Source organism: Mytilus trossulus, chromosome 3 (genome assembly GCF_036588685.1).
Source record: "Mytilus trossulus isolate FHL-02 chromosome 3, PNRI_Mtr1.1.1.hap1, whole genome shotgun sequence".
Classification (NCBI taxonomy): domain Eukaryota; kingdom Metazoa; phylum Mollusca; class Bivalvia; order Mytilida; family Mytilidae; genus Mytilus; species Mytilus trossulus.
This window is the reverse complement of record NC_086375.1, coordinates 29298148-29370236: the sequence shown is the minus strand read 5'-3', so window position 1 is coordinate 29370236 and position 72089 is coordinate 29298148. Positions and strand designations below refer to the sequence as shown.

General features: G+C 33.2%; 4 protein-coding genes and 2 long non-coding RNA genes across 9 annotated transcripts; 4 read left to right on the top strand and 2 right to left on the bottom strand.

The window, feature by feature from the left end:
- Nucleotides 1-12498: 12498 nt before the first annotated feature.
- On the bottom strand, nucleotides 12499-15777 carry LOC134711184 (uncharacterized). Its single transcript, XR_010106147.1, has 2 exons — nucleotides 15229-15777; nucleotides 12499-12710 (listed from the first exon to the last, which is right to left on the bottom strand). It is a non-coding gene; the product is annotated as an uncharacterized LOC134711184 (long non-coding RNA).
- Nucleotides 15778-34045: 18268 nt separating this feature from the next.
- Nucleotides 34046-42830, bottom strand: LOC134711183 (uncharacterized). Of its 3 annotated transcripts, none has more exons than XM_063571638.1 (4): nucleotides 42765-42830; nucleotides 38485-38627; nucleotides 37185-37263; nucleotides 34046-35197 (listed from the first exon to the last, which is right to left on the bottom strand). In XM_063571638.1, exons 2-4 carry the CDS (start codon nucleotides 38503-38505, stop codon nucleotides 34410-34412), a joined length of 888 nt encoding a protein of 295 aa, XP_063427708.1. In that variant the 5' UTR covers nucleotides 38506-38627; nucleotides 42765-42830; the 3' UTR covers nucleotides 34046-34409. The 3 variants fall into 3 exon arrangements, with proteins under 3 accessions (XP_063427708.1, XP_063427710.1, XP_063427709.1); XM_063571640.1 differs by having other exon boundaries at nucleotides 38499-38627; XM_063571639.1 differs by lacking the exon at nucleotides 42765-42830 and adding an exon at nucleotides 39807-39913.
- Nucleotides 42831-45458: 2628 nt separating this feature from the next.
- On the top strand, nucleotides 45459-45872 carry LOC134710630 (craniofacial development protein 2-like). Its single transcript, XM_063571013.1, has one exon. The coding sequence runs from the start codon at nucleotides 45459-45461 to the stop codon at nucleotides 45870-45872; it is 414 nt and encodes a 137-aa protein (XP_063427083.1).
- A 65-nt stretch (nucleotides 45873-45937) lies between these two features.
- LOC134710628 (uncharacterized) lies at nucleotides 45938-46798 on the top strand. Its single transcript, XM_063571011.1, has 2 exons — nucleotides 45938-46529; nucleotides 46614-46798. Exons 1-2 carry the CDS (start codon nucleotides 45938-45940, stop codon nucleotides 46796-46798), a joined length of 777 nt encoding a protein of 258 aa, XP_063427081.1.
- Nucleotides 46799-53931: 7133 nt separating this feature from the next.
- LOC134711191 (uncharacterized) lies at nucleotides 53932-57787 on the top strand. The gene is made up of 3 exons (XR_010106151.1): nucleotides 53932-54073; nucleotides 55467-55529; nucleotides 57680-57787. It is a non-coding gene; the product is annotated as an uncharacterized LOC134711191 (long non-coding RNA).
- Nucleotides 57788-57956: 169 nt separating this feature from the next.
- Nucleotides 57957-61098, top strand: LOC134711188 (major centromere autoantigen B-like). Of its 2 annotated transcripts, none has more exons than XM_063571643.1 (3): nucleotides 57957-58099; nucleotides 58989-59054; nucleotides 60598-61098. In XM_063571643.1, the coding sequence occupies exons 1-3, from the start codon at nucleotides 57958-57960 to the stop codon at nucleotides 60726-60728; spliced, it is 339 nt and encodes a 112-aa protein (XP_063427713.1). In that variant the 5' UTR covers nucleotide 57957; the 3' UTR covers nucleotides 60729-61098. The 2 variants fall into 2 exon arrangements, with proteins under 2 accessions (XP_063427713.1, XP_063427712.1); XM_063571642.1 differs by having other exon boundaries at nucleotides 60577-61098.
- The last annotated feature ends 10991 nt before the right edge of the window (nucleotides 61099-72089 follow it).

The following is a 72089-nucleotide window of genomic DNA, read 5'->3' as shown; positions in this document are numbered from 1 at the left end:
TGTTTTGGTGAATTGTATTAATATGACCGTCTCTTAAGAAAGCTGAAAAGTAGATGAAGGTATCATGCTTATCCCAGACATACAATGTCTGGACAAATTTCATGTGTAAGGAATATATGACCGTTTTAGAAGCCATGTTATTTATTGTTTCCAATTAAAAAAAAATGTTAACTTGTTATTATACACTACCAAATGCTCTATGTGTATCAATCTCGTCACAGAAACTCCTCTCTTCCTCAACAGCAATTTCTTTATTCCGTATCTAATAAAAAGAAAATCGTATTGAATTAACCACCCACTCTACATAATTTTTTTATATGATGTATTGAAAACAAATGAATTAAATGCTTGTTGAAAACTGTATGTATTTTTGTTCCACAGTTCAAATTCACGTTAGGCAAATAAAGATCCAAATTTTCATTCTTTTGATCAAAATGTTTTTGTAATTTTCTTAAACTGCAAATATAGGCAAGTACATTGGGTGCAACAAACTACCTGTGGGATAGTTTTAATCCGTAAATGGAAGGTCATGGACTTAGAACCAACCTAAATTTGAACCCCTGTATTCTAGTGTATATCAATTTTCCTTAAGTTCAAATTTAAATAACACCATACAGCAGAATTAAATCCATATTAATCAAAGATGTTCACTAGTCAAGTTTTTAAATTTTGTCAGATTTCGTAATTCCTCTATAGTTCTATCCAATTGAAGACAAAAATGCAACATTCATTTTTCTTTTCAGAATCTTTAACATTCTGGAAAGAAGTCATTTGTACAAATTTTGAATTCTTGTAATTTTAGCTTCCTAGCATTTTGTAATTATTATAGTGTTTGGAAAGTAAGACTTGTCAATGATTAAGATATCGAAATTCAAGAGATAATTTTCCCCACAAATTTTCAATAGCCTATATCTCATGATATATCTCAAACAAACAAAAAAAGCACAAACAAGACAGTTATTAATTGTTTTTTGCTCTTTTGTTCTTTATTAATCACATATCAATATTTACCAGTTTGATGAAAAGCTTGATATTTTGAAAAGGAGATGAAAACATCCTTTAAGTAATTTACCATATTTTCAAATGGTGTGATGAATTCTGAATGTGTATATATATAACTAACCCGAAATGTAGAATATCTGACTGTCTGAATGTTGCCTACAAAAAAAAATGAAGGCATAAGCATATAAATTCTTATTTATTTTTTGCTTATAAGAATAAAAAATGCACATTGAAGACCTATTGGTGGCCTTGGGCTGTTTTCTTCTCTTTGGTTGGGTTGTTGTCTCGTTGACACATTACCCCTTTCCATTCTTTATTGTAAGTTGATCATTCAATAAATGTGATAAGCCTTAGAAAATTAAATCTATTTTTTCATGTTTGTAGCTAGCTGTTGTCTGTTTCTCACATTAAGAAATATGTCTTGCATTACACTGCATATATAGTTAAATAAATGCATTCAAGATACATTGTAATGGAGTCTAAATATATTCTTTATGTGATTTTGGAAGCAACACTATTAATGGATGGAAATGCAGAGATCTGATATTTATGCAGTTCAATATATATATTCATATATATCAGCCATATACAACAATACCTGATAAATACTATGTAAACCTTTGTTTGTTAGGATGACAGCCACATCCTCAGTGAACTCAAACACTAGATCACTCATCTATACCCTGTTTCTAAAAAATAAATAATGCAATGTATCAAATATGAGATGAAGGTACTAAAACATTCAACAGTTTTAAACTAAAAGATAAGGAATTACAGTAGTTGTACAATTATTAAGTAATTTTGTTGGTAGTTTTTTTTTACGGCTCATGTGTAAGTGAGTCTTCTTCAAAATTATATCAATGTATTATCATGTGATGTAAAATATATATGTTGTGTCCAAAAGTAATTTATGAACAGGAGTTTCTTCTCCACGGCGATCACTGCTTTATTATATAGAGAGTCTCCATCGGCGAGAAAATTACTGTCCTATCCCCAAGTACTCTTATTAAATTAAAGTCTTAGATGACTAACAAGTTTGTCTGACGACTGAAACCATATCTGTACGCCTTTATTTTTCGTTTTTCTCCTAAATTACCTAAACTGAATGAAAAAGAATAGATGACAAATGCCACTATGCATAATACCTATAGAACACAGAGGCATGAGGATTAATTTATTGTGGAAGGAAGAGAAGCTACACACAGAATGAGGTCTTCTCGTTTAATAGTATAGACTATAGATGCCAACTCAAACCTTTTTGTATTTTTTTCTGGAGAAGCCCTTTGTAAATTTTATTACAAATAAAATAATTCATAATGGAGCAAAAGAAAAGATAAACACATAAAGAGTAATGCATCAATGACCAACCCTGATATTTATAAGTTAAGAATTAAGAATAAAGTTTGAATTTTCGCGGATTACTTATTTAACATTCAATATTTAGGAATCAAAATACAGCATTTCTTTTTTCATCAAAGATTATATAAGCACTTTATTTTCGAAAATGTATAGACGTTCAAACATTTGCCATGCATGAAGCTGGTGTAAAACGAATTTATGGTATAATATCGTTAATTCCTATATTATTATAAATGGTCATTTGTAGTCATACTATTCAAAATAATATGAAAACTGTTTTTTCTTTCTTTTTTCTACCAATCTCATCTGAAGGCACTCTGTCAATGTGAATTTGTTCCACCTAACAGAAGTTCCAGTTGAAACTTTATTATAAACAATGTCATAATACCTGTACCTGTTGGAACAAATATTTGATACTATTTATTCCGTTAGGAACACCTACTGTAATATAGGGTTATTGCATGAATATTGGGGAATATTGTCCTGAGTAGAATTTTATATTGCACGAGCTTGTGAGTGCAATATATGATCTACGAGGGACAATATTCCCCAATATTCATGCATAAACCTTTTTATTGTATAGCAATATAATATTTGAAAGTAAATATTGGTTTGAACTGAGTTTTTGTCTTTGATGACGTCATGAATTTTGAAGATTTATTGCACTAGTGCAATAATGGAATTTATTGCACGCTAACTTTTGGTTACTTTCTGTGGGAAATATTATATTGCTATACAATAATAGTTCTTCTTGTGGAAATAATATTCCAGAATAGTTTTACCATTGGGAACTTATATTCTGTAACAACACTCCTCCTTTTGGCAGGGGCTCCCAATGATTTCTTCATTTCTATACACTGTAAACAAAATCCCAATAAAATGAATTTTATTAACCAATAACAAAAATATGATATATTTTATTTTTAAGATATAATTATTCATTCATGTGATATGTGGGGAAAACTATTTTTATATTTTTTGGGTGTATCTTAACATTTTTGAAGGATGATTGCTTATAGAATTGTATACAGTATTGTTGATTCGATCATCTTTATGTTGTTCATCTGAGTCTGAGTGTCATGTAATAAAAATGTAATCTCTACACAAAGTATGTTTATTTTCCATAGAAACAGATAGCCTTTTGAAATACTGAGGATGGCTTGTAATTTAATTATCATCATGATCATTAAATTCATAGACAACACTGTGAGTGTCATTTTAAACTTAAAGAGAGATAGTAACTAAAACTATAGCACTTATATGTAAAAGACCTCTTCTGCTGCAAATTTCATTAAGAGTGGTCTTTTTGGGGCAGCTGTAGAGGCAATATTTGTTCTGGCAATATGCAAGTTTATTTTATTTGTCTACATGATTAATTTTCTTATGCTTGATTTGTTCAGAACAGTATACTCTACAGTGTATCCCGTTTTATTTTAGAAAAATGAGCAATGTCACTCTCATGAAAGAATTTTATGTGTGCATGACTTTCCAACATACATGTATATGGCCTCTTATAAATAATTATCACATAACTTTTTCAAATTCTGCAATCAAAATACCGGGACCCTTCCTGATGCAATGTATAACTAAGTTTGGGTACATCTATGCTTTGTTTATTAAATGTAAAGTAAATGTAAAAATTTTGATTACAAAATCAGACGCCACAACCATTTCAAGATTCACTCACTGTATATATAATTCTTAAGAAATTAGAGAAAAATGTTATTTTTGTTACTTGCAATTGGTCTTTCATATCTTGCCCTTCATAACTCGACTATCCTAACTCGCCTATACACCTCGCTGATAAGGAGCCCTATGTTTTACTGTGTAATGTCATCAATTTCAGCAGATCTAAGGGGTTGCACTTGCAAAAATTACAGATGGATGATATAGGGATTTCTATGTATCTCCCAAAACTTTGTTTGTAGGGACTAGGGGATATAAAAAAAAAAGTCACATTCAACTGGAATATATTCCATTCATTCTTATAATAATAGACATCATTTTCATACCTTTATATCAAAGGTGGTCTCAGTTTGGTCTCCTGTTACATGCATAGCAAGTCTCACCACTTCAGCATAGGTCATCTTTGATTAAGTTTTAGCCCCAGGTATGCACAGTATTCTAACAGGGTCTTCCATCATTAACATTGGTACAACTTGCTTCAGGTTGGAATATCCTCAAATTAAAATGCTTTTCAACCTTTTCTGAAGTTTGTAAATCATATATATAAATAAATATAATCCGTAAAAAAAAGTTTTTTAGATCCACCATAGATTTGGATATTTTTCCATTTTATAATAATGGAGCATAAATAATTGTAACTCAATACCAGAAACAGTGAAAAAAGTCAAATTTGAACTTAATCTGTGTTGTAATAAGCAGTGTATAAGTTTTATAACATTTGTTGAGACAAATTAAAGTTAGAGACTAGAAAAGAGGTTTAGCAATTGGTGCGAGGACACAGTTATTGTCCTTTGATGTTCGTTGTCCACATATATATATTCCCTAGTGTGAACAGTGTATTACTTGCCAATTTTTTTCACACCCTTTTCTAATTTATTTCTTGACATTTTATGCATGAAATATTAAGTAAGGGGATGAAATTACATGATAAAAAATTTGGGTGCTGAATTTTTATGTTAAGTAGTGATTTGGTCCAGTGGAAAAGGGAAAAAATTAGTATGTCTGAAGCTGTCAAACTGAATTTTAGACACCCTTAACACAGAATTGTCAATATTTTGAGTTAGAGAGCTGGTAGAAGTTTCTATAATTTTGCTTTATTTGTCCCAATAGTAGTACACTACACTGTAAAATCTTTTTGAGATTGAACAAGTGCGATTTTTTTTAATTTGAATGTACAATGTATTGTCTAAAAGAAAATGCACTACGAAATAACTCTTCTCTGGCCTAAGAGATGAAATCAGTAAATGTAGATTCTGTACTTTGGCAACTTCCCTGAATGGTTTACTGGTCTCAATAAAAGTAAAGGATTTAAATCTGTGTTTGATAGAAATTCTGTCATTTTACGGCTAAATAAGCAGTTTAAAGCAGTTTCCATGTTTATGGGTTACAGGCATGCTGACTTTTTATTTGAAGGCTTTTTATGTTTTGATATTTGTGTTTCTGTGCTCAATTCAAATTCTATTACCCATTAGGTGAACTCCGAATCTAGAGAAAAGTAGATTATCACAGAAAAATGTGCAAAATATGTTTTATTCATGGCCCTGGTTAAACGGCCTGTTTCATGTACATTGTATGTGAAATGTGAAGAGCTTTGTACATAAAATCTGTAGTCCATCATAAATATTTCACTAAATCTATAAAAAAGCAGTCTTCTTTAGAATAGTTAGTGGTTCAAATATATATGCCAATTTAGACTAAAACTGCATGCAAGTTTTCCTTGAAAAGTGAAAAAAAACTGTGCATTAGACCATGCTGTCTGCAAAAAAAGTTGAATGCAAGAGTATTTGTGCAATTAGACTTCTTGTATCATAACATCCTAGCATAGAAATGAACAAAAAATAACAAATTTCAATTTCTCATAGCTTCTGTATGAATTTTTATATGTATTAAAATATGTGCTACCGCCTAAATCGACTCTAAATAATCTTTAATCTTACATTTTATACTCATAATCATGTGGAATGCTTTTTGTAACTTTTCTTTACATTTAAAGTACATTTAATACATATGGAAGAATAATTTATGGTAAAAAAACTTCAAAAACTTGAAATTGGGTGAAAAAATTGCATGTTAGTGTGACAACAGTAAAAGTTAGAGACCACTTTTACCAGCAGGCAGCTGCAGTGGTCTGGGAACAATGTATTTTAATAGGAAATGAATCTGATAGACTCTTCAGTATAATGTTGACAAAATCTTGGACTCCACGGTCCACGAGACTTCCAAGACTTGGAGATTAATGGATTTTGGTGGCGTATTCTTATAGAAAAAAATGTTGGAACTGCTGAGGCTATACATTGACCACATAGTTCTAAAGTTTTATCATAAAATTAATTAGATATATTTTGTCATATAAAATGTCCAAAATAAGTGAGATTTATAAAAAGTTCTATAATGTTTTTGAATTTGGACTGCAATCAGCGCCGTTTTTTAATTACCCTGTTTGCATTCTGTGATGAAATGAATGTGATAATAACAAATTTAAAGTGACATACTATAAGTTTGATACGCTGGCATCACTAGTTTGAAAGACATTTTATTGATATTATCGGAAATAATTAAGATAATAGTGAATATATTTTTTAACACATGTTTGGTACCGTATTGTATCTTTATTACATATGTATGGAACGACAATAAAATCACTGATTATCAACTACAATTAGTTAGTGTCTAGTCCCGCCAATATATATGTATTTTTATGGGATGCATAAAAAAGTTATATTTATATTTATTTATTCATTCTGTCTTTGGATTCAGGTTCCAGATATTTTTTAAAATTCTATCCATTTATATGAGAGGGGGTAGAAGGGGTCCTGATCCTGAAATCCCGGGCTAAAATATACCTCATCCCGAAATCCCAGGCTTAAAAACACGAAATCCTGAGGTCCCGAAATTCGAAAAAAGGAATTCCCGGATCCTGAAAGGGTCAATCCCAAAATCCCGAGGTTAAAAACACCCGATCCCGGAGTCCTGATAAAGGTCCTATCCCCCCTCTTATACATATGGTTTGATTGGTGATTAATTCAGTGGTAAAAAAAATCACACCAGACACATTATCTAATTCATGAATAGACTAAAAAAATACAAAATTGTGGCAAAATATTTTTATAGACCAGATCACAGCACTTGTTTCTATCCATGCGAAGACCCACTATCAAACAGTATATTTACGTAAATATATTTGACAGTGGGTCTTCCCATGGATAGAAACAAGTGCCTGTGGACCAGATACATAACCCAACACGGAAATAGATTGCCACTAAATACTGACCTCTATAGAGAAACGATTCAGTTCTTAAACTTCTTCTGTAATGAAAAATCTAGTGCTCTAGCAGGTCCATGGTGATTTTAGTTGACAAGCCGAAGTCCCTGTAGTTTAATTTAATCTATTAATTCTAGAACTGAATTTGCTTACTTTTTTATGTAACAATTTTTAAAAATATTACAATCTTGCAATAGGTACTACATATCTGCATGTTTATATATTTTAACAGCGTATATTACCATTTCAAAAGAGAGAAAAAAAGAAACTTTTTTTCGTTTTTGTATTCATGTGTATACCTTTGCTGCCTCAAACGTAGAGAGCTCAAATAAAAATATAAAATGGAGTCAAAAGCGGAATAATTCCGGAGTACATCTTTTCAATGAAAATCTCTATGTACACGTTGGCGTTTATGTACATTGTTTTTTTACTTTTGCAAGCACATCATACACCGTTCAAGTTTATGTTCGCTTGATGTCTTCAATGAAATTGAAGGATACGGCGTTGCAAACAACACTGATGTAAAACCCGGAGTACATCGGGAAAACTTGTGTCGTTTACTGAACATTTCTAAAAATGATTGCATTACCCTCAATATAATTTCCAGCTGATTACTATGACCAATCTGAATGTCATCTGAATGTCATCTGGATATTTCTGTTTTGTTTCATGGACTTATAAAAATAAATAAGATCTTTGAAAATAATTTTCTGTAACAAAGATGGCGAAGATAGCAATGATGTCAGGAGGATCAATAATGACAGAGACATATAATACAATTGAATGATCAGCGATTGGTTTATTTTTTTTAAATTAGTTATCAGTACTAAAAGATTTTGTTAGACCGTACTTGCTAGACTTCAAAGCACTATGGTATTATATGTTAACGTTAGCGATTGGTTGATCGCACTGTTAAGTTTTTGTTAACGATATTATCAGAAATTTGTTAGACCGCACGGTCTCACGGTCTTACTTTGTTAGTTATATAAGAAGACTAAAAAACCTAATATATTTCTTATATTAAAAGATAAAAAGTATAGGATGGGGTGGAAAACTACTGATATTTGTTTACGATACAATACTTTGAATAAAAAGAGGATATGCTGGCACTATAAATTCATGCGAACAAAATTTTAAAGACATTGTTTTCCAATATTGCTGTAACTTGTATATTATAGTCCCTGACATGACCTAAAATTATAACTGAATTACTGTGCAACTATATACTAAGCAGATTTGTAGAAAGAAAGAGCAAATAAGGACAGTTTAGATTGGTGCGGTCAAAATATTTTATTACACGACTCAGTCTGAAGTATGAAAACTACTGATATTTGTTTACGATTCAATACTTTGAATAAAAAGAGGTCATGCTAGCACTTTAAATTCATGTGAACAACATTTTGAGGTCATTGTTTTCCAATATGGCTGTAACTTGTATATTACAGTCCCTCTTGACCTAAATTTATAACTGAATTACTGTGCAGCTATATAGATTTGCAGGAAGAAAGAGCAAATAAGGTCAGTTTAGATTGATGCGGTCAAAAGATTTTTGTATAACAGGTCCGTCCGCGAGTTATGAAAACTATTTGTAAAAAGATATCACATTTGTTTACAATTCAATATTTTAAATAAAAAGAGGACATGCTAGTACTATAAATTGAGTGCAAATAAAATTTTAAAATCATTAATGTTTTCCAATATAATTGGTATCCTTGCCTAAAGATAAACTGGATTCCTGCAGTTTGCAGCTAAATGTATATAGATTTATATGATGAAATAAAATATGATCAGTTTAAGTTAATAGTGGCTCAAGCGGTGGGGGACCCCCTTTTTTTGACGATCAATGCATTTGAATGAGGACATTTAGTTGGTCCCCCCCCCTTTTAAAACTGCTGGATCCGTCCCTGGTGGTTTGGGCCAGAATAACATATTACACAAAGATTAAGGTCAGATAATTCTTTTATGTAAAATGAGCCACCCTGACTCCTCAAATGACAAATGTAAAACAATTGAAATAAAAATGCCCCCCCCCCTTTTTCCCAATATTAACGGCTTAATCTATGTTCAAAAATGAAAGATTAACAAATAATTTATGTAACACATCAACAAAAGAAAATCACTGAATAACAGGCTCCAGACTTGGAACAGTCACATACATGCAGAATATGACGGAGTTAAACATATGTTCTCTTGCCGACGATAAATTTGAAATAAAACCGGCAAAACTCTCGCTATTTTGCCGAAGCTTTTATATTTACACAAAGAGTTCTTAAAACTTATAAATCAATTCTAGACGTAGAATTTATAAATCAATTTTAGCCGTCGGATTTAAAAATCAATTCTAGCCGTAGAATTTATAAATCAATTCTAGCCGTAGAATTTATAAATCAATTCTAGCCGTAGAATTTATAAATCAATTCTAGCCGTAGAATTTGTAATCAGAACTGTTCTAGAAGTAGAACTGACTAAAACTGTTCTAGAGTAGAACTGTCAGGATCAGTTCTAGGTAGAACTGTCCAAATCAGTTCTAGGGTAGAACTGTCAGGATCAGTTCTAGGTAGAACTGTCCAAATCAGTTCTAGGTAGAACTGACCAAATCAGTTCTAGCTATAGAACAGTTCTAACATAGAACTGACTAAAAGGTGTCAGGCTGACAGTTCTACGTACTGTCCTAGAACAGTTCTCCTGACAGATTCTGACAGATTTAATGAGAGGTTAGAAGTGATCTCCACTGTATTTCAAAATTAAAAAAAAGCATCAAGTATAACGTTCTATCATCCCTTGGGAAACCCCGTTTGAACTAAATTCCAAAATAAAGACATTTTTTGACATTGTGGTTTTTCTGTCTTACACATTGATGTCACCTTGCATCTTAACAGTCAATGCACACATATTTAGTAGGTTTGTTTGAAAAAGTAATGGCGAGACAGTGGGAAAGCCAGTGACATTGAAGAGCTACTTCCGGTAGTCCCGCGGGAAAGGGGACATAATCTAAAAATTTTGAGGTGGCGCTGTAACCAGCGTGTAAACAAAAACGTAGCCTGTGCTTCAGACAATAAATCTATTAAAACAACTTATCATCCATCAGTATTTGAGTTTAATTTTTCATTACAATAGATTTTGTCAGACGACTGCCAAATTCGGTATTCAAATAAGTGCTCCGTTACTGAAATATGATAAATCATAAGGCTACCTCCGTTGATTTCCAAAAAACCGCGGGTAATCCCCACGACTACAAACAACTGACACAAATGCATCCTAAAGCTTTTCATTGGTCGAGATATAAATAAATGTGACCTAGAAACATATGGGCACATGACTATGTACAGGATTCCCCATCACTCTGAGTCTTGTTTACATAATAAATACTTCAACCGGAGGTCAAAATTCAACATTTTTCAGACGTTTTGGGAGTTATTTCGGTGCAAAATCAAGCAAATTATGTCAAATTTTACAGATTTTAAGCACAAAATTGATTGAGACAACGAAGGGTGATGATGTTTTCAGGATTTTAAATATATTTTACTTAAAATGTTGAGTGGTTGAAGGCTTTACAACGTCATTTGTTGATGTTTACAAGTTGCTCAAACTCCTCGTATCACATTTTCTGTAGTTATTTAATTATGCTGCTGGTGTATAACAGATTCATGGGCGAGATTTATGTAGTACATTGAAACTGGTTTAATCTATGAACGAATTTGTCCATATAAATAACTTCCACTGTCTGGAAGTAGACCTACCCCCCCTTTTTTCAACAAAAAAAATTCAGTTAGTCAAAAGTTGTTGTCTGAATAAGCATGCAAAAATGCAAAGTGTAAACACTCAGCTAGTCTTTGTTTTTAGCCAATTTTTAGGGTAATGGTTACAGTCATTCTTTGATTCTGTAAATTATTATAAATCTGAAATGTTTCAACTTGTCAATTTTAAAAAGTACATGTACCAATCAACAAATATTGCCTGCCTAAACACTCACACATGTTAATAAATGTCTGTCCTTATCATGCTTATCAAGCAACCTGATGTACACTGTGACCAACTATTCATGTTTGAGTGTTTCTGTGCCCTGGGGCATATTTAACTCTTGAGAACTTGGAGATTAAAATTCAATATGAATGCCCAATGCCTAGTACATCGAATTCTTAATACATGTTAGAGCTATATGACCATTTAAAGCATTAACAAAATGCTATGTCACTTCCAAGGTCTACTTTAAAAATGGTATATGAATGTCTCACTCTGATTTTGGTGATCCTGTTTTGTTGCATTGATATACCCACATTTTTATTTTACACCAGTTTACAAGAAAACAAATCTTGGACACAGGATCTATAGTTTATTAAGAATCATACTATTCCTATATCTGTGTGCTGATTTTTCTGCAATAGAATACCTTTTCACACATTTTACTCCATTCTAAAAGCACACAATTGCAATAATTTGCAAAATCATGTGTTAACATATCCAGGAAAAAGGTACATAGACATCTCATTCATACTACTACACAAGGAGCAGGATCTGCTTACTCTTCCAGAGCACCTGAGCTCAATTATATGTTGTGGGTTCAAGTTGATCAGTTATCTTTTTTCTAATTTGTAGTTTAAACTTTTCATCAAAAAGTCTGAAAAAAAATATGTATCTACTGAAAATGATTTATTTAGGTGCAGGGGTTACCAATTTTGAAATCTACATGCCATTGGAAGCAAAACAGTGAAAAGTCATGTCATGATAGGCTACTTGAGGGACCTCACTATGTCTAGGAGAAGTGAACAATTCTAGAAACTTTCCATTTAAGTCATTCAAACCTTATAAAGAATAAAAGACCATCATTTTGACTTATATATCTTTTATTTTTCTTATGTCTCAAATACTACAGTACATACATGTATATGTCTGACACCAGTGACCGATCGAGAACTTTTCTATTGGGGGGGGGGGGGGGGGGTTGCTGCTGCTGACTAACTTGGGAGGGGCCCGCTCCAGTGATTCCCTATTTAATCAACCAATTTTTTTCCTATGAAAGGGGGCCCTATGAATATGCTAGCTTTGCATCAATGAATTTCAGGTTTTTCAATGACCTTAAGTAATATTGTATTGCAACAGTTTAGTGTCTCATGTACATTTACCCCACGTTATCAATATAAAATGGTGGAGTGTTTCACATTGTATGTATATTTGAAAATATAAAAATGTTTAGAAATAAAAGTTTATTAAGTGATGAATAAATACAAAGTCATAAAAATAATGTTAAAATGAAAAATATGTAAAAAGTATTTTAAACAATTAAGGAGAACTATTGTTAAATTAAAAAGTTTTTTAAAGTAAAATCAAGCCAAATAGTCCTCTGTCCCATACATGTAAATCCTCAATATAGAAATCCTGCTCTTCTTATTCCTATTGTTATCTGAAAATATATAATTTATGCAGATGATATTATCAAATAAATATAATTTCAAACTTCTCTAGAGTTGCTATATGATCGGTAAATTATAATATATTTTAATTGTCTACTGACAAAAACATGCTCTTCTGAGGTAAAAATGTTGAAAGGAAATACTGGAATCCGAAGGATCAATTCCGAAATCCTCAGCTAAAAATACCCAATCCAGGCGTTCCGAAAAAGGTCCTCTAGAAAAGGTAATACTTATACACACCAACAGATGTTTGGAAAAATTTTCTACTTATAAATTCATTTACTTTAGTATTAAAATTCATCACCATAATAACATATCAACCTCTTTAATAGATATAAATAATGTTTAAATAAAGTATAACATAATATGCAACATTAAATTATCTTACAGGTATCTGTTATTTAAAAGATAACTTTTCATTCAATCATTCATATCTTTAATTCTTTATACCAGTAATTGATAATAAATGTATCCAATGCCAATAAAACCTGGCCACAACACCTAGCCAATACTGAAGGTGGCAATAAAATTCAACAATAAATATTTTTTTTTAGCATGGAAGGAGGGACAGAATTTATACTTTCCTACTGGTGAATATTTCATATACCTGAGATCTTTAAAAGATACTAGAAAACACCCGTGATATCGCGGGTCTGTGAATGAATTAAAATATATAACTATGCGCAAGCCTTATTTTAGTATTAGTATTCAAGTTGTCATCTGAATGAAGTTGAATTCTTTGATTCGCTGTTTTATGTCATGCATGCCCACAAACAAATTGAAAACTGTACCTATACGCCTTATTTTTAATCCAGATTTGTTATCTTTGAAAGTCTTACTGATTAAAATACTACAATAGGTAACAATTTGACAATTTAGTAGTGTCAACCCTGTGATTATGACCGTGTATATAGCATATTAATCCTGAATACACCGTTTGGTGGTGAGCCTGTCAGATGCGGAACATACAGATAAGGTAATAGGTAACAGGTGAATATACTATTGGTATCTGTATCGGACTCGAACCGGAACTTCTTAATTATTGGCAATATTAATTACGTCAAAAACAAAAGGGCCTGGGGTGGTGTAATTTTTAATCTACACTTTTGTACTATATTAGTTAAATATAAAGTTGAATAGACCACTTTCGAGTTCATCCGTCACCGGCAAAAACTCGTCAATAATGCACGCCTTTATGACGTCATTTACCAGATATAGGGGCTCGCCTGTATCCCTGCACTATTTACGTTCATCAAGCGTCTTAGTGATTGTCTTTGTGCAGGATAAACTAGAAATAATGGTTGCTCTGTAGGTACTTACTGACAATTCCCTAATGACAGCAGTGTTGATTGTCAATTTTGAGAATTCAATTTGCCGAATAATTCGTACAATAAAGAATTATAGTTTTCCAACCACTCGCTCAACATTGGAAGGAAGTGACGACGCCCCTAAACGCACAAATGACGGTGATAAAGACGCGTATAATTGACGAGTTTTTTCCGGTGACGGATGAACTCGAAAGTGGTCTATTATTTGATTCATCGTTTTTACGTGATGACGGCTGACAAATTGGACCTCGTAATTTTAGTATTATAGATTTTACATGCCCATATGCAATATTGAGCAAAAATAATAGTACTGTTGTTCACATAGACAAGGCTCTGGATGGGGTCTTCTGCATTTCTTTATCATTTAATCTTTTAGTTCATTGGTCTCTATTTTTTTTTATACTTTTTGTCCATAATTTTTCTTTCCTCAATATATAAATAAGCACATCAAAAGTTCTAAATGATTATGACCAGACCCCTGGCTTGCTGCTAGGAATATTTTGATTTTTTTCTGGGATGCATAGGAAGGTGGCCCAGAAAAAAAATTGTATATGGTCTGCAAATAGTCAAAAAATAACATAAGGACCTAAGAGCGACGGTTCCGCAGCTAGCATGTCATTTGCTCTTTTTTTTAACTTATTTTATGGTAAATTTTCTCTATTCTTGTTCCTTTAGTAACAATTCTCTAATTCTTTATACGTTTTAATAGTCATAGTTCCCAGTGGCAGATCCAGGGATAGGGTTCCAGGGATTGGAATCTCCCTTTTTTGGGGACGATCAATGCATTTGAATGGGGACATATAGTTGGAAACCCCCTTTATCCTGGGGATAGTTATTTTTTCCTATATTTTTATTTTGTTTGTTTTTTGTGTTTTTTGTCACACTTTTTGGGTTCAAAAATAAAAATATTAACCTTTTTACTATTCGAGACAACCAAACAAATCAGCACATATGCATTACACAACTGTAAAACTTTAATTAAAATTTAAATGCTAACATTGACCTGCCAAAATTGAAGTTTTATTCAAATTGAAGTCTCACGCTGGAAAAGGGGCGTTTATTTACATGTGGTCTACGGAAATTTACTGGATTTAAGAATCGAAAAGAGGCAAACATGTAGCCATAACCCGATCAGATCAATAAATCATGTTATGGATAGTATTAATATCTTTCTACTAACCATTAAAAGTAATAATACTAGGATTTCGTGAGCTCAGAAACCTTAATCTGTTGAAAAATGGCGTCGATTTGTGTGCTTCCTTTTCGCAGCCTCAGTTACAATTTGACACGGAGTGATGGGTATTTATGCAAATATTTAGGGACTCCTATCATCATAGATACTATTTTTGGTCATTTTATATTTAAATAGCCAATAGGATGCAAATGTGTCAGTTATTTTCAGAAGGGGAAAACACCCGCCATATTTTTATCCCCAAATTAACAACGTCACTTGCCATTTTCAGATGTTCGTTTCTTGTAAAATAAAATCTTCTAAGAAGAAAAAATAGCATGGTCACCTGTAAAACTTACCTATATAACTAATTGATGATGAAATGACACAAGTTTAATTGTCTTTAATGATAAATTTCTCGAAAAATCACACGTACACGATGTAAACAAATTGCCGCGATGGCGCGATAGTGTCGCCCTCTATGAAAAATCGCGATTGTCGCCCTTGATTTTCTGGCCGTTACGTCATATGGAAGGAGGCGCAGAATCGATCCGTGGCTTTCCCACTGAGATCAGCTGTGAATATTTGACTGGATTAATTATTCTCTTTAAGTCAGTGAAATGTTTGACTTAACTAAAACAAGGTAAGTAAATCTTATACTGTCTTAATGTGAAGGTGGGTTTTATCATGGCAGTTATACAACTTCTTTTATGCTGACATCATTTATTCGAGTCGTAAATAAGAAAAATCCCTCAGCGTATGGTACAATTGTTGTTTCAACTGATTCCTGGTCTCCTTACATAACTTAAAAACTCTTTCCTTTTTATATGAATTTATCCTGCTGACAATTATATGTCTGTATAATACAGCGGTCAGCGTGCGTGTCCCGCAAAGGTCCAAATGCAAGAAAAATTATACTTTAACCACGTGATGTTTTCCCGGGAAAATTATTTAATGAAACAATTAAAATAAAAATGAATTTGAATTTCATAATTAATAATCTCTTTTTATCAAAAGGTTACTTTAAGTGTACAAACAAAAATAATAATTTTATAAATATTAAATTTACTATAATGCATCTGTTCTAATTCTGGAAAATCGTCTGCAAGTCTCATTTTCCCTAATCTACACATGCTAAAGCAATTAAAACTTGCATACATCATAAAATTTGTTTGTTTACAGTGGAGTTAATACATGATATCTTCCACAAAAATCTTATCATATATGATTGTACACTTTAACCTACTACACATATAATTGAAACAATTTATTTATATTTATACAATATAAATATACGGCGTTAATTTCCATTGTTTAACGGGAGCGTACATTTTAAATGAATAAAATGAATGAAAACTACGGTTCATAGTTTGTGCATTGTGATAAAAAGTTCGTATGTATAATTACTTTCATTTGTTTCTTACTCTTTCTTGTATTGTTCTCGTCGTACTATTGCAAATATTCGATTTCATGATTGCATCAAGTGTTTCCATCAGTTAACCATAGTGATATCACATGGTAAGGTTAGAAATTAATCAAGTTAGCAAAATTTGATGCAGGAATGCAGATATTTAATTTGAATTTTCATTTAAAAGAACCAATTGAATTATTCATTAGAATGTTACTTATAAATATTAATATTTTTGCAAAAAATGATTATTTTTGTTTGTTTTTTATTTGTTTTTAAATTGCTATTTAAGGGGAGGTACTTAGTAACTCTAAAATAGTGCATTTTCTAAAGGATTCTACATGGAATTTTCCTATTTTGTATTTTAATCGGAAAAAAAACTCACGGTGACCCTATCTTTTCTTTTGAGATTCTCAACGCATTGTCTGAAAGCTATCTTTTCCTTAAGTATTTAACAATTCTATCATTTTGTTTAGTTGTAAACCACAAAATGGTGTTTTTTCCTGTATAATCCTTACAAAATGTGTCATTTTGTCGCGTCCTGTAGCTTGAGAAAATGTGCGGTGACCTATCATTTTTATGTTTTATTTCAAGATATATTAATAGATACCACGTTTTGGCAAAGTACGAACAAATTCTATCATTTTTATTTTAGACTCCCATACCACCTTAAGTGTTTTAATGTCTTATTTACCGTTTTAGTTTATTGACATAACTGCATGATCCGATTTTCAATTAACAGCGGTAAAGTAATCGTTGCAAAAAACCTTGCTCAAACTTTTGTAAAAGACGGTTTTAACTTTGAATTGTTGCGAGAGTTTATGTTCTATGTTGAAGGAACGTGCATATAGTGACCAGAAATACAAGTACTGTTCCATTGAGTTTAGATACATGTCTTCTGTGTCTGTCCCTAACCCATGTTTTCTGTATTCGGCATGTGTAGTGCATCATGCCATGAGACATTGGTACGTAATGAACTTTCGTGCAGGACTGCTTTTTTTTTGGCATGGAACTCCTGACCAGACTTTGACTTTTTGACTCTTGATCTATGCACTGTGGGTGTGTCATCATGATTCAGTGTGTTCCTTTGTATATTACCCGGACCTAAAGTATAATTCTAAATTGACCTTGCTTCTGAATATGTAGCATGAAGATGTATTGTCATAAAATGACGAGTCTTGTGGCACGAGAAACTTTATGTGATCTTGACATTTGCCGTCATTGTACAACTTGTATATTTTGTTTGAAGTATATGGAGAATCGTCTGATTGCACTCATATCCCATATTTTTTATATCTATATTAAATATTTAGATATATTTGTATATTTTTAATTGTAAGATCGATTTTATGTATTGGAGTTTGAACTAGTACACATTTTGTTAAGGGGCCATCAGATTGATAATTCAAAATGGTTCAATCATTTTACCTTGGATTTCATATGATGGACATGTTGATATGGATAGTCTGTTTAGGCATCTTAAAAATCACATGAAGGTATACGCATATCAATAAACTGAACTCAGTGCGAAGAACCTTTAAAGTACACTTAGACAAAGAGCTCAATCTAGTGAAACACTTTTTTATGCTGGTCACTGTCTGTTATCAAACTGCACCGCAATCCTAAAAAATATGCAAATTAATTCTAATAGAAGTAGAATCCAAAGGAAGTAAATAAACCGTTTACTGAAATAAATGTACAATATGTCTATGGGTCACAGATACCCCTGCTTGTGAAAAGAAAACACAAGTAAACTCCACATATAGAAACAGGATTCACGTAATTTTGACTGTTAAGTGACCGTTTATATAAGCATTGTGTATAAGTTTCAGAACATTTGGTTGAGGCAAACTAAAGTTAAAGAACAGAAACAACAGATTAAGCATCTTTCCTATCTTTACACGTGTTGATATTTGTATAATTAGTACTAGTACCAACTTCTTGTATGATCTATTAACTCTTGAGCAGAAACACCACCCAATATCGAACTTGATAAAACTGTGTTATGGGGTAATAAGCATATACGTATATATATGTTTATTATCCTCCTTCAGGAGAGTATAGATATACATGAACATAAATACAAATGTGGTATAATACAGAGTGTTAATAATAAGAATTTAAATAACGATTTAAATAAAATAAAAGAACAAATAAATATTTATATTAATGAATAATTAAATTGATCATTGAATAACTAGAATAGATAAGTTCAGATGAATAGAAAATGTCTTTTAAGATTTTTCAGTTATAATAAATATCAAATTAACTGTCATATTCCTTACATAACCTATAAATAAACTTTACACATGAGTGGGTGAAACTGTCTGCATCTGATTTTTCAAGAACGAAACATTTGTCACTATTACATGATAGTAGAGTTAGTGTCAAGTATATGTCTTCCATAGCGTGGAGCGTTGCGCTAAACTCAATTGGTCCAATGTTAATCAGATCTATCCAAAACAAGTCTCTTGTAGGCGCTACACTACAACATTGTATCAAAATGTGCACAATTGCGTTGCCATAGAAAAAAACCACACTTATGACATAATAGTAATTCAGCATTAGGTTCGCTTGGTCTAACCAGAGCGCACAGAGATATGATAAATTTTGCTTGAAAGTTCAAAGCTGGATACTGTCGCAAGATGGTCCAAGCACGATGTGGTTCAATAGAGTTATGAATATGTTTAAAATATTCAAAGTCATTGTCACTATCTAGGCGTTGTTTAAGAATGTTCTCTTCATACTCATATACACGCTTTTTTACTATCGATTTCCATTGCTTCTGCTTAGGAAAGTAACTTGTCGATATTAGTTTTTCAATATGGCTTTCTGCATAATCTGGATGACATCATTCACAAAGCCAAAGTTATTTTCAGTACATTTGTGGTAATACACCAAAAGTCTTGACATAAGGACGTTTTTCGGCAAATATTTAGATGGCATGTTACACAGCCTCCCAAAGAATAACAACTTATTAATGTTAATGATACTTTCAATAGGAATCCACCCTAGCAAAGAAGTGCACTTGTCAGTTCTAGTCAACCTAGGCAGTCCTTGTACGTATTTGCAAATATACCGATGCGTTCGTTCAAGTAATAATAGCTCGTGTTTAGTCAAGTTGTTCCACAGTTCACATCCATACAGGCCTTTGCTATAACATAGTTGAACAATAATTTTGCTACATGTGATTGGATTAAGTAGAGATGGATGAACACCCATTCTGATTATAGACATACAAACAGAACGTATTGTGCGACAGGCTGGAAGCGCATATGGTACACCCCTTTTAAAGTTATTTTGTTGCTAATAAGTCGGAATTATAAGTTATGTTGTGTGTTATAAGCTGGAATCTAATAATCATGTTGAGTCAGCTTGTCGGAATGGTGAAGTAATAATTGCATTACAATGTCGACTTGCTCATATAATTGTAATGACATAGTAGTACGAAGTCGACATGATAAATTCAACTTGTTAATTGATTAAGTCGACTTGTTTACTTGAAGATGAGGTAAAACCACGTGACTTCTTTGGAAAAACAAAGGTCTATTTTTAAATCGAGTTCCATATTTCGTTTGTTTACTTTACGTCGGTTGTGTGAGTTATTTTGTATGAAAATGGGGTACGACAGGCAAATATCAGAAAAAAAGTACTAAAAATAACAATATTTCGGACCGAAGGGGGACGTACCCCCACCCCCAGTTAAGTCAGGCCGTTTATTTTCTTTAGTTCTCAAATGGAATCAGTATAATGATAAAATTCGTAAAGGATTCAATGGAACCTTCTGTTGAATGAGATTGCTGATGTCAGTGTAAAATTGTATTGGTGACTATAAAAAGTCAATTTTTCTGTAATGTACAAGATTTAAACAATAGTTCTTTTTTCTGTAAAGGCCATTTTTTGATCTTTTAAATTAAAGCATCTACATTAAAACAACATTTTTTTTAAATCTTGTATGGTCTAAAATATTAACGCCTATAACAATTCATGGAGATTTACAAAACCGTTTTACTTACTGCCCTTTTCCCTAGTATCTATGTCGAATCGCAGTGAATTATATCAAAGAAAGCGCATGGGGAGAGATCTACTAGCTAAATACAAAGAAGGTTAGCAAAACCTTTACCGCATAGTAAGCTATGAAAGCATCCGGAATGACATATAAAACTACACAGGCGGGAAACCTAAAAATCTATATGAGGAAGACACCGACGCCACTACTCAATAAAGTTGTGAGATGTTGTGTGTATGCAAATGAGACAACAAGCTAGAGTTTAAATAAAGAGGATGTAAGCAATCATACGCAGTCGTACGACCTTTAACAAATCTAATAGTCGGCTATAAAAGACCACCACATGGAAATATGAAACAATTCAAGGGAAAAATGTACCGGCCTTATTTATAACAAAACAATTTACAAAAAATAATTATGAACCAACGGTTACACGCCATTATTCCGACACCCCATTAGTCCGACAGCCCATTAGTCCGACAACCCAATAGTCCAACAACCTATTGCCCCGACAGCCAAATACTCCGACAACCCATTTCTCCGACAGCCAAATAATCCGACAACTCATAAGTCCTGACACTTATCAATTCAAGTATCAGGGTATCAGGGTAAAATAAAAATTGTCTGTCTGTAACTATTACGTTTATATATGTAATAACATATTTTAAGAAATAGCTCCGCATATATAAAATAAGGCTAAGGTAGTTCGAATATTTTCTAAATACTCAATGCGAAATCTGAATATAGAATAGAACAGAAAAAAATACTTCATTTTCCAAATCAAATTGTCTATAAAGAGTGTATAAATCAAGAACAACCCGTGATGGTGCTAGCTACTGATAATACCCCGCCCAAATATTTCGGTAAACTGGAAGTTGTTGAGTTGTGAATCTGAAAAAGCATCACACAGTATAGGTGACTAATATAAACCTTGAAACCAAATTTCCGAAATTATTGTATTGCAGTTTCTGAGAAAAATGTGACGAAAATTTTCCACTTGGCTGTAATGTGACTTTGAAAGGGAGTTGTTGGGTAATGAATCTAAAAACGCACCACATGTTAGCGGAAGCATAACCCTCCCCATACCTGGCACAGTGGTGTAACATTACAATAAGAGTGAACTCTAAAAATCAATTAAAAAGGCTTAACTCATCAGATGGATACAAATAAAAATGATACAGAGTGCACATGGCCGGGAACTTGTATATCCCAACAACAAACAGACACGAATTACAATTCTGAGAGTTTTGTTTTGCAGTTAATAAAACTGTTTTGTCCTGATAAAGTAAAATCTCCATTTATGTTATAAACTGTATATCGTTGTACATGAGTTAATCTTTTAGATCAAGATAAAGCATCTACAGAAAAAATATTTTTTAAATCTTGCATGTTACAGAATATTTTTTTTAGAGTCAATTGCAATCTCAGGCGAGACAGAGGGTTCCGTCGAATCCTTCACAAATTAAGTATAGTACTGATTTCATTTGAGAACTAAGGAAAATAAACGGCCTGACTAAATGGTGGGGGTATATCCCCTTTATGACCGAACTATTGTTATTTGTTTTGTACATTTTTTTTCTTATATTTGACTGCCGTTCCCCCATTTTATACAAATAACTCACACAACCGAAGCATGTTAAACAAACGAAATATGGAAGTCGATTTAAAAATAGACCTTTGTTTTTCCAAAGAAGTCACGTGGTTTTACCTCATCTTCAAGTAAACAAGTCGACTTAATCAATTAACAAGTTGAATTTATCATGTCGACTTCGTACTACTATGTCATTACATTTATATAAGCAAGTCGACATTGTAATGTAATTATTTCTTCACCATTCCGACAAGTTGACTCCACATGATTATTAGATTCCAGCTTATAACACACAACATAACTTATAATTCCGACTTATTAGCAACAAAATAACTTTACAAGGGGTGTACCATATGCGCTTCCATAGTAACAGGCTGATAAAGTTTTCTCAGTTGAATTAAATCTAGCATCAAGTATAATACCAACATGTTTCACACTATTACAAACTGGAATTATATCTGTATTGAGTTTTAAATCTCTATACGTTTCGGTTCTTTTAGAAAATATAAGAACTTGACTTTTACTGGGCGAAAACTCGAACTTCCATTTAACACTGTAATTGTAACAAATGTCAATCATGCATTGCATTCCGGAAAATGTTGGCGATATAAGAGCGATGTCATCAGCTTGTACAGGACATCCAGCATAACAGCTCCTTTCCCTGACGTAGAAAGTATATCAATAAGATCGTTTATATAAATAAGGTAAAGTTTCGCCGATAAAGCACTACCTTGTCGAACGCCTCTCTCAAGGCTGAAAAATCGAGAGGTTACGTTATTACATCGCACACAACTTTTAAGATCTCTATACATATGATCTAGCAATTTCCACAAATTACCATCAATACCAAGGTCATTGATCTTAATTTTAAGTCCAATATGGTCCACCGTATCAAACGCCCTCTTGCTATCTAGCAATGTCACTTGAATAGAACTATTCCTCTCCTTATAGTGATGTACGGTTTCTTGTAAATTAAACGAGGCGTAAGTACTGCTTAAATACTTTTGATATGCCATTTGTTGATCATTCGGAAAATTTATCAGTCGTTCATTAAGTCTATTATCAAGCAATTTTTCGAACACTTTTGATATGCAAGGTATGAGAGATATACCACGGTATGATTCGATATCAGACTTCAATTTTTTCCCACCTTTAAACAACGGAATTACTACACTTTTTTTCCAATCAACAGGTGTTAAACATTGATCAAAGATTAGATTAAAAAGGTTGCACAAGTGTGTCAATAATAATTTTCCGCCGTATTTAATATGCTCATAGGATATTCCATCTAGCCCACTCGCTTTTCCATTTGGCAAGTTAGTCACAATTTTCGATAGTTCTTAAAAAAACACTGGTCTAATTGGGTCGTTGTCACATCGATTACGAATAAGGTTCAAAAGTTTATTGTTGACTTCATCTTCAGTATGATCGGACAATTTGGCGATTACTTCAAAAAGATTTGCAAATTCAGCACAAACACTTTCGGGATCATTTACAAGTTTATTGTTCAATTTCAGTAGGATATCAGATGTATTCCTTGATCGACGACTGTTGATAATACACCATGCTAAGCGTTGATCTACGTCGATAGATTTTTCGATGTCATTAGACATCTCGGCTACATACTCGTCATAGACTCGACGAAGTTCATTCCTAAAACAGTTTTTTGAAATTTTATAAGATAAATAAGACTCATATTCTTCGCCACGCGGTCTATGTTCACTGATCCATACATTTCGACGTTGAATCATAGAATCATGTAACTCCGTTAGATGTTCATTCCAATATGGTTTCAAATGTCTTTTATGCTTGACGATAGGAAGGGTGTCTCTTGCTGCTAGAACAAGACTGTTGACTATTTCGGAGTAATACTTTTCTATATCAGTTTGATTCGTATCTACTGTCCAAAGGTTTTGTGAAACAGCAAACGTATAGTCGGTCAAACTACCATTTGACAGAGCTTAATTCCAGGCTATGTTTGTTGAAGTAGTTGACAGATTTGGACGAGTAAGTGAGTCGCCTAGATTAAACGTACATATAATAGGAAAATGATCGGATAAGTTCAATCCATGGTCATCTAGAATATTTACATTTTCCAGTTTGAATGGCAGGTTATCTGGAACAATTATATGATCTATTGTTGAGCAAGGACCATTTTCGTAGCCCTGAAAAGTGTGTATAGGTCCTTTACAAAAAGTCTGTGTGTTTAAAGAAATTAAGGAAAATTCATCTAAAACTTTCCGCAATATTTTGCTTCGGTCGTCTTGAACACCACTGACGCGTGGTCCTTGAACTTTCGCATTAAAATCACCAGCAAAAATTACTATGCCATTTTGACTATATACGGAATAAAGTTCGTGCAGTAAATCTACATATTCCTTAAACAAATCAATAGGGAGAGAAGCAGCGGGTAAGTATACACAGAAGACAAAAATAGTCACATCATTAGGCAAATGCATTTTAATACCGATAATCCTATCTGAATCGACATCAATTTCGTGCACAACATAACGGTCGATATTCGATGAGACTAACAGTGCAACACATTTTCTGTAATTAGAACATTTCTGTGTCGTAGGTAAAAGTTCGTCAACACTTTTAGCATAAATTTTGTATTTGCTATCAATCTGTTGTTGAAAGTGTATATTACATTTACGAAGCCAGTGTTCAGATAATGCGCAAATGTTAATATCGTATTTTCCAAACAATTAGTTAAATAAGGAACAGCCGACATGACGCCTTTACAGTTCCAACACATTATGTTTATTTTTTCTGACATATCTTTAGATTTTCGTGAGTCGCTTAATCACCATCAGAGTTTCCGTATTGGTCAACTTTGACATTTTCATGTTTCACGTTAAATCTACTTTTCGGAATCCACCGTCTAACTCGAATACCAGTAGGCCAAAAAGCACGATCAAGAACTATGCTGCTGTCATTGCATACCACATTCAGTTGAGCGGAAAACGATGATCCATATCGGCTATTAAAAAATCTCAGAAACGTGTAACGTATGCCGTTTTCTTCTAAAAACGATTTCATGCCATGTTCAATTGATTCTAAGCTGATTCCACTTACAAAATAACGATCGACTCGATTTTTTCGACTACCTTGAAAATATAGATTTTCTCGAATTGATACCATATTGGTGTCATTAGCAACATGTACTGGTATTTTATGAAGTATGTAGTCTTTTTGTAATTGTCCCGTTATTTCAGTTTTACTTTTGTTGAGGATTGTTTTAACTTGTTCCGACTGAGGCATATCATTCGAGTTTAAAGTTTTACGATCACTACTTGAAGCTGAATGACTATTTTCAACATGAAGGAAGCTTGCTGAGTGTACAGGTGCATCGGTTGATTGATTTGTATTGCTATTCACACTATTGGTGCTCAAAACCTCAGGGGGTTGACGGACACATTCACAGTCAATGTTTTGTTCACGTATTTTGGCTTTTATGACATCTGCAAAAGTTTTTTTATCACGAGATTTCAGATTTTTCTCTACGCTATTTACTTTTTTCCTAAGATCGGACACTGATTTACTACACGAGGCTACTAATGTTTCGAGATGTTCATATGCCGGATCATTATCTTTAAGCTTTTCATTTATAAGTTCAACTTTCGCTTTAAGTGCGCAGACACCGGTCATTCTTCGATCTGTTATAGTATTGATACGCAACGAATCGTTCCGTACATCCTGACGTAAGTCTTTGATTGAGGCTTTCAATTGCGTTATGTCCTTGACATGTTTTTGCTGTCCTTGCTTTAAGTCGGCTAGAGAATTCGCTAAATCACTTACTAACTGCGACAATTGTGTAACGTCGGAAGTTAAGTTCGATTTCTCGGATAGGCGATTTTCGACAGCATTTAGACGCTCCTCTAATAAGGAATAATTTTTAAATATTTTTCCATCTCTAATTATGTTCATTTGATTTTGGAGATTTTGTAATCTAGATGTATGTTTGGTTGTGACATCGTTTAATTTTGTGTTGTTTTCTGATATGGTTGTTACAGCTTTGTTTAAAAATTCACTGTCTTGTATGTATTCCCCTCTTAGTGTGATCAAATCACGATCGATGCGACTGATATTTTCATTTATATTCAAGTTCGCTACGCTTGGGAAGTCATTTAAATTTGAATTTTCGTTGACCGTGTTGGTTTTTGTACTTTTATTTGTTAGCACATCATTCAATTCATTCACAAACGACCCTGTTGATGCGATTTTCAGAACATAACAATCACGTGCGAGCTTTACGGATAGCGAATCTCCATCTTTCGTGCGTCGTTCAAGTTCAAAATTTGAATGAGTCAAACTTCTTTAAAAAAACCGAAAACGCAAATTCAGCACTTTCTATGTTTTTAAAGGAACATGATAACTCTTGAACGGTAAAAGTGACGCTACCAAATTTTAAATTCATTTTTTTGTATGTGGAAATAACCATTGTCCCAGGTTAAGGAGATGGTGAAGACCACGCTAACATGTTCAACCCCGCCCTATTTAGTATGCATGTGCCTGTCGCAAGTCAGTGGCCTATACATTTGTCCATTTCTTTCCTCGTTTGAATTTCATTTTTTTTCTATGTTATCATGTTATAATATTGTTTCATCCGGCTGCAAATGTTTGCACCTGTCCAAATTCAGGAATCTGATGAGTAGTTACCGTTTGTTTGTGTAATTTATACGTTTTTCTCGTTTCTCGTTTTTTTATTTAGATAAGACCGTTGGTTTTCTCGATTGAATTGTTTTACACTAGTAGTTTTGGGGCCCTTTATAGCTTGTGGTTCGATGAAAGCCAAGGCTCCGTATGAAGGCCGTACATTGACATATAATGGTTTACTTTTATAAATTGTTATTTGGATAGAAATTTTTCTTATTGGCACTCATACAACATCTTCTATACCTATTTGCTCATTGTTGAAGACCGTATGGTGACATATAGTTGTTAATTTCTGTGTTACCTGGTCTCTTGTGGAGAGTTCTTCATTGTCGCTCATGCCACATGAGGTGAAGGGCGGGGATACTGCTAGCATGTTTAATCCGCCGCATTCTGTTTGTATGTACCTGTCACAAATCAGGATACTCCAATTCAAGAATTGTCGTTTATTTATGTGTTACATATGTGTTTTTGTTCATTTTTTGTACATAATTTGTCCGTTTCTTTTCTCGGTGCTTTTTATAACTGACTATGCGGTACGGACTTTGATCATTGTCGAAGGCCGTAGGGTGACTTATAGCTGTTAATTTCTGTGTCATTTAGTCTTTTGTGGAATGTTCTTATTGGCACTCATGACACATCTTCTTATTATTTTGTGTATAAGTTTTGTAGTATTTGGTTGTGGCAACTAAAGTTAAAACAACGAAACCCTTTTTTTTTACGTTCGGGACGAACGGACTAGTGTTACTCCGCAGTTTATGCCCCTTTTCTGTGGTACCAACACAGAAGTTCTGACTAGTGTGCTGGTGCTACGCATGCCACCAGCACTGTCATTAACACACATACACACAATTTTATTATAAAAATATTCAATCTCCATTTTGATTTGATTCTTTTTAGCCTATAATGATTATATGCATGCCTTAATTTCACAAGTAGTATCAAATTTGACAGGGACGAACAGATACTGAAGTTCATTACACAAGCGTGATGGGTTTCAACTTTAAAGTTTAAAAATTCTGGAAAAAGGGGGGCCAAAAACGGCCCTTTTTATACCTTTTCCTTTATTGTACATATACATTTGTGTCATATTTTTTTACTTTTTTTTTCAATTAAACTTAAATTGATCATCACTTTCTTTTTATATGTCTTTTAAGATTCCGTCAAATCTGACATTATTACAAAGCAGCTATTAAATACAATGCATTCGAACTTTAAATGTGCATTTAAATATACATGCAAGTCGTCAACTGGTGAAGTGGCTAGATGCATATATCGTTGGCCAATTGAACGACAGGTCTCCAAATTTTGTTGTTTTAAAACGTATAAATATTAACGGAAATAAATAAAATAGAACGGCTGAATTAAACAAAATAATGTTCGATATAATGTACCATTTCGATTTATTTTAAAATCTAAGCGATGCTTTATTTTTATCTAGTTTCCTAATCATTAGAATGAGAAAATAAATACCTTACAGCTTCTTTTACCGTCGATCCTGAAATGTTTAATGTTATAAAACAATTTTAGCGTCTTTGACCTACTTTACCTTTGTATTCGGATACTTGTGGTTATCTTCTTCAAGTTCAACGGGAACATTAGAATAATCTAGAAAAGAACCCAGATGGAACCAGGAATTCGGGTTGCTATAACCAAACAACCCGGATGTTGAACCAGTTACCATGGTTTCGAACCAAAGAACCAAGGTTCAGAACCAAACAACCCAGATGGAACCAGGATTTAGAACCAGAGTGCCCGGCTAGAACCTTATTGCATTCGGAATTCTCAAGACTTTTTATACCTTCAACGTATTTTCCAAATCATTTATTTATTTAGTATATTTATATATAATATATATAAAACTATAACCTTAAAACATTATTACAAAACAAAAATAGTTAACAATTTCACTCAAAAATATTGACGTGCAAATTACTATTTTACACTCCCCTACTTTGTGTTGACGTCCACGACAACGCGTCTGACAAAAATAATAATACTCATTAACACCAAGATATGGTTTCCAATATCAATTAAATACAAACGATTGACCAAAAATAAAAACAAATTGAAATCTTTACTGAAACTTCATTTTACATAAAAACGCTTTACATATTACTTTGGTAAAGAATTCGCCAAAATATGAGCCAAAAGCAATTGTGATTGACAAAACTTTGCAATAACGTTTTTATCAATGACTGTTGCGGTATCTATCGAAATTTCGTTTTGCAGGATAGATCTAGGCAAATTAAGCGGATTTAAATGTTTCCCTGCTGTTATCCTTGTACTTTTGCGTAATATAGGAGGTTCTTCAACCACGTCCGTTGTTTCAGGTTGACCTTCCACATCATCATCCATACCAATGTTGATGTCATCCAGGAAATTCTCATCATTATCCTCCATGACAACAGGTCCCGGTAATGGGTTCTCTGTTTCTGGAGGCTCCACCTCATCGTCGTCTTCTGTAACATTTTCACTAGCTAAGTCTTCTACTGGAGGTATCTGCATGACGACCACGTAGTCCTCGTCATCCTCCTCTTCACCGTTTATTAAACGTTTATCATTACATGTACCACGACGAATATCCTGCGGAGGTTCTATGAGTGGATTATCTTTCCTGACTAGATATCTGGCATCTAAGAACATTCTTTGGTTCGCCACGCCCAAGTAAAGGTTCAACTTTGTATATGTTTCATGTTTCTCAATAATGCGGAAAGGCTTGCTGTTCCACGCATGCTGAATTTTGGCCCTTCCCTTCGGATGATTTCTCAGAAAAACTCTGCTTCCAACCGGAAGTTCTTTATTATCGACCTTTTTATTCAAAGTGGTCTGTCTCGATAATGCTTGCTTCTCAGTTCTGTCAGCAGCCAATTCAAATGCTTGTTTTAGATTGTTAAAATGTTCAGTTATCCATTCTTCCTTCTCAAAAGTTACTTCTTGCTCTGTTCCTAGAAGTTGATCTAATGGAATTGTTGGCTCTCTTCCGAAGAATAAAAAATACGGTGAATAACCAGTTGTTGAATGGGGTGTACAATTATATGCATAAACTAACTCTGGAAGTAGTTCTGGCCATCTGCTTTTCTTGTCGGTGGTTCGTAGTAAATTATGCATGGTTCGATTAAAACGTTCACAAACGCTATTTCCCTCTGGATAATACGGCAATGTTTTGGTTTTCTTCACACCATAAATTTTTCAAAGTTCGTGTATAATCTCGTTTTCGAAACTTCTGCCCTGGTCACTATGCAAGCGTTGTGGAGCCCCAAATCGGATTATCCATTCCTTCAATAAGATCCTTGCAACTGTTTTTGCCTTCTGATCTCTAGTCGGAATCGCTTGAGTATACTTTGTAAATATGTCGGTTATTACCAATACATTTTCTAATCCACCAACTCCTCGTTCCAAAACGGTAAAATCAATAGCTACTACTTCAAGTGGTCTCTTTGCAAGTACGGATTTAAAAGTAGTTTTAACTGTCCTGCCTAATTTTCCAACCTTGCATCTCTCGCAAGTATCGCAGTAGTCTGCTATCTCAGTATACATATACGGCCAATAACATTTTCCTCTGATAATATCAAATGTTCGTTCAAAACACTGGTGTCCCATTCCATCATGCGCAGTATTTAGTACTTTTTGTTTCAATGCATTTGATAGTAACAGCTGTTTAGCGTTTCTATTTACCTTGTATAATATTCCATTCTCCTTTTTCAAATATTTCGTAATATTAACCAATTTTCGGACTTCCTTAGTTTCTCTAGCGAATTGTCTTTTTGTTGCTGTTTGGTCACCATTGAGATAAAGCATGAGTCGTTTTAAAGTTGGGTCAGCCTTTTGCAATTCTGCCATTTCAACTGGGTCAAAAGTTGGCAATGATGAGGCGATTAACGGTGGACATCGCAGCAATGACACGTCAGGCTGCTCCCCATCAACTCTGTGCTCGTTTAGGACAGCAGTTTGTAGCTCAACTGGAAATAATGTGCTGGGACTTTCAAAAAGTTGAACATCCACTGTTTCAAGTCTGACTGTCTCTATAGTGTGGTTGGTTTTACGACTAAGAGCATCCGCATTAACGTTCGTGCGACCAGAACGATATTTCATTGTGAATTTGAATTGTGCTAGCTCGGCTACCCATCTTGTTTCTGTAGCTCCTAACTTGGCAGTGGAATTTATGTAGCTTAATGGATTGTTGTCGGTGAAGACAATACATTCAGATCCTATCAAAAGGTCTCGGAATTTCTCGGTTATGGCCCATTTCAGTGCTAACAATTCTAACTTCATACTGCTGTAATTGTTCATATTTTGTTTATTTTCCCGCAATGATCGGCTTGCATAACATAGTACTACTCTACCATTCTCTTGGTCTTGTGATAGGATTGCTCCAAGCCCGTTAAAACTTGCATCAATTTCCAAGATATAAGGTTTGCTGAAATCTGGATGTCCTAGTACGGGTGCAGTGGTTAGTTTAGCCTTCAGCTCCTCAAAAGCTTTATAACATGTCTCATCCCATGCTCCGATACCTAACGGATTATGTTTCTTTCTGCGCTTTCCCTTTTTCGACTTGCCTTTCCCTTTTAACAACGCATGAAAAGGACCGCTTATTTTGGCGAAATTTGCAATAAACCGACGATAATATCCTGCTAATCCTAAAAATCCCCTCAATTCTGTATCTGTATTGGGTTTTGGCCAGTTCGTGACAGCCTTGATCTTCTCATCGTCTGGTAACATACCATCGGCACAAATCAAATGACCAAGGTATCGTAGTTTTTCCTTAAATAACTGACATTTTTCAGGTTTAACTTTAAGGTTATTCTCTCGGAGTCTTGATAAAACCATCTCTAGACGTTCAAGTGTCTCCTCAAATGTTCTGCCACATACCAAAATATGTCCAAATAAGTCAGTATGGTTTGGAAGTTTTGATCTCCAAAAATCTTGTCCATCAGTCGCATAAACGTTCCTGGGCTTCCAGTAAGTCCAAATGGCATCCGAAGATATTCATACAGTCCTCCTGTTCCTACTCTGAACGCTGTCTTCTCTACATCTTTCGCAGCCATAGGCAACTGATAATATCCATGGGCAAGGTCCAAACTACAAAAGTACTTTGCAGCATTCAGATCTAGAGCATCAAGAGCTTCCTCAATTCTTGGCAACGGATAGGCGTCTTTTCTAGTTTTAGCATTGAGGCCTCGGTAGTCTACGCAAATTCTTAACTTTCCATTCTTCTTTGGGACTACAACAACAGGTACTGCATACGGACTGGATGACTCGCGAATTACTCCCATTTTCAGTGCATTCTGTAGGTATTCTCGGACTTCCGACCACTGATTCGGAGGAATCCGTCTATGCGGTACTCTGATTGGTACGTCATCTGCCGTTGGTATTTGATGTTCTATCTTATTACAAAATCCTATATCATCTTCGCCTTTACTTAATGTGTCGCTGTATTTTGATATTACGTCTTTCAATTGCAGTTGCTGTTCGCTTGTTAAAGATCCGACATCCATCTTTCCCAAATAATCATTGTTGGTAACAGGACACGCTGTTTGACTGTTAACTTCTGCTGTCTCTTTGTCATGTGCGGAGTCGTTTTGGGTCATTACACATCCAATCATTGTTTTGGGTTTTAATTTGATGTTTGTGTTGCTATAGTTGCAAATCTGGACAGGAATTCTGCCATCTTGTCTTACCGAAACGACAGCCGATGCTAACTGAAAACCATTCGGCATTGTAAGTGTAGTATTTTCCTCTACAATACAATCTAGAACGTGCCCCTTTGGTGCTGGCCTTGCTTGAGCTTCTATCATCTTAATAGTACCTGCTGGTATTATAACTGTTTGATCATTCGGAATTCTAATGTTGCTTTTGTATGAAATTTCAGTGGCATTCATCTCTTCATACAAGGTCAAGATATGTCCCCATTTTTCTGGTAACTTTTTTATACTACTACAAACGTCTCGCATACCTCTAAAGATATTAGAGCCAATAACGCCTGGTACCTTCCTTTTTCGTTGTTTCAATGTATTATCATCAGGGTCTTTGACGATCAGGAATCCCATATCTTTAAAAGTATGTTCAAGAGCCCGCAGGTCGCATTCAATGTACCCAATATAAGGTATGTTCCCACCATTTGCAGCTGATACTCTCAATATATCGGTGATATCTACAAAATTCCCCAAGATCGATGCATGGCGCCTATAAAAGGACTCCGTAATGGTTGATACTTGTGCCCCCGTATCCAACAAACATCTTATTTCGATATCATTTAATACAATCATGGCCTCTGGACATAGAATAGTAGGGCTTTCTATTTTAAGAATAGTAGGGCTTTCTTTTTACCTGTACAACACACATTTACTGAAGTAATTAAACCTTATCAACCATGTCAACCTTATTAAAATGTTTCTTGTATGCCATGTCATTAGTTTTGCAAACCTTTGTTTACATTTAATTGAAATAACCTTTTACTGCAACTTTGGAAAAAATAAAACCATAAAAATACTGAACTGAGAGGAAAATTCAAAACAACACATTCCCTTTTTTAAAAAGTTATCAAGGATTGCTTTGAAAGTTCTATAACCATGATTATCTTAACATACATAGAAAATGAACTATTGGATATTAACTGACATATTCCTGACTTGGCATAGGACATTTTAAGATAAATGGTGGGTTGAACCTGGTTTTGTGGCTAGCCAAACCTCCGTGATTTATTGCAATGTTAAAGATACCGCTTGATAAAATGTCATTTACTATATATGACTGGAAAACAGTGGAAGAACATGAAGAAGTCTTGTGTATTTTAATAAAAAAAAAAAAAAAAACATTCAAACCTGAAACTAATGAATACAAATCGTGTTGTTTTTACCTCGTAGTATTATTTTTTCTTCTTCTTTCCGATGTGTTCATGTTAAATGTACATATTAGAAACAGAACTAAATGAAAATGTTCACGCACAGAGAAGAATATATAGTTTATCTAACTAGGATTCGTAAGAAAAAAAGTTAAGAAGAATAGAAATAAAATGCATTTAGACGAACCTGAACAAGGAATACGTTGTAAAAAAAAGACAGAAGATTAAAACGATGACACCCCCCGCCCCCTCAACCCCAACCAAAAAAACCCCACAAGAATAACAGGCGATACCACGAAGGCCAAAATTATAAATAAAAACACGATATCATTTATTAAAAAAAATAGCATTCTTACACAACACAAAGAACTATATTCAATTTACCACACACTCTCAACCGAAAAATCAGAGATGAAATCTTATTTATAGGAAGTTAAGGTAATCCAAACGAGCTCCCTTGCACCCATTCTGTTGATCATTACACACAAATATCCGCAATTGCACTTGGCAATGATTAATTTTCACATTAACGACTGAGGAATATGCAATTTTTGAAGAATTTGAAAAATTTCCCTGCATACTATTTTTTGGACTTTAACACTAATTTAATCCAACGAACATGATATGGCTAATTTCTCACTTCAATAACTGAAATCATGGTTATATTACATGTCAATATGTATCATACTGCTATCACTTTCCGAGGTGCTTTAGGTGTTTGGTAATTCGGATTTTTAGACATTATAGGACTTTTAGGAGTTTGATAATGGTTGCCGGGAATTTGGTAATGAGTTTTATCATTGTCTTTTACCACTTTTGCTGATCTAGGCACTTGATATTCATTGGTTGTACGTATTGCTTGATCTGTTTCAGCAATTTTGTCTTGTAGTATTATTTCATTTGCAGGGTTGTGCTTGGTAGCGTTGTTTGGCAGTGTTAAGAACAAACTAGTTTTGTTTTGTTGCGTGACAATGTTTTCATCCACAGCAATAGTGTTTGCATTGCGATTTGGTAGTGTTGATGACAGAATAACTCTGGTTTGGTGCGTCATGTTTTCATTCACATTCATTGATTTTGTTACCGAGTCTTCTGTTTTTGGCGGCTCGCCAAAGATCGGCTTAGGATTCAAATTTTCATTTACAACAGAAACAGCGTATGGGACCACCGACATTCGATCAAATCGACTTGCTTCTTGCGAATCTTGCCTGAAGTATGCCGTATTCCTCGACTGCCCCGGAGCACGTGACATCCGTCGTTTGTTACCGCCATCAAATACATCAGAAATTCTTATGTTGAAATCATTATTACTAGTCATTCTGACCGGTTCTGGAGGTCGGGTCTTATGTCGCAGTCTACGTAAGACATGGCACATGATTATAAAAGCTACTGTCATGACAACGAGCATCGTAAAGGCCAATGCACCAATGTAATATATGGTTATCGAGTACACATAGTCGGACGACGCTGTACCTGAAAGAAGAACAAACTAAATGCAATATGATTTGATTTATTGTTATTTTTTGACGACGTATATATTTTTTGACGACATATATATTTTTCATTCAACTTGAATTAATGCCGTTTCATAATCTTTAACACAAGAAAGAATGAGTTTTTGCACGTTTAAATACGTCTTTTTTTATATTTCAAAAGCTGTCACTGATTTATTTTTTGTCAGTTCCTTTTTTTCATTTTGCTATGGTGTTGTCTGTTTTTTATGTACTTTTTGCGCTTTTGGTATTCTATATATGTTTCCGAACATGAATATTCGTGATATAGTGTTACAGCTTACAAGGCAGCTTTTGAATCCACGGGTTCTTAGGGTCGTGTAAAACAATCTTTAGTTCTCTTCGTAGTGTTTTTAAGACTATTGTTTTTCTTTTTGTTGCTGGTCTCTTTACCGTGTTGTTGCCTGTTTCTTCTTAGGATCGAATTAAAGCTTATAGTAGATCATCGGTATATATTTCCGCATATAGAATTTTCTCAAACTTTTCTAAAATGAAGATTTTACTATGCTTTTTCAAAAATATAATACAAAATGTGGGTCATCGTGCTACTTGTCAAGCTACGAGTCGTTCAAAATTGCCAAAATTTGCTCAGATCGTTCAACAGCACATTTTTGTTCATAAAAAAATGTATGATATAGAATTTTGAAATAAAATAAGAGTAGACAGGTTTCATAAAATGCTTTAAGAAAATAAAAATAAAAGAGAATGTCACTGAATAATAATAAATTGCAAATCTGTCTCAAAATTTACAGATTTGGACAAAATACTAAACCGAATGTGTATTGAGATTGTACAATCAAAATATGGCTGTATATCATGAATGTAACTAAAACACATTGCGAACGGAAAACAACTTGAAAAGAAAGAATGAGAAAAAAAACTGTCATATTTGTGACTACGTATACATATAGGATTTCCTAATGTAAAAAACGGTGGATTTATCCTGGTTTTATAACAAGCTTCACCTCTCACTTTTATGGTAGTCGCATACCATTATATTGACAACAATGTGTAAAAAAAATGCATAACAGGTAAACATGTCTTTAGTAGCATCATTGTTACACGTAACTTATTTTTTTGCACATGACGAGATTTTGATGTGACTATCATCTGTTTAAAATTTTTCCTCAGTGGTCAGTATGTTTTGTAATTTAACGTTTTTATTTTAATGTTAATTTACAGCGCACAAATCAGGGTAGTTGGTTTGAATTTTATATTGAAATCAAAGGATCAAACTATTATACTACCTCTAATTTTTTCATGGATAATAGTGACCTCTCAAAGGTTACTGTCATAAAATAAGCACGTGTCGACAGATGGACGAAAATTGAAGAAGCAAAATTACCAAAACGTGAAAACTAATTTTTGGTTATGAGCAAGGTGTATTTTGAACACAAACTTGAACGGAAACTTCAATTTTCGTAACCATTTTCAACAATGCGCTCACTGCACTACAAACCGTATGTTATATAAAGAAACAATTTTGAATCGCAAATACACGAGTGCTGTTATAAAATGCAAAACTAATCTTACAGACGAACCTTGCAAACCAAACTTTAAAATAGAGCAAGGTTCTCACTGGTTTGCAAACGCCTTACATCCCCGTAATGATAAAACTGTTGTTTAACAGTTTAAAAAAATATATAATATATATTACAGGTAAAGGATAAATTATCTAAAGATACACAATAATGTTAACTGCACAAGGGTGGGGCTCTTTTAAAAGTCATTTTAATGGGATGTATACCATGAACAAACGAAACAAAGTTTGTTTTCAAGTGATTTAAATCGACTTAGTTTAGCGTCCTTGATTTGAGTGTGGTTAAATGTCGGTTGAATTCTTTTTAAGTACGGAATATCTACATCGTGACATTTTGCAGTCATCAATCAATGAGTAAGTAAGTTTAATATGTATTTTCTTAACTAATCTAGCAATACTATTAGCCTACTTATATTGGAGTCTGTGCTTGAAGATATTGAGGAAAAATTTGTGATGTCATCTCCTATTTTAAATGTTTCCATGGCTACCTGAAAAAAAAGAATAATGATACACTCTTAATTTAAATATTATGAATATATAATTTAATATTTACATACATACAAATGTTGAATGTTAAATTTTGACAGGAAAAGGTACTTGACGACAATTAATTCAATAATTTCCTAGAAATTAAAATCTATTTTGATAATAATGGTCCTGTTTTTAGGGAAATTATTTTTTTTTGGCAATTTTTTAGTTACATTACAGTAAATTAATATTTTCTCTCAGTTGAACTACCATAAATAAAGCCTATTTTATTCAATTAAACAATTAACAATGATTAAGAAGCTCCATGAAAATTGTAAATTTTCAGTCCATATTTCTTGTAGGATCAAAAAAGAGGTAAGGATAGTCGACACAGATGATGATTCAGGATTTTAATTAGGAGAGCCTTGATAAACAAACTTCTATGCATTAATTATATATGTAGCATCATATGAAGAGCCCAAGCCCGATGTCCTCTCTAAATCCACTTCGGCGTAACTGGAACGGACACGAATAGACAGACCAACAACCTTTAAATAAAATTTAAAACAAGCAAACAACATGTTAGTGTCCACGTGATTTCATGCATTCATTAGTTATGTTTTGTATTATGTTTTCATTTGATTTCATTTTGGGTTTTACCTCTTAAACTACGTATAATTCTGCATATTTACTAACTTCGCTTGCTCTACATAATTATTATAATGTTTATATTTTGAACAGCAGAAGTTAATAAGTTAGTAAAACTTATGACATCATATATCTATGTCTCTTTGAATAAATAAAATATTTTTTTAACTTAACAAACTTTCAAAATAAGACAATTGCCAATACCAGTTATATCAAACACTTTAAAAAAAGGTTAAAGCAAAATTACTTAACTCCAAAGTAAATTAAAAAATAAGGAAGACTAAGGCCATGTAGGTGAGTAACCAAAGACAAACGTATTAGGTTAATAAAACAATAATAGGGACCAAGCAGCTAAATATGTGTAAATATAAAAAAAAAGAAGATGTGGTATGATTACCAATGAAACAAATCTCCACAAGAGACCAAATGACACAGAAATTAACAACTTTAAATCAGTTGAAACGTCAGAAAAGCACTTAAAAAAAACCACTTATGACGTGGTTTCTGTCTGAGGACATCGACAAATTAGCGTCTAAAACTGACATTAAGCTTCAGGTGCTTGAAATATTGATACAGAAATCATGCATTCTTACATGTATATTATTACGTTTCATCTCGGAGTATATTCATTCCATAAAGCAATGCCATTAGTTTTTGCTGACGTGTTTGGTACTTTACATTCTTGTACTATTTTTTGATAATGTCAAGCAAGCGGTGTTTCGTTAGCAGTGTATGTCTGAAATGAAAAATAAATTCAATAAGCAGCACCGTTATACAATACGTAGTTTTCGATAACATTTATTTATTTTTGTTCGTCGTACCATAGAAAACTATGTTTAAAGTGACCTATAGACCCAAAGGGTTGGGTGTTCTAATTGTTGTTTTTATATCTCACTGTATTATATAATATTTTGTGAACAATACATGTCACTATAATAAATAATTTACTTACTTACTTATACCAAGAAAAAAATTCATACATAAGGCGACCGAGATATAATGTGATTGATTGATTGATTGGTGTTTTTTAAAGGTACTTTCAGCATGAGTGTCCCTTTTTTATTGTTGGAGGTTTCCGGAGTGCTCGGAAATAATCACCGATTTTCGACAAGAAAAAAGAGCTACCCGGTTCAATTCATGTTGGAACAGAGTGCCCTTACAGGGTTCGAACATCCAATCGTGGGGTTGACAGGCTAGTGATACAGGTGTTAAACTATTTGGGCCACTCGACCATTAACACGTGTTATTGACTGAAGCACATGATTATTTTCCCGCTGTGAGCCTTTGACATTCCTGAGTGTTCTGTAAAGCTTTTGAATACGTCACATAGTAACCGGTTTATGATGACGTTGTTGAGGTTCCAATTGGGGATAAAAACGTCGTATATACCCCGGCAGTTTCCTGAATATATACTGACATCCCTGTGTTGATATCCAATCACAAACCTCGACACATTGTAATCCGTAATATAAATACTTATCCACGTCATATATATCAAAGAATGGCTATTTTGTGCTGTTGGATTTTTGACCCACGGAAATATATCTAAGAACTCAATTTGTTCCATTGGGATTAGGTTTATGAATTTATTTCATTTAAGAATGACTGCAATATTTTTTTTTCTGTCTATGAAGGAATAACCTTTATATGAAGAAATTAAGATTCATTAAGGCAAAATGGTATAATTGGTTTTCGTTCTATGAAGAAATACTCAAAATGTGGTGCACACTTACGTGTGTTATTTAAAAGTGTGCACAACATTTGTGTGATTATGTCCTGAAACAAAAACGTTGATGACGCCTCGATCAAAAAACAAATGTATGTCTTTGGGCTGATAGACAGAGCAACTTTCAGCCATTCAGAAGACGTGTTACATCAAAAATTTACTGAATTATAAGTAAATAAAGCTACTTACAATACAACTCCGGACAGACACGATCGCATGTAATGTGTAAGACTTTTTAATCGAAAGTCTGACCTACTTCTAGTAAAATTTAACTATAGCTAAATTAAATGTTTAGAGATACATGTATACTAACAGATTATATATAAAAAAAAATGTAATTTATCTAATATTTCAACAAGTAAGTTGTAAACAGGATTTGACGTAAGCAGTTCTTCAAATTTAAAAAGTCATTCATTTATAAGCAAAATTAAAAATAAAGTGTTACTGTATCACACAATCTTGTTCATTTGATATGCACTTACTCATGAAAAGAAATAGATATTCTATTTCGAATACTGATGTATCAAGTGATTGTCAAAACGGAAGTACTTAGTGATGGTTATCTATTCGACTAGCGACCGTACAAGAACCTCATTGGAAGTCAAGGTTGATTACCACACCCTATAGTATCTTCCGATTTTCATGCACACTTTATTCTACATCTGTATCTATTTAGTTTAATTTCCTGTGTTATGATTTGCGTACTGTTTTCCGTCTCTCGGCAGGATGTTTGATTTCTTAATTTCACTAATTTGTTTTCATTACACCCTTGGTGTCTCTTTTTTTTTTAATATAAAACTTAGAACGAGTGATAAACAAATAAGATGGTTACTAACGATATTTCTAAAAAAACCTGTCGAATGCACTGAAATGGTTTCAGGTAAAGACTCAACGAAACAATTGTATTTATTCAAATGATGTTTCAGATGTAAAATGTTTTACAGGTTTTGTAAACCAATTCACAATTTCAGAATTTAAAGGACGATAGTAGTTTCATTGTTCTTACCGCCAAAATCAAAATAACCTCACATCATTGGTTACCATTGCTTAATTAGAGGGATGTTAATAGATATCAAAGGTAACAGGCTTATAATTGAATATTGTTTTTCCTGTGTAAACCATTTAAGGTTACCAAACATTGCAATAAGGGCAACATTGTTAAGATACGAAGCTGTGAACAATTTAAAAATAAATCTTCACTACAACTCACAAAAAGAAAATATGTTTACATGAAGATATTCTTGAAAAATAAAATAATCATCACTTCGGATAGAGAAATGAAGTTAAAGTTTATTTAGAAGCTAATTTCAATTTCTTATAAATAACTGAGTTTCCTGTAAACTGATTTCAATCAAATTTTCTTTAGATTAAAACAAAAGATTCTCCCCTAATTAAAACAAAAATTTGAAATTCATGACGTCGCCTTATTACAGATAACTGTAATACACATGTATCTTAATTATTGACATCTTCTCTAAAACGATCTTTTCGCTATTTTTCGATTGTTAGTTGATATAAAAGGAATTTAATGACTGTACTGTTTGTGTTGGTGTGTGTGTATCAAGAAATAACATATAAAGATATGTGGTACTCATGTACTGAAAAATCCGCGTAGAAGGTTATTTAGAAGTGTTTTTGACTGAATCAGCTCCTCCGTCAGATGAGTCCTTTTAAGATTCTAGAATTATTTTGTAATCTGCAAATAGGTATACGTGATATTCTATACTGATATTATTTATGAAATTGGGAATGGCAGTTTGGAATGTGTCGAAAAGTAAACAAACCGACCAAAGCGGGGAAAACATCCGAAGCCATTAATAGGTCTACAACATGCCAGAACATCCCGCACCTGGAGGCTGTCTTAAATTGGTCCCTAAACAAAAACTAGTTCAGTGAAAATTAACGTCATACTTAACTTCAAAACTTATAAATGATTAAAATAAAAAATCATGCAAAACTAATAAAGGCCAGAGGCTGATGACTTGGGACAGGTAAAAATATGCTTTACTTTCAGATAAATTATTTTATCAGTAAATGATCCCAAAATTGGACCAATCGTGTTGTTTATAGAAAATAGCTTAATTTATTATTTAAAACAAGATATTAAGATGTAGTTTAGTTCTATAAAGAACACAGAGCGCGGTATTTTTCTAACAAGTGCTTTTGATTTGACCTTCCTATCCTTCCATAGATTAATGTATATTTAAACATACTGTCTAAGAAATCCATCTCTTTTCAGCGCGGATCTTAGTGCTTGATGTGTGATATATAACTAAGTATTCTTATCAAGTCATACATCTTACCTATCCTTCGGGTAGCTAGGTGTTTATCTATGATTACAAATGAGGTTAAGCTAGGTGAATAAATTGTCTCACCCTGTTTTGAAATTGTTATAGCTGCTGTTAACGTTAAAATAGTGTCTGCGAGAGAATTCATCACACAATACGGCAATTTATGGCGTCAAATAAAGTTCTATTCAGGATAAAAATTATAAAGGAGAGTTACGACGTTAAAAATAATCAATAATTTCAAACCATAGTTTCTTGTTTTTGGGAAAAGTAACTTTCTGAAACAGAAACCTAAAGATCAATCTACAGGTCAATAAGTGTTTAATGAAAACCTTTTATCTATACTATAGACGAGGCTGTTATTCATAAGGAATCTAGACAAGTTTAAAAATAAATTTGAAATAGACTCACGAAAATCTGTCACCTATACGAAATTGCCGCAGTGACAAAACTTTTACCCTGACTTTTAACAGGCTCATGAATATGTTTCAGAAGTACTACTTTTTGCATGCTATCACCTATAGGCAGGATTTTCCGTTTTGGTTTATTACAGATACGAGTCTTTATGTCATGTAACTGAAGTAAAGTTACTTTTTTGAAAACATACATGTAAGTGTTAGCTAACTCCTTAAAATAAATACTCTTGTTAGATTAATGATATTCCAATTATGTTGTAATCCACTTATACATGTACATTGGATTTTATTGCAAACACCATAGTCATCATCAACTTGACATACAGACTGAATATACTGCACATGTTCAACGTTCACTAATTCTTAGAAGTCAATTGCTATGTACTTAATATATCATTAACAAAGATTAAAAATAATGTATAAAAAAATTTATCTGCACTTACCATCATTTAACTCTGAAACAACATTTTGAACGGAAACGGAATGAATTACATAAAATTTCAAACAAGGAAATTAAAGAAATTACAATGAAAATGAAAGGTCAGATTATAGGTCAAGTGTTGTAATTTTTTATGAAAACTAAATGTTTTGCATAATATTGTAGCAAAGTATTTTGAATTAGCTCATCGCTTCCCAATGAATACTATGTTTTACTAATTTGATAATCAATGTTGCTAAATAAAGGGAGGGAACTGTTAATTTTTATTGATATAGTCTATATATGGACTTCTTTCATCCGGTAGTAAAACCTATTCATGTTAAGGCTCGGCTGTTTGACATATTGGGATGTATACATACATACATATTTCAGATTCTAAAGGATGAACCATGTGTCCGTGTTGGAGACCTCCGTGCTATTTACATAGTAACAGCTTATTAGTGTCTTTAACAGGCTTGCAACGACTATGTCTTATCAAAAATAAATACTTTGTTATATGTAGATGCAGTGCAAATTTTGTGACGCTCGCCCTGTTTTAATTATTTAGCATTACTCAAAAATGCCGCAATTTTAATTGTTCTTTTAAATTTTGCTGTGTGTCAAGTAAGATTTTCAAAAAACATACCAACCAACCAAACATACTCCATTTTGTTCCGCTATTGTCTTGGTTTATACAAAAATTTAGTTCCAATTCAAGCTTAATCAACCTGTGTATTTGTGGATATTTCTTTTCCTAATGTTTACAGGTACGTCCAGTTTCTGTCAAACTTATTTGACCTTTGTATTCAGTATTTTTTGTGGATTTAAAACATTCTGGAATAAATATATAAATATAAAAAAAATGTGTATACGAGGCAGTAAACCAATTCGTTGACACAAAACAATCTTATAAAAGTCAATACAATTTGTATTAGAAATATACCAATTATTTGGGGTGGGGTTGTTGTCTCTAAGACACTTTCCACGTTTCCATTCAAAATTTTAATTTCATTAATATTTTCAAAACCATTAATCTATAATAATCTATTCATATTTTTATAAATTGAAAGAGCCCTTTTCCCAACATAACATCATGATTCAGTTTCTTTTGCTTTCGGTAAAAGGTAAAACCTAGCATATAGGAACACCTGCCAAATCCTTGGATTGATCTTGTCGACTTTAGTTTTTGGTCAAAGGTCAAAAATCAAACATCTGTTTAAACCGATTGGTTGGGTAGTTGAATTGGTTTGTCAATAAATCATTCAACCCATTTCCTCTAGGTCACACCTTAGCGGAAGTAACTTTACAAAATGCATAATAGTATATCTCGATAATTTTCTAAAATTTATATGAACACAATTTCCGTTTTCCAAATAGCCAATCGTGACATTTAAAAACAATGTTTAATATGGAAATTCTTAATTCCAATTATCTATTATATATTGCACACTTTTGCACAAACACAATGTGTATAATGTTATTATCAGATGAAATGTATCTATATCTTTTTTCTGTAAATCCATATATTTGTCTTCTATATCTGATATTTATAACGAAAATATGTTCATTAAAAGATTTTGTATGTTTTTCGCCCTTTGTTTTGCGTAAAAAGGTGTTTTTTTTCTCTAAAAAAAGGATTATTCAGAGAGCATCAGGAGAGTTTAGTATTATACTAATAGATTTTCCACTCTTTGAATAAAGTATTTAATGTTATTAATATTATTATTATTATACTCACAGTCTGGTGTTCAACATATATGTGCACGTTATATTTTATTTATCCAATCATATTGATCTTAGATGTTTACTCTCTGAAACAAATGGACTTTTCTACATGATAAAGAAAGATGTTTATAGTTTTAGCGCAAACTGTTCTCTTATCTTGGATTCGATCTGAGTGAAATATTGAATTGTTTAAATAGAGATAATGTCATAAAAAAAGAAATACAAAAATAAAGATCCCTAACACCCTCCATATCTAGACCCATATACTACATAAAAAGGGAAAGCAGGAATCTTTTAAAGGCCCAACACTCTACACACACGAAAAGACATTTGTTATTGTGTTTCCCTCCTCGGATGTATGGGATTCCATTAGCCCCGTGGTATGTCCTGATCAGTCTCCGGCACATAGTTCATATCCGTTCCGTTCCATACTACGTTACATTACACTGAATTCGGAGTGCTCACGAAATAGATAGGTACTATGCGATGGAGATTTCACTTTATTGTCGACTATCAGTCTAAAATAAGACAAACTAACATAACCAAAACCCTTATGTCAAATGACTGTGTGATGCGCACCTGTATGTGTGTTGTTGTGTCTGTGCACCAGAGTGGAGGTTGGACGTTGGGCTTACTACCCAACTCTGTAAAAAAGAACTTGTTACAGAAACCAGAAATGCTGAAGAAACCCAAGATTGGTGTACTGCTGAGGAACCAAACATGACACACAAAAGCCGAAAGAAAGCCCAAAAGCCGAGCGGTTCCATAGTAGCGCCAAAACAGAATGTGTAAATAGGATGTTGGAATGTTAGAACAATGGCAGACATATCAAAAGCAGCACAAGTAGCAAAGGAAATGAAAAATTATGGTATGGACATGCTAGGTATCAGTGAAAGTAGATGGAAAGGATCAGGTGCATGAAACCAAGCTTCAAAGTGGAGACACAGTGATCTTTGTCGGCGATGATGAACATCAAGTCAAGGGAGTAGCCATAATGATGAACGAAAGAGCTACATGTAAGAAATCATTGATGGAATGGACACCAATCAAAAAGAGAATGATAAAGGCAAGATTCTATTCAAAGTATGAAAAGCTGACAGTTATACAAACATATGCTCCAACAAACGATGCAAAAGAGGAAGAGAAAGAAGAATTTTACCAACAACTGCAAGACAATGTTTCATCCTGCAATAAGAATGATATGCTTATAGTTATGGGTGACCTGAACGCAAAAGTAGGCAAAGACAATAGCAATTTGCAAGAGGTGTTAGGAAAACATGGATGTGGGACAATTAATGAAAATGGTGAATTATTATGTAATTTCTGCCAAATCAACGTCCTCATCATAACAGTCTCCATTTACCCACATAAGGAAATACATAAAGTAACATGGAAATCCCCTGATTGAAAAACAACAAACCAGATAGATCATATAATGGTACGAGGGGACATGAGGACATCGATACAAGAGTAATGAGAGGAGCAGATTTGTATACTGACCACTACTTAGTAAGGTATAAGATCAGACTCAAACTGGCAAGAAATAAAAGTGACAAGAATAAATGCAAAAGAGAGAGATATGACCTAAACAAGCTAAAATGTATGGATATAAGGAAAAAGTACAATATTGAAGTGAGAAACAGATTCCAAGTACTAGAAGAAGGTAACATAGAAGATCCAGTGTTGAAATATGAAGGTGCAGTAGAGATATACACTGAGGCAGCTAAACAGGTAGTGGGGAGCAGTAAAAATATCAGCAAACCATGGATAACCAACAATACATGGAAAATAATTGATGAAAGAAGAGAAAATAAAAATAAATTAGAAGGAACCAGATCGGAAAGATTAAAAGTTAGACTCAATGAAGAATACAAGCAGAAAAATAAAGGGGTTAAGAAAAGTGCCAGAGAGGATAAAAGGAAGTGGTACAATATGATGGCTGACGATGCAGAAAAAACAGCAGAAAATGGCAGAAGCAAAGAGCTTTATAACATCACTAAAATACTTACAGGTGAAAGAAAGAGGCAACACAGAGGAGTAAAAAGTAAAGAAGGAGAACTGAAAAGTGAAAGAAATGATATATTGAATAGATGAGTAGAACATTTTAGTGAAGTTTTAAATAGACAAGATCCTCTTCATCCAATTTCAGAGGAAGATGTAGATATGGCCGAAATTATAATAGAGGAGATCGATCTAGGAGAATGGACAGTAGCTGAAGTTAGAGCACTGAAGAAGACACAAAATGGGAAGTCAGCAGGAATAGATAGTGTAACACCAGAGCTTATAAAGGCAGACATCGACCTTACAGCAGAGAAAAATGGCAAAAATATTTAACAGCCTATGGGAAGAAGAAAATTGGCCATCAGACTGGAGAAAGGGATTGATTTGTAAGATCTTTAAGACGGGCGATATGACAGATTGTAACAACTGGAGGGGAGTGACTCTTTTACCTGTTTTCAGTAAAGTTTTCTGCAGAATGCTAATAGAAAGAATAAAAGAAGTAATAGACAAGAGATTGAGGAATGAGCAGGCAGGATTTAGACCAAAAAGAGGAACAACTGAACAGATTTTTATCCTTCGAAACATACTCGAGCAGACAAATGAATGGAGGGCAGCTTTAATAATACTTTTTATAGACTTCGAAAAAGCATTTGACTCACTCCACCTAGAGAGTCTACGGTATATCATGAAGAGCTATGGAATACCAGACAAGATCATTAGAACCATAAAGGAGATATATAAAGGATTTAAGTGTTCTGTCATCGATCAGGGAGAAACATCAGAATGGTTTGAGATAAAATCAGGAATGAAACAGGCATGCGTAATGTCAGGTTTTCTTTTCCTTCTAGTCATAGACTGGATCATGCAGAAAACAACTGCAGACAAAGCAAAAGGGATACGATGGAACTTTAATATTGTTCTAGAAGGTCTTGACCTTGCGGACGACATCGCACTCCTTTCCTCAAAATTTAGCGACCTTGATGAAAAAACACAGAAATTAACAACTGAAGTTGAAAGAGTTGGAATGAAACTTAACCCCAAAAAGTGTAAAACTCTGAGATCCAAGCAAACAAAGAATAAAGAGTTGATAACGTTATACGACCAGAAAATAGAAGATGTAGACAAGTTCACATACCTGGGAGCAGTCATGGACAAAGAGGGAGGAGGCAGTTGTGACATCAAAAACAGAATACAGAAAGCAAGAAGGACATTCCATCGCCTAAGAAATAAATGGTATGCAAGAGGAATTGGCCGACACACAAAAATTCACCTTTATAAATCATTAGTAAGACCTGTATTATTGTATGGATGCGAAACATGGAAATTGACAAGCATTGAAGAAAAGAAACTTAATACTGTAGAACACCAATGCCTAAGAAAGATCCTAAAAATACGATGGCAAAGTAAAACATCAAACAAAACAGTAAATGAAATAGCTAACACCAGAAACATCAGTTGTGAAATCAGAAGGAGACGGTGTACATGGATAGGACAAACATTAAGACGTGAAAGAGACAACAACAGGTATGTAGCTCTACAATGGGCACCTGAAGGGAAAAGAACTAGAGGAAGGCCAAAAACTACATGGAGAAGAACAACAGAGAGAGGAAGGAACCAACAAGGATGGACAAGTTGGAATGTAGCCACAACAGCGGCAAAAGATAGAAAAGGGTGGAAAAGCAGCTTGGAGGCCTTATGCGACTTCTGGCGCGGAGAGAATTAAGGTAAGGTAAGGTTATGCAAAAAGAGGAATACTTTTCCTGGAAAGTAGTATACTATTTTATCTAAACTCCTATACATTTCTTATATATATGAATATGATTGGTTAAAACCGACCTCGTGGAGACCGTGTATATTCAATATTAGGTTAGTTGGGAGGCGGGGCTTATTTCAATACACGGTTAGTTGTGAATTTACGACTTGGGCACTGTTTGATTATTTAAAACTATTAAAGTTCTGTTTAATATTGTGGATATCAAGGTTGTTAATAATAAATATTTATCATTTACATTAGTTGTTAAGTGCAGACCAATTGAAGTAGGTTCTTAAAATTGAACACTTGAACAATTTAATACCGAAATAAGAAGATGTATTATGATAGCAAATAAGACAATTTTAGTCTAAATTCGCTAAATAAAGATAGTCGGTAAGATAAATTCGTAGTCTGTTAGTGACCTAATGTGATATACACAGGGTAAGTAAATTCCATATGGGGTTCGAGCTTTGCTCTCACCCCATACGGAATTTTCACTTACACACTATGTAACTAATAATCTCATGTTAAATGGTAATTGTTCGTATTAAAAAAATTAAAATAAAAAAGGAAATGGAGATACGCATCAAGTAACTATTTTACGATATTTGCCATGTGTACACAAGTGTTACATCGATGCATGTATATAAGATGAAATATCTAGTAATAGTTATTATAAAAACAAAAACTGAGATAAGATATTCTTTTAGTTAATACAGAAAAAAAATGAAATTAAAAAATATTTTACATCAACTGCTAGAAGGTTTGTCGATTTGCCGACAAAAGCTGACATAAAGAATTTAGAAGAGAAAATTAAAAGAGAAAGATGCTTCCTACAAATGTAATAAGAGCTGACAGAAAGAATTGAGAAGAAAAACTTGAAAGAGCAAGATGATCTTCCTAAGAACTGACATAAAGAATTGAGAAGAGAAACTTGAAAGAGAAAGATGCCTTCTCCAAGAAAAGAAATCACGAGGACGATGTTCGTAGTCTATTTAACACCGAGTTTTACATATAATCGAATCATATTAAATGGTAGATGAACTTCAAAAAGTGTACAGCCTACTCCAAGTACAAGGTAAACTTCTAATGCCTTCAATGGTAGCTTGGACTTGTAAACTCAGGAAAAAACATATCCTGGTGTAGACATTAATGTTTAATGAATACTGTGGTTTCATTTTTATTCTTTGGCTACCAATTGTTGTGGGTTTTGTCGGTACAGGTTACCGACGAATTTAAATGTTTATCAAAATACAAATTGCCATCAGGAGGTATACAGACTTTAGAATCCACGAAATCAAATATCCACGAAGAGGCAAGTTGTCCACAGTCCACGAAAGTTGGTACACACGATGATAAATGAACCATGCGAATAGTGTTCAAATCCTTATAGGATAACTTGAAAAAGCAAGGCAAGAAATTATCTGCTTTGAATTATAGTAAATAAATTTATGAGAGTGATTTTGATGACTACATTAATGAAAAGGATAGTTAAGAAAACTTTGATTCGCCAGTTATAAAAGCTACATGATGTGTCAATAATGAAAGGGAAGACAGAACTGTCATTGAGAAAAAGTTGGTTTGCTTACGTTTTCAACAAAAAAAATTAACTGCGAAATTAATTATCAAAGGTACCCGGATTATAATTTAGTACGCCAGACGCGCGTTTCGTCTTCATATGACTCATCAGTGACGCTCAATTCAAAATATGTATAAAGCCAAACAAGTACAAATTTGCAGAGCATTGATGATCCAAAATTCCAAAAAGTTGTGCCAAATACGGCTAAGGTAATCTATGCCTGGGATAAGACAATCCTTGGTTTTTCGATAAAATTCAAAGTTTTGTAAACAGGAAATTTATTAAAATGACCACATTATTGATATTCATGTCAATATCAGAAAATATTACCGACTTTTTGAAAAACAACGAGTTCACCCTAAACCATGCAATTGTGATGGGTTGGTTATTGTAAGGAAAACTCAAACGATATTGGATTTTATCACCAATTTTGATAAGAAAATGCAAAGCAAAGCAATATCAGTAGTAAAAGCTGCAACAATGTTAGGTAAGACAGTAACTAAAGTTGTGAAAAATAAAATAGACATTGAATAAAACTAGTTGTTATCTACGATCTGTTTCTATGTATGTCTGCGTTTGCTTTTGTTGTAGTTAAGTATTTTTGTTGTTCCATTGTTTTCCTCTTATAGTTGATGTGTTTCCCTCGTCTTTAGTTTGTTACCAGGGTTTGTCTCTGCATACTCGCATATGACTATTGAACAGCGGTATACTACTGATTGATTGGTTTCTTGTCTAGCAGCAGATGACCTAATTAAACTATTTTCATTTGGATAGGGGAGCAGCTATAAAAGTAAAATTATACTGCAACAAACAAGACTGATGTTCGATTGATAAGGATACCCTTTCTTTATTTTTATTAGGCCATTTTATGTTTACTATTTCATTTTTGTTTTCTAATGTAAACACATAATTTCGATCTCTTCGATTTTTATTGACAGAAGTGCGTCATTAATTGAAAAATAACTGTTGACAAACATTTTCCAATTGTACTTAGGGACGACATCAAAAGTTCAATGTAGGATAAAAAAGAAACTTAATTCACATAGTTTTTTTTAACTGACCCCCACACCCCCCTTCTTAACTTAATTTGGGAAAAATTAATATACCAATAGGGATTTGCGTAAAAATCAATTTTAAATATACAAAACTTGCAGTATTTTAACCCCACCCCCAAACTATTTGATTTAAGTTTTTTTTTTTATCCTACATCGATCTTTTGATGTCGTCCCTTAATTGATTGATTCATTTATAGGTTGCATGTGTCTTAACCAGCAGTAAATGACTTAAATGAATTATTTTCATTTGAATAGTACCTCAGCTATATGAGCCAAATCGTACCGCAAAAACAAGAATTCCTGTTCATTTACTATTTTGTAACACAATAGACAATAATTTTTTTTATCTTAACTACGCAAGGAACCCCTTGTTCATTAACTGTTTTGTAACTTAATTAATATTAAAGATATGATCAGAACTACTCAGTTTAATAAACTTGATACATCTTATCTAAACAACCTGTTGTTATATACATTTAATATGAACTGTTTGTCAATAAATTGAAACGAATCTTATTATGTTTTTAATCTAATATTTATCTTTGTAATTTATAGTATAATGTTTGGCCATGGTTTTTTTTTTTTAAATATGATACATCTCTAGTAGATATCAGATACAACAAAAACACTTGTTTCGATGCAATAAAAAAGATCGACTTTTAATTCAAATGTTATTAATAACGAATATTTTAAGACAAAAAAAAATGTTGAAACATATGCTACATAGACGTTAATTATTGTGAAAAATGAATTATATTAGAGCTATAATTTGTTTAGATATATTTACATTTTGTAAATGTTATTTTTTTCAATTTAAATCGCATATACAATTAAGTCCTAACATATCACTTAGTGAAAAGATGATATTACAAGGTTTACATTTTTACATACTCTTCTTTACTTTGTTTTCGGTTTCTTTTTGTTTTGAACGTACGCTTGACTGCGCTACTGATAAAGTCCAATAAATGTTTTCAATAGTTATCAAAGGTACCAGGATTATTATACCTTTATCAATACCTTTTGATTTTCAGCCGAATTTTCATCCGAATAATTACAAATCTGTCTTCGAATAAGCTCCTGACGTCATGCAACAATAACTTTTTTTTTCTCAAATTGTTTGATAATATTTTGGAGTATGCTCTCAAATAATAGCTGTCCAAAATTAACATTTCATACCCTCACCTCTGTTTCAATTTAAAAAAAAATATGAACCAGATTTTTGATATATGATTGTTAATCCGACAAGAATCTGTATTCATTTACTCTGATAACAGAGTGAACTATGTAGGGTTATATTAGTAAAAGTAAGTTCAGGTGAATAAATGTCATTTGTATACAAAGAAAATGTTAAGAAAATATGATTACAATGAATGAAAATCAATGGAAAGAAAGTGACACAGCTTTAAGAGTAATTTGTTTCTTGAATATATATTATCTTTTTTTTCGCTATTTATTCTGCATCTTAGTCTTTTATTCTCATTTCTGTAAACCGCATTTAGACCTTTTTTATAATTTTAAAGTATAAAGACATCAAATGGAATAAAAAACTTCAATTATGAATACAAGTAGAAAAAATTGGTGTGACCAAATAGACATGTTTAAGACGAAAAACTAATCAAGCTCGTCACTTAAACTTTGAGTGATAAAATGTGTGTACACTTTGGTGCTACGTAATGTAAAAGACGTATATTTGATATACTAGTACTAACATTAACAGGTCAGATTATTACTCGTTTAATCTCTATTTACGATTGTTGAAATTTTTGAGAGAAAAAATACTGTTAATTAGAGCTCCATAAGTCTGTCCTGATTTATGATAATCCCTTTTTCGTTATTCCTTTTTGTCTGTACGTTTTCTACATGTTCTATGTCATACGATATTTAAAAACACTCATCAAAGATATCAGGCCTACACTTGTTCACGTTAGGCGCAGGTTTCGTCTACAAAAGACGCACGAGTCACGACCGACTCAAATTAAAAGTTATAAGATCAAATTGATTACAAAGCTGAAGTGTGTGAGTAAGATATTTTATCAAATACAAGAATGCGTCTACCAATTTCCCCCAAAACAATCTATCCATAGTGTAATTTAATCTACAATAGGAAAGTTTTTTTCGAATTTAATACAAATTAAAATATAATGTGACTTACAAGTTTTTTAGGGAGCACTAGAATTAAATAAAAGTAAAAAGATTAATATATTACGGTACAATAATTATAAACTCAATACTTGTGGATGAAACTAGAAGAAAAATTGATAGTAAAATCCAATGATGTCAGCAAAATTAAAAAATAAATAAATGAAATACATGAATATTCATCATATGCTATTTTAAATTGAGTACCAGTGTTGACTTAAAAATTGTCATACATTTATTTTTCATAAAAACATAACTTTCAACAAAATACAAATCTTAAATTAAAAGCATCTGTTTGTTTTGGTTTTCAACATAATTGAGAAAATATGTTATCAACCTTTCCAAATTGATTTCTGAATTTTTAAGTTCCCCGAATTTTGAGAATCATTTTATTTTGTACTAGGATCTCCAAAAAAATTGACATAAAATTTAAAAATACTATTCAAAAAGAATATCCTGTACGTATAAACAAATTATTCACTGGGCGCCATTTTTGAAGTTACTTCTAAAATAAATAAATGTAAGGTGATCGAAATTAATCTAACATTTATATTAACGCTGAACAAGATATCACGAAATAAAAAAAGTGCACCACATGGACGTGTACTGCCTTGTTTTCTGATTACTGTTTTTTTTTAACAAATATATTTCTCTTACATATAATTTAATTATGTATCATTATTTTACTCCATGTCTTCCTTTATACAATTTTTAATTAGCTTTATTGAATATTTATCCTGTTTATCTATTCAACAGTGTTGAATTTCAAATATTGCAATATTTTTCATTAGAACTTGTCGTATGCAGTTTGAACTGGTAATAAATTAATTAGATATCAATTCAAAGTGTCCGTCTGTCGTTTCAATACGAAATGATATGATAAAAATGAATGAAAGGCAAACCCACATATAATACACAGCTGTTACAGTCACTGTGGTATAAAAACAGTAGACTACAGCAGCAATTGCATAACGATTGTCTTCAAGTTATCAAATTATATACCACAACGGTCACGAAAAATATCCCCAACATGAAGGTTTTCGTAATACTGTGTGTCTTTGCTGCTTGCATGTTTGCTGCAGGTAAGATCTATGAAAATTGTTTTTGTTTTTTTAGAAAAATTCGAGATTCATTGTCGATACCTTTGGAGGCAATTATTCCAATTCAAAAAGGGGGGAGTATGATTTTTTTCTTAGTTAAATGAAAAGTTAAAAATTTAGTTTTTTCGACGATATCTATCAAATGGTGTTAAACAAATACCATAAGGTACGGGGAAACATTTTTGTAGTTTGTTTTGTGTCATTTGCTTAACCAGAATATTTTCATTCTTAAAATATGGATCAGAATATTTGTTTAGGAAGAAACCATGTCCCCTCCCTTGACATTAAATGGTTTTTGCATGAGTTGTAGTTATTAGACCTGTTTTGAAATATTTACTTTTAATACTTTTACAACGACATGGTTAAACATACCTTTGTTATTTCCAATTACTTTATTTTTCATGAAAACAATTACGATAAATATTTTTTTGTGACATTGATATATATCAAAATATTGGAGGCAATACTAATTATTTTAGTCTTACGATTTATTGATTGTTTAACCTACAGGCGCAAATATTTCATTTTTTCAGCGACAAAATCAATTAAATAAATGTATTGAAATGGTAAACTGTATTGTAAATATACACAATGGGATAAAGCCAAAAAATATCATCTAATTTGTATTACACTTCGGAAGGGTGATGTTAACCAAGCCTACAACTGTTTAGTGCCGATATGCATTAACGCTACCTTCATTGTGCATTTAAAACAATCTATATATCTCTATTTATTACAATTGTTTCTATTTGTTGGGTGAAGCCATCGCAATTGTTTTCCTTAAACATTAAATCAATAAACAGTATGTATCTTTTTTTATATTAAGGTATCGTATCTTGCTAGTGACTTTGATTCTGTCAACGCTTTCAATAACTCTGCATTGCTGACGTCATTACAATAGTACACTAAAAAGTCTTGTTTTGCATTAAACATGTTTATTTTCTGTGTATAACTAACGTTTTGTCCAGTATTATCGTATGATGAACATACGTATATTCCTGTAAAAATATGCGTGTTGTAGGTTATTTTTTTTTTCTATAACTGTGAGATCATGTGGCATAATATTAATTGAATGATCAGAGTCTATACGCATCTAATATCGGTGTATATGATTATTTGTGTAGCTATAACAATGGGACATTTGTATTCATATAAGTAAAACATGTTTATCAAGGTCTACCTTTGAGTTGTAGTTTAAGATGTACAAATGTGTAGGTTTTACTGTACATACCTTATTGATTAGACAGATTTCCCCTTATTAGAGGACATTTATCTAATAAGTTGGTCTGTGCAATAATAAACATAACGAAAACGAATTACATTCAATTATGTTGATTTCAGCAGACTATAAAAAGTAAACTGTATTGTTTTACAGGAGATCCGATCCCTACAGTTGTCCCTACACCGGAACAACCATCGTGGAACAGCGGTAACGAAGGTAATGAAACTAAATGTGTACACCACACCTGACAGGTCACGTGTGTGAACAACTCAAATACGCTGTCGCTGATTTTCTGTGGTTGATTCAAAATACATCAAGTTACCAGTTGTTTTATTTCAATATGCAAATCATTGTCTAAAACCTTATTTTCATGGCAGTTTGAGAATAAATCCAACTACTTAAGGTCAAGTTACAGTAAATGGACTATGTCACAGATTTCTGTAAAATTTGGCATACATCTCTGGCTCGATGAACTTCAACTGAAAATCGAAAAAATAATGTATTTATCTCAATTATCATTTGAAATATTACTGTTTGAATTTTTACAAAAGGGGTGAACATTTGTAAAGAAAGCACATAAAATCGGCTAAAACCCTTCTTTAATTTGTCTTTAAATCGCCAAATCTCTAATTCTATTCCATAGATTTTTCTTATAAAACTATATGTTGTTGATACATAAATTTCCGTTATAATGATGCAAAATAAAGATAGGGTCACCGACTTCGTTTTTACGGTATACATCATTCAAAGTTGCGTTCTTTGTGAAAAAACCCAACAAAACGTCGAAATAATCGTAACGTTATCGCGTTGCAGGCCGTAAAACGTTGGTTTTTGACGTTTTTCACCACCAACAAGGTATCAAATTGATTATTAGACAAAAAACGAAGTCGGTGACCCTATGATTATTTTATATCTTTAAAACAGAAATGTATGTGTCAACAATATATAGTTTTTTTTAAGAAAAATCTATGGAGTAGAATAAGAGATTTGACAAATTTTAGAAGGTTTTTCGCTGATTTTATGTGCTTTCTATACAAATATTCACCCATATTAAAAGAAAGCAATCTGCATTTTTTCAGATAATAAAAGAGATAAATGTATTATTTTTTTCGATTTTCAGTTGTGCAAAATCTGCGACATAACCCATTTACTGTTCCTTGACCTTAATTTCTTCAGGTTATTTCATTTTTACCATATTTTTTGGTCAAATGTCTAGACGTTTGTAGTTGTAAATTGTATTTTTTCTGTTGTATTCGTGTGTTGTGTTGGAGATAACTACTCATCCAGTTCATTTGGTGGATTTAATTTGAAATCAACGAAATTTACACGATATATTTGGTTTGCAGTTTGATCAGAAAAAACACCCACAGAGCTAGATAATACAATTAATTATCTAATTACTACTACAATTAAATATTAATTAGTATTATAAGTTTCACTGTTATTAATATAAGTTGGATAAGTCATACAAATCTAATCTTGAATTTCACCCAAATTCTTTCTTAATTTTTGGAACACGATTTAGAAATTTATATGGGACGTCAATTTTGGTGATGCCTTGACTATGGCTAACATGGCTGTGATTTTGTAATATATTCGTTTTTATTCTATAGCTAGTCACCACTTAAGTTTAATCTTGTATATCTATTATATAGTCATTTTATAAAATTAACTTTTTGCAAAACTATGTATTATTCTTGATAATAATGATGTTAATGTCCCAGGCAGATAACCCTGGCCTCATAACTTTTTGGAACTTTAGGTCCTCGGCGATCTTAAACTTTGTAGTTGTTATGGCTTTCAAACTTTTTACATCTGAACATAGGTTTGTGTGGACATAGCACGCGTCCAGCGTATAAGAATATTTGTTAACCTGTTACCTTTAAATGGCTAGTATTCGTTTGTTTCCCTGTCCTTTATTTTCTCCTATGTATCTGTTTATTTATTGTAACCCTGTCAAGTAAAGTTGTCATTTTAATGTAATAATTAACACTGATATTAAAGCGGAAGGTTTGGCATGCCACAAAACCAGGTTCAACCCACCATTTTTTATATAAAAATGCCCTGTAGCAAGTCAGGAAAATTGCCATTGTTACACTATAGTTCGTTTCTGTGTTTGTTATATTTCAGTGCTGTGTCTCTGTTGTGTCGTAGTTCTCTTATATTTGATACGTTTCCCTCAGTTAAAGTTTGTAACCGGGATTTGTTTTTTCTATATCGATTGATGAATTTGGAACAGCTGTATACTACTGTTGCCTTTATTTACATGTTTAGGAACAAACATGTATGTGCAATACATGTATTTGTGGGTCCATGAACAAATAGTTGCTGTAAATAGTAAACAGTGACATTTCTTTGTATTTTAGTCGCCTATGATACCTATGAAGCGCTATATGGACGAAAGGAAGAAGGTATGTATCATGACATTTAAAAACTACTGCATAATTACACCTTGAGGCTCTAATTATGTTTGATACGTTGATCAAAATAAACAGACGAATTGGTTGTTTTTCGTTTAATGTTCAAGACCGTTCTAGCAGTTAGGGAACGACCTTCTTGATTACAATATTTAACGATTTAACATAAGACAAGTTGTACGAAGATGTATTATTTTTTAAACGCTTTATATCAACATGTCTGATATATGAAATGCGTGTATATATTTTTTATGAGATTGGATTTACGTTTGAGATTGAATTTACAAACAAAATGTCGGTTTGAAGTGGTTTATATAATTGTATATCTTTATATTTTAGCACCTTCCGAGGAAGATATTGAACGAGAAGGTTTGTATATTTGAAAAATAAACAAATTACTTTGATGCGCGCTAAGAATCATCTCAAACTTACAGTGAGATGTGAGCATTTTCTCTGTATTTGATTTATTGATTGTTGGTTGCTTAACATCCTTGTGCATTTGAATTTCCTAATAACATTAAAAGGACAAACAGCAATAACATCGTTAATTTTTTTTGCCTAGAGTTGTTTTGCTGAGTATATGATATATATTGTAACTAACAGATTAATATACCATACCAATTCGTTTCCACAAGAATCCTCTTTTTCCATTACTTTAATATAATCTCTTGTGCTAAGTTGAGACCATAACAAAAATTTCTTCTTGTCTGATATGTTGTTTAAATTCACCAACATTTCAATATGAAACATTTGGTGAATAAAGTTAATGATTTTTTCTTAGGTTAACCTTTTACCATGATTTTAATCGTTACATATACAAAAATTGGGAGGGGGAGGGAAAATGTAAACAATTCATTACAGGATAATGACAATTACTACATTGTAGTTGGTGTCTTAACATATCAGCTTAATTTGTACGAGACTAAAACAAATGTGTTATAAGAGCTTCAACGAACTTTGGCCCCTGTTTCGAGCCGAATTGATTTCAAAGTTTAAACAAAAAAAATGTTTTTTCCATCCAAACTGTTGAATTTTTCTTAAAAAGAAATCGACATGACTTAAATGTGGACCGCAATTAGGACTTTAAACTGAACTGTGACGTGAACAGTAGTTTTACGTGACTGTTCGCCTGAAACAAAATAGGATACCATAATAAATACATCTGGTATACATATATTTCTTCGTGGTGTATGTATACCTATATAAGTATAGTAGAAAGATATATTGCAGGATCAAATTATATATTTTTGTTTTTCAGACGCCCACATGCATCCTCCTCCTCCCACTAGCACTGAAGCCCCTGAAGAAGCAAGCGAAGGTGAAGGTGTGTATTATAAAGTAGTTCATTTAAGAAATAGATATCTAAGCAATGATAAAGACCGTCTTGAATTGGCAATAAGTTGTAAGATTTAGGTTAATATGTCATGATAACTGTGAAATGAAGAAATAGTTATCAAAAGTACCAGGATTATAACATTCGTTATCTGTTTGTCAAATTCATGTAAAGAATTTTTGTAGCAAAGTATTAGACATTACAAGTGTTTCCCATTTCTTGTTAAAGTCTCTTTTGCTGCATTGAGGTCATACAAGTTTCTATTATAATAGATAATATTCTTAATAGATATGTCGAAATCAATTTCGAAATAATGTCTCTTGTTAGTACATATTTACATTTTGTTATTTAGAATCGTTTTGGATCGTATCCATACCATTGGCCTTGTTCATATATCACTGACTTAGAGACTCACATATGGACAGTGCGCTCGACTCCAATCTAAACTAACTATAATTGCTAGTTTACTTACCAGAGGTCGGTGTTTCTTTCCGGGCACTCCATTTTCCTTCTCTTTTAAGAAACTGACCACCACGAAAATTCATAATCGTGCTGAAACTCAAAGTGGCTTTAAGCACCCACCAATCAACCGATAAATGTAAGTGCACGCCTTGTTTCTGCATCTCACATAGATATTATCTGAAGGATTATGTATTATTTAGTCTTAGATTTCTGTGTCTCTCTGGTATCTTTCGCCCTCTTTTATAGAATGCATTTATAGATATGAAAATCTGTGAAGATCTAAGCCGTTTTTGTTTCAACATGTATATCTAAAAATATGCTGCGAGGGAACAAAATATACACATATACCTCTATTGCAGTTTTTCAAGTTGTATCTTAGTGTGTGTGTCCATTGAATGTTTGTGTAGTTTGCAGCAGATTTGTAGATCAATTTATCTAAAATTTATTTACAATAAAAGCATATGTAGAAGTTGTGTGATAACGACCTTAGTGCTGTGGTATCATAGTTGTATATCATGACAGTCAGTATGTTGATCATTTGATGTTCAATCATTTTGTTTTCTTATGTTGCTGAATGTCGTCCGAAGTGTGATACATATATCACACATGTTCATTTGTTCATATAAAATTGAGATTGAAAATGGAAAATATGTCAAAGAGACAAAAGAGCAAATAACAGCCAAAGGCCGCCGATAGGTCTTCAATGAAGCGAGGTGACCCCAGCTTGCTTCTGAATAAAAAAGGTTTTTTTTCAGTAAAGATAGACGTCTAAACTCCAAAAAATATAAAAAGAACTGGTTAAAAAAAAACCAAGGCTAACATAGGCCTGACTTTGGAAAGGTGCATATGAATATTTGTTTCGCTATTTAAGGAAAGGTGTTAAACCAGTTAAGCCTTAACTAAATTTTATAACACGATGTATATCCCTTCTGATCAATATTTTTGTCACGGTTTTCTATTTTTAGGAACCTGACTTTACTTAAAAAAGTCTTCATTATCTTCAGATATGATTAAATACTGACTGAAATTTATGATTATTTTTTATATTAAGAAAACGAAAATGGCATTGAAGAACCAGAAGAGGTAGGAGAAGAAGTAGGCGAGGAGCCTGAAGAAGAGGACGATGCGGAAGAAAAAGAAGAAAAAGATGAAGAAGAAGAAGAAGAGAAAGAGGAGGAAGACGAGAAGGTTGCCGAGAAATAAAGATGTAGACACTTATCTCTTGAATCTACACAACAAAGTGCTTATAAAATAGCTGAAAACATTAAGAATAAAAAATATACATTAATTTTATTGTTTAATCAACTAATACGTTTAATATCAAAATATAGAACATATTGTTATAACCTGAATCACATAAACATTATAGGTTCTATTTCGGATGAAAAAAGAATATATTGTATGTATTGATACCGTACATGTACAAATCTCCAAGTCAAAACTGATGAAATTCGAAATACTGTCGAAAATAATTTATCTCATATTTAAATTTAAAATGCAGACATTTCATGTATGAACACCCCAATCCTTCCTTATATTTAGATTGCATTAAATACAAAATGTAATCCTTTTACTTTTGTCAAATACTTATACAACAATTGTGTTTTATTATGAAACGATATAGCTACAGTATTAAGTTTGTAAGCTGTTAAATAGTTATGAAAGGTACCAGGATTATAATTGAGTACACCACACGCGCGTTTTATATAAATAAGACTTATCAGTGACATTCAGATCAAAAATGTTATAAAGCCAAACAAGAACAAAGTTGAAAACATTGAGGATTCAAATGAAAAGGTCCGGTAAGGACCGATTTTGGCCTCAAATTTCAGGTTCGTTTGACGGAAGATTTTGACCTCTTTTTAAACACTTAAAAAGTAAAAACACAAAAATACCGAACTCCGAGGAAAATTCAAAAAGGAAAATCAAAAATCAAAAGGCAAAATCAAAAGTCCAAAGACATCAAACGAATGGGTAACAACTGTCATATTCCTGACTTGGTACAGGCATTTTCTAATGTAGAAAATGGTGGATTGAACCTGGTTTTATAGCTAGCTAAACCTCTCACTTATATGACAGTCGCATCAAATTCCATTAAATTGTCAACGATGCATGAACAAAACAAACATACTCAAAGAGTAAAAATGTCAAAAATAGGGGTACAACAGTCAATATTGTGTTATCATCTTAATATCTCTACATAAACAACAAATGTAACAAAGAAGCACAAAAAGGCATACATTAATTTAACATTCTCATTTTGCTTTTCTTATACGGCTGAATTTATCTATGTAAAGTCTACCCATAATGATAGAAGGTTTCATTACTGTTTTAAAAATGCGCGTTTGAAATTCGCACAGGTAGACATAAAAATAATTTTGTCGTATGACGGCATACATAAATGAAGACTTACGTAAAGTTGATATAACAAAAACAGACTTAACAGTAAAAGTAATAATAATAAATAAAATAATGGTGTGGTTCAAAGTATGACGGGATACATAAGAACAGTTTCACGTCAAATACGGCTGAATTTATCTATGTAAAGTCTACCCATAAATGATAGAAGGTTTTCATTACTGGTGTAAAATAGCGCGTTTGAAATTCGCACAGGTAGACATAAAAATAATTTTGTCGTATGTTGGCATACATAAAAACAGACTCACGTAAAGTAGATATACCAAAATCCAGACTTAACAGTAAAAGTAATAATAATAAATAAAATAATGGTGTGGTTCAAAGTATGACGGGATACATAAGTACAGTTTCACGTCAAATGTATATCATGAAAAACAGACTAAACAGAAAAAGTAGTGTTATTGAATAAAATAGTTTTGTCATTCATAGTATTCAAGATCCTTAAGTAAAAGTAATATCAATCAATGAAATAATTTTGCCGTTCAAAGTATGTGGTTTTACATAACCACTGAGTCACTTCAAATGATTATCTAAAAAAGACTTATAAAAGAATTCTATAATACGTAATTAAGATGATAACAAACGTCAGTACGCAAAATCTATCCTTCAAGACCATCTTGTATTATTTGTGAAGTTGATACCGAATATTTATCAACAAGTTCTTGGTATCTTCCGATGAACTTTTTTAGAAAAAGGACGAGACGTTCTTTGACATACCCCTGGTTCATCAACTTTCTGCTCAGACACTGGTGACGTTTTACAAAGTCTGAATAGGAGCTACAAGCTCTTGAATACCTAATAAGTTGGGAAATGTATATTCCATATGCAGGTGAAGTTGGTATATTACTACTAAGGTGGGGGAAATTGATAATTTCAAAATTAAAATCGTCTCTTTTGTCATAGATTCTGGTACTGAGATGACTGTGTATGTCAAATTCGAGGTATAAGTCTAAAAATGAGGCGGAGGAAGCTGTGTCTGTGGTCTCTTTAATTTCTAGTTCTGGTGGGTATATTAATGGAATCCAATCAGAAAAGTTCGGATTGTTAATGGAAAGTTCAACATCATCAATATATCTGAAAGTGAAATTAAATAACCTGGCTTCTTTGATCTTCTTGTTTTTGACAAGTGTCTGAAGGAACTCCGATTCATATGAAAATAAGAAGAGGTCAGCAAGGAGAGGCGCACAGTTCGTTCCCATAGGAATGCCGACAATTTGTTGAAAAAGTCTACCTCCAAATTCAACAAATATGTTGTCAATAAGAAACTCCAGCATACTGATCACTTGTTCCTCTGTGTAGTATGTTTTACCCTTTTGTTCCTTATTAACAAAATATGCCTTATGGTATCCCAAAGTGATAAATTTATAGCGTATGCTACCATTTTTATGATGAAAAGCATTGTGGATTATTTCTTTTAGACGGTTTTTCAATTTCACATGGGGAATGGTTGTATACAAGGTTGAAAAATCAAAAGTTTTAATAGAACTAATTTCAGAAAAAGACCGAGATTTAAAATTATCAAGAAGTTCTTTAGAGTTTTTCAGAATCCACATATGGTTAATACCACTACGAGAGTAAACAGTTTCACAGTATATCTGAAGACCCTCTTTAACTGCGGACAGAATTTTAGTCAGTCTAATGGACAATTCTTTAGTAGAACAAGCAGATGAGCCGGCAATGTACCGTTGTTTGTACGGAATTTTGTGAAGTTTAGGTATCCAATACAAACAAGGTTAGTCCTCCGATTTGTCGTTCAATGCAATGTTCATAGAAGCCATGAAGGACTTATGATTCGCCAAAATCTCATCCTTGTCAAATGATATGTTTTTGTATGTGGGATTACCTGAGTGTTCATTTATTCCTAATTCTTTTATAAGACACTCGTAGTAATATGATTTACATACAAAGACAATATTAATTGAAGCTTTGTCCGCAGGAACAACAACATACTTATCTTGAAGAGATGATAGACATTTCACAGCCTCTTTGTCACTGAAAATGGACTTAGGTCGATCATTCACACAGTTTTTCAACTTATGAATGCGACGTTTTATCAGAGACCTGATTGTTTTGACCCATTCTGACAAAGTGTCCAGTTGAACTTCTTCTCGCTTAGCCCATGCTCTGGCGTAGTTCTCAATGGAATCCATAATTATTTTGAAGTTATGGTTCCAATTGATGTGTTGGGGTTCTCTAAACTTAGGACCACGAGACATCACCTTTCGGAGATTTTCATGTTGAATTATGTTTAGATCCCCAGTAATAACATGGCCAGAGGGGCTGTAATTGTAAGGCGAGTTGGAACAATCACATGTCAGAGGTTTGTTTAGGTATTGTTCTAAATCAAGGTCGTGATTAAAAACCATCCAATTCAAGCTCAAATATGAAAAAACTACAAAATATGCCGAAAAATGTCACTTTTCAGATGGTTTTTGTCAAAAATAAAAGTGGCCGCATCCGTGTTCATCCTCAACTTTTATATGTGTTATGTATTATCATATAATACAACTTACTTAGTAATTTTTATATTAAGGATGAACACGAGTGCGGCCACTTTCGTTTAACACGACAAATTAACTAATATTCTAGAATTGTGCAGATTTCAGTAATATAGCATGACTTTATGGTGCTAGTACCCGATATATGTGCCTTATATTGTCAAAACAGGCCATATTTATGTTGCAAACGCATTCTACTGTCTCATTAAGAACTAAAAGTTTATATTTTAACAATTAGTAAAACTGCTATATTTTGGGCCAAAAAGGGGTTTTACTGGACCTACTACTTTACAAAAAATGTGCTAAATACGTCTAAGGTAGTCTTATCATTTAAGCAAGGAAGCAATATAAACGCACACACCGCCAAATTTTATTTTTGAGAAGCCTGTGAGTTACCCAAACACATTTTTGTTCTTTGCAAAAGTATATGGAAAATAAGTTCTTATCATAATTTATCTGAGGTCCGAAGTGGGACAATTTTCAGAGAGCGGAACAGTATGAATGGATTGATTTTAAATTCATACGAGATTTTGCGGGATTTTTATTCCACGAGTGTATCACTCGGCCCGTTGTAAGCCCTTCTGGGTTGACTTAAATTATCATTGATATGGTCATAATTATAAATTAACTGTTTCCTACCTCCGGAATAGATTACCTCAGATGTATTTGGCAAAAACTTTTTAGGGAAATTTGGTCCTTAATGCTCTTCAACTTCGTAATGTATTTTGCCTTTTTAAACTTTGTTTCTATTTGTGCGTCACTGATTAGTCTTTTGCAGGCGAAACGCGTGTCTGGTGCGAATATAAAATGTTAATCCTGGTATCTATGATGATTTTATTTTCACATACTTGTTTGCATTTAGATCGCTATTGAAAGGAATCTTTTCTTGAAATTTGATTTCTCTTGAGTACTTTTTAAAGCAGAACGATTGTAATATGATTGATAGAAAAACGATATCAGTTCAATATCTTCAACAAATGTCTATTTCAGTTGATTCAAATAATCTATGCGAAAGATTTTAACTAATTTCGTCATTTAAAACGCTCTGATTCAAGCATAAGCTGGGGTCACACATTCACGATTGATACTGCCGTTCTCGACAGGACCATTCCCAATTAAAATTTGTCAAAAGTCTAATCAAGATCCTGTGAATCGTGGATGGAGTTCAAATTTTCATTTAAAATTGTAAAAAAATAATTTAATCATGACAACAATCCGATATTGTTTAGGAAGTGTCGACATTTCCTCGTTTCCAAGCGAATTTATCCCGATAATCCCGTTCTAAGTCCGCTTCAAATCTGATTTGTATTTTTGGTCTGGTAAAAATCGACCGAGTCTGTCATGACTGCGTCCCGATTCTACCGAATGAAATCCGACAAAGATCAGACAGTGACCAGACAGTGAACTGACGCTGACAGAAGTTATCTGTTTGAAAACTGTCTGCATAATCGGGATAACGAGGTACTGTCGGAACGTAATCCTGTCACGGTCCGCTCTATCTATTGCAAACGGCTTTGTCTGGTCTCAGTCGTAATGTATTCTGTAATTGTTGGAATTCTCACGTAGGTATCATTGACGAATTTCGAATTAATAACGGGACTGTTTTGGAACGGTTTCGGGAAAAAACGGTTCGCAATCGTCAAGATCTAGATGCAATCTGGACTCAATCGGCAGAAAAAAGCAATAAAAAATTTCTCCAGATCATTCCCGTTCCACAGGACACCGTTCAGAATACACAGAACTTTGTAAGGAATTTTATCTGATACAGCAAAACTTGTCACGACATAGGTACGATTGTAATCCGACTGGACAAAATCGGCTGACCTTTCCCGAATGTTACGGGACTATCCTAACTGTTGGGGTGCTTTGCCGAACTATTCGGACCCTTCCCGACCCGAAGGAATCTGGCACGTACTTAAACGACTGCGTTCAAACTATGATAGGACATTCCAGATAATTGAGGATAGTACTCCGACTTTTACCCTTTTCGTAACGAATCGCTGTCTGATCTCAAATGGGAGCAATAATCGGCAATGTGTGAACCCCGCATTAGATATAACAAATCTTGCAAATATGCCAAAAAATGTAATTTTTCACATGTTATTTGTCAAAAATTAACGTGACCGCATCCGTGTTCATCCTCAGCCTTTCAAACATTGAGGACTTAAATGAGTAGGTCCGGTAAGGACAGATTTTTGCATCCAATTTCAGGTTCGTCTGACGAACGATTTTGACCGCTTTTTAAAAATAAGTGTCTATTTCATATACAATCAATTAGTTTATGTGAAAAATTTGAACTGATTAAGTGATTAAAAACCATCCGATTTAAGCTCAAATATGACAAAAATACCAAATATGCCGAAAAATGTCACTTTTCAGATGGTTTTTCTCAAAAATAAAAGTGGCCGCATCCGTGTTCATCCTCAACCTTTAGATATGTTATTTTTTTAACATCAAATACAACTTACATTTCAGTATTAAGAATGAACACGAGTGCGGTCACTTTCGTTTAACACGAAAACCGTCTAAACTTTAACTAATATTCTAAAATTGTAAAGATTTCAGTAATTTAGCATGACTTTATGATGCTGGTACCCGATATATGTGCATTGTATTGTCAAAAACAGCCCATATTTATCATGTTTATGTAGCAGAAGCATCGTACTTTCCAATTTATTATTTAAAGTTTATATTTTAACAATTTTGTAAAACTGCTATATTTGGGGCCACAAAGGGGTCTTACTGGACCGACTCCTTTGAAAAAGGGAGTAGTGTATTGCATCAAACATGATATTAATTTGAACTATACTGAGTGCCAATGAAAACGCAACACTTTTGTTTTTCAAAAAAAATCTTATAATTTTTATTTTATTTATATAAGAACTTTGTACAGTTGGTTTAAAATGACTTTTAAGACACTTGACGATAACTTTACGGTTTAGTGATTTTTGGAACAAATGCGAAGTAAGGATTATTTTGAACGGACATAAACCGAGTTCACCGCTTTTCAACATACGCACCATTTTCACGATTTTGTCATTTAAAGCTTGGCTAATGTCATGAATTTTCCCGCCCTTGTTTTAAGGAAACTGCAATAAACATCTGAGTAAATGCCAGGCAATCTGACAACCAGCGACATACAGTTTTGGGCATGATCCAATGAAGCCTTTCACTGCATACAATTACGAGAAGACTGAAGTTGTAGCCTCTACAATAACCAAAATCATCCACAAATTCAACCAAAATGGATCATTTGATGATAAGCGACATCCCGGGTACAAAAAGCAAGAAACGCTCAGCCAGACCGATACATTTGGTCTTAAACATATTCGATATTGACTCTGATGGGTGTACAAAGGTCACGAGAGTTCAAAGGTGGTCAAGTAGATCCTTTGGAGTAATTTCAGTAAAGCACCATTTGCGCAGAAATTGTTAAAGAGCACCAAAGTCTTTCCTTAGTGACATCTAAACGGATGTAAGACGTAAATATCGAATTCTGTAGACCAAAAATCATTCATTGTGTACCAAAAACCGTCGGTGGCGGTTACATAGACATTTGGCACCCATCTTGGCCAAAAGTCATGTGTTTCGCCCGATTTTGGTCCTATCGAGCAAATTTCCCATCAGGTTGGACATGGTTTAGACGATGAAACCCACCACCAATATCATACTCAAGTCAGCTTGAGTTTGATATGCGGGACAAGTGGAACAACATTTCTCGAGATCACATTAAACGTCCGGGATGATTAATTTCACGGCACTGTCGAGATTGCGCTGCACAACGGGGTTGTTACATGTTTTGTTAGGACTGTGAGTTGATGATTCGACATTGAATGTTTCGTTTACCTATAGCGTCTGAAAGATGACAATGAAACATTTTTGTTTGATATCGATCTATTGTTAGGATTGTTAATTTTCAAAAACAATTTATTTTGAAAGATTATCATTTCTAATATAAATTTTATTTTTGAAAAACTAAGTGTTGCGTTTTCATTGGCACTCAGTATATTACAATTTAATATAGATGAATTATTAAAGTGATCAGAAATAACAGGATTAAAATTGTGAACGCCAGATTGGCGTTTCGTCTCAAAAAAATATTCACCATTGACACACGTTTTGAAAAGTATAAAGCCAAGTCAAGTTCGAAGTTAAAGAATACTGGAGGACCCAAAATTCCGAAATGTTTAGCCAAAAACATGGTAGAATAATCTACGGCAAAAACAATTTTCAATGATTTATCTATTTTTACCGTTCATCCCAATACTGCTTAACAGCCTGATTCCTGGTAAAAGGCATTCCGTTATTAACTGTAGGTGGTAGTTGAATTAAATGATATATCTCCTTTACTGTATCGAATAAATTATCCGCGATCATTTGATATGAATCACATGCCGTCGGAGTGCACTGCTGGTCCTCGCATTCTCTCAGAAGTGAGTACAATGCAAAAACGTCATCTTGACGTTCTTTTGGGCAGATTTTTACGATACACTTAATCATTATGTATATACCGATGACAACAACATTGACTATAAAAGGAAAATTCGTTAATAATGCTGATACCAAACTGGCTAAAAACTCGTCATGGAAAAATCTGTCCTTTAGCCAAACCGGAAAAGAGAGGTTAAGACAACAGTCTACTTTATTATTCTTAATTGCATCGACGATAGTTGGATGTATTTTATTTATCTCAGATAATGCAAAGATATAATCTCCATTCAAATAGTAAAAAAGAGCAAATTGAACTCTTCCCGATATGTGGCCATCATTAAATGTACAAGGATAAATGAGAGTAAGAGATTCTCTGTAGAAAGTTTCAGCTTTTTCACCGACTGTCTAGTACAAAGCGAATGATAAAAGTCTGCTATTAGTCTTGTGATGACAGTTCGAAATGCGCAAGAAAACTCCAATGACACAATGTTGGGTAGAATTTCTAAAATATCTTCCAACGCTTTGCACTGTGTACGATTCCAAATTGGCATCATTGTTGTTAGCGATGACAAAAGTTGCGCCTCGTTTATAATTAGCTGCTCATAGAATGTCCGTGAGCTTTCACAGTATTTACGAATGGTTTTACAAAGAATTCTACATGATTTATGTCTAGCATGTTTTACATCCATGTTTATTGAAGATGAAAATATGACTTCGACATCATTTTCACAAAGTAATTCAGCAATTACTATTCTTATGCGACCGGATAACAAAATGTCATTAATCTCATCCGCTAAAACCAGACAATCTTCTTTAGATTTGTGGTCTTTCATGTTATTCTGTGGAATAAAGTAATTCGGTAGGTAGTGGCTCCTGTACATAATCTGAAGAATGTGTAGCGTTTTGAATAAAAACTCCATTTGCCGAGATGCACTCCAGTAAGCATTTGGTACGACGTCACTTATCCACAATATTACGGTCTTGATGAAATATGAGCACAATATATCTGTGTTTTTAAGATGTATCATCTTTAAATGCTTAATCAAATAATAACAATTGTATTGGGTGTCCGTCCACTCCCTCACCAAAACCTTTTCTGCTTCCGTAAAGGATAGTCTCCATTCCAAATCGTTATGTAAACTAAGTGCATGGCCGGTCGCAACCGCATATACACTCAACTGTTTTATTTTTTCAACATCACCATTAAAGCATGTTCGTAGAAAAATATCGTTAGCAAACGATGGCCAACTAACGCATTTAATCGCGTGCACGATGTCACTCGATGTACCTTCAACTCCTTCTTCTGTCAGGGCTGGACCATGAACATCATGATTATACCCGGTCGTGCCCCATTCTTTCATTGTTCTAACAAAACCCGTACTGCTCAAGTAATGATGACGTCCATCCTTCTTAACCTGATAATCTTTATGGTCGTAGTTTCTTCGTGTAATAGATGGGACAATCAATTTGATGTATCCTGGATGACACATGTCGGAAATGAAAGGCAAACTGGTCACATTGTCTCTTAACTTACCAAAGAACTCGTAAGCTTCGGTCCAAGTCGCAACGCAAATCATATCCAAGTCGCCTGCATTTGGCATTCCTTCAGCATAACTGCCAGCATACACTGGGTAGGCCATTGACGCCTTCAAGTCAGGTAGCAGTTTGTGCCATCGTCTCTCATATGCTTGCCAAACTTCTACACAGTTTCTTTTCATTTCACGGGTATCCATTTCATACGACATCATTTCTGTTACAAAATTGTTCCAGGGTTCCGATTTCCAGTCCTCGGATAATTCGGATCTGATCAAAATATTTTTTATTTCCTCAACCACGGAGTTTCCATCACGGTCACACATAAATGCTTTTTTATTTGATTGCATCCTTTCAAATATGCTTTATAAAATGGTTTGACAAACTATTCGCCTTTTTTTCGGCTCGCTTATAATTTCGTACGAAAACGAAATAATCATCTAAGTACCACTTATGTTAAGGCATTGAGACAATCAGGTCATGTTGGCTATGTTTATTCCTTCATAGCTTTCTAACACCTAAAATAAAAAGATATTTATAGATTAAATGTTAAACAGTTTAAATCTAAAAACACCTTTGGAATAACACTGGATATTGATACTACCTGAAGTGGATAGATGTTTTAAAATGCAACAAATAAGCCTTACACTTTCGAAACTAACATAACGATTAAAGACAACAAACTATGAAAACCTGGTCTTGTGTGTTATAGTGGGTCATAGCTAAATATAAGAAAGAAACATTTAATTGTTAGAAACATTAAACCAGTTCTTCATCTAAAGTAATCGGTGCCTTTTTTAATTTATCTCCCTGTTAAATATATGCTGTTGTTTAACTTTTCTAAAACTAAAAAAAATCCGGAGAACAGGTCAAGGCCCAAAACATCATTATAAAAATCTTGGAATTTTCAGCGGAGATTACAAGTTTGTACAACTTTTTTCAATTTCAGCTAGTAGTAATCTCCAGTGTTTCTCACATAAAGTGAACAATATCGAAGTCATTGACTGGTTTATCTAATAGTTGAATAAAGATGGCATTAAATGCTGGTGAATCTTACATGATTATATATTTTTTGAACGTTTGATTGTAACGACCAATGCTCACTATGTACTTACTTTAGAAACCAACGGATCTCAACGCCTATGTAAAACAAATCGAAAAACTAATCAGGAATTACCATTATATAAAAAAGGTGATATGATTGCAAATAAGACAACACTCCACAAGAGACTCGTTTATGTTTTGATTTATGTTGACTACTTAAATGTTCTTAACTTGTGATCTTCTTTAGTTTAAACGTATCTACTCATAGTGGATTGGATAACACGTTTTGCAACTTATATTAATCCCTTTCCACTCTGCGGGTGCTGTCTTGTAGCGGCATTATCATACTCTTTTTTGAAAGCTACAAGGGTGTCTTTAACGTGCAATAGATATGACTCTCTCTTAACATCTGTCAGCCATTTATCGTCGCCTTCCGATGGACTTTCATCGTTTCCTCCAGACCATTCTCGCAAATGGTGTCAAGGGAGAGTCAAACATTGTGTTTCTGAAATTTTCATCCCAAACGAGAATCGTACCAGGAACCTTAGTGTTAGAAGTCCGATTCACTAACCACTACACCACGGCTCTCATTATGTTTTGATAAGTAATGTTTATGATTTTGCACGTACTATAAGAAAAA

Coding starts and splice junctions, on each gene's coding strand:
- LOC134711183 (XM_063571638.1), bottom strand. CDS start 38,505: ATGAAACGTAATAATATACAT. Junction 37,264..38,484: donor TGAAACGTAATAATATACAT/GTAAGAATGCAT, acceptor CTTTTTTTTCAG/GTAGCCATGGAAACATTTAA. Junction 35,198..37,184: donor AAGCACAGACTCCAATATAA/GTAGGCTAATAG, acceptor TTCTTCTTTCAG/GTACAGCGTCGTCCGACTAT.
- LOC134710630 (XM_063571013.1), top strand. CDS start 45,459: ATGATGAACGAAAGAGCTACATGTAAGAAATCATTGATGGAATGGACA.
- LOC134710628 (XM_063571011.1), top strand. CDS start 45,938: ATGAGAGGAGCAGATTTGTATACTGACCACTACTTAGTAAGGTATAAG. Junction 46,530..46,613: donor TAAAGAAGGAGAACTGAAAA/GTGAAAGAAATG, acceptor ATCCAATTTCAG/AGGAAGATGTAGATATGGCC.
- LOC134711188 (XM_063571642.1), top strand. CDS start 57,958: ATGAAATGCGTGTATATATTTTTTATGAGATTGGATTTACGTTTGAGA. Junction 58,100..58,988: donor GGAAGATATTGAACGAGAAG/GTTTGTATATTT, acceptor TTTGTTTTTCAG/ACGCCCACATGCATCCTCCT. Junction 59,055..60,576: donor AGAAGCAAGCGAAGGTGAAG/GTGTGTATTATA, acceptor TTTTATATTAAG/AAAACGAAAATGGCATTGAA.